We start from the raw sequence: 51,433 nt of genomic DNA, 5'->3' as shown, positions 1-51,433 counted from the left end.
TGCTCATAGTCGTGTTTCAGTGACCTCCCTGCATCGGCTGTGCATTGAGGCTTTTCAACTGAAAAGTCACTGGTCTTGTCTGAACTCACCCTGCTTCTTCCTCCATGACCTTTATTTCCCTAGGCAACCTGAAATTCTGCCTCTCCTATGGCTGGATGCTACATTGTATGACCACCTCAAGCTCTTTGCTGAGGTTTTGCTGTTGTTTATCAAATGCTTAGTTTCTGTCTTCGGATCAAACAAACACTGGATGTAGGTACCTGGAAATTACTCTCACTCTCTGTAAGATCTCCAAAGCTTCTGTAAAAATGGTGTAATTGGGATGAACAAGGTAGAATCTAGAGGTAGAGACCTGGAACTATCAAAGGCAATGGCAGAACTTCCCTGAACTTGAGAAAGATAAGAATTATAATATTATGTTAAAATATCCTGAAATGCTATGCTGCCTTAAGCCCCTATCTGCCTTTGAGTCAGGAGCATCTGTGCACCTACTCACAGATTAACATAACGCTATGGTTTCCTACAGTTCTTAATTTTCTATGGTCTTGTGGAAATTTTCTCATATTCCAATAGCTCTCTCCAGCCAGGAATCTCCACTTTGCTCAAAAAAATATATTCAGTTTTAAAAAAATGGTGAAGTACAGTCATAGCTGGGTTTTCTGAAAACATATCTGCCAGCCACGTGAGTGACTCGTATACACTGCATGTTGTGTTTCAAATTGCACCGCACATACAAGTGACATTCTCATATTTAATGCAATATGAAATGCAAAAAGCTAAAATAGTAATGGTATAATTGAATTTTAGAAAAATGAAATGTCTCAATCCACTTTTTTCTTTTCATTTTAGAAAATCTCATAATTTTAGCCTGGGAACTGCTGGTATTTCAAAATCTCTCATGCAAAAGGTCTGCTCCAGACATAGATTTAGCAAGAAGAGATAACTTCCATTAGTACCATTCTGTCAGGTACACTGTAATTAGCCCAAGGATGTGCCTAAGCATTATCTCCTCTCTGACCTGCAGGCATTGAGCCAGTATCAACTCTGACCCTTCCAAAGGTCTATGTACATTTTACCTTTACCAACTATTTGCCTTTCCCAATTCACCTGTGTCCCTGTTAGTTAGCCCCTTGGACTGCACTGTTAGCGATGCCGAAAGATGCGAGGAAGTAAAGCAGCAAGCCAGCCAGTTGGGTAATGTGTGAAGCTTTGTACCTAGAGAAGCCAGAGCTCATATTATTTGAACTCTTAGCAGCTTGACGGCTGTTGTTCAGAGGCTCCCGGCCAGCTGTTTGGCCAGCAATACACCAACGTTATGCTCATAGACAACATTGTTTGAATCGAAGGAGATCTGAGTGACAGTGTTGGCATATGTTGAGTCGGTAGGTTGGATGAGAGACAAACCTTGGAGGAAGAGCCCGCAGTCTCTTGGATATACCAAGTTTTTCCTTGGATCTGTGTATTATGCATCTTCTCCTCTCTTGCTTTCTATGATGCAGCTCCCAGGCATGTGCTGCCTGCATTAAATCTTCACAGCACGGGAGCCCGTTTACTTAGACAAATTACTTTTATACAGGACTAAGGGCACCCTTGCTGTTAGTACCAGAATAAGCATAAAACATAACAAACAAGCCCAAGTTTCCTCCCCAGTCCCTTCAGAGCCTTTCCATAGGCTTGATTTTCTAAGGTCCTTTTCCTGAAGCTCCTGGCTCATTTTCTCAAGTCAAGAGATGAACCTAACCTTGTTTCTCCAGGAGGCTAAAACCTAAAATCTTCTTTCCCTTCCCCCCCATGGTTTGTCTCTCTCATTTCTTTTGATCTGTTCCCCAGTTCTATTCATGAACAAATCTGAACAGATCGACAGGGGCCCCTTCCAACACCTGGACTCTTTGTTCTGCCCATGTCTGTACTCCACTGTACTCCACCTTTCTGTTCTCCTTCTTTGTCAGAGGGGATTGCCAAAACTGGTTCTCCCTCAGGCTTTAGTTAATCTCCTTTTCAAAAAGAAATAGGACTCCTTTTATTCTGGACCAGATTCATGTGAGGTGCTGCAATCGTGGCCCCTTCCATTTCAGTAGATAAACAGAAACTTAATGCTAAATTTTAATAGTCCTCATTAAGTATTTAATGACTGGCTCATCTCAAGTCTAAAAGGAACTTTACCAGCAGTGCTGGACATATGTTTGCACAGAGATATCCCCAAAATACTAGAGATGTGTAGTAAATTCACCAGAAAGCAGAAACATTAGGCACACATTCCCTTCACAGTTGCATCCTGCTTCCAGTCATACCCATTCAAAACCAAAATGCAACAAAATTGTGGTTCAAAACTTGAATGCCAGTAGATTCACAGGCTTACAAGACCATGGGATAATTTGGGTTAGAAGGGGCTGCAGGAGGTCAAAGTAGTCAGCCACGAAACCAGACCAGGCTCCTCAGCGTTTTATACAATCCGACTTTGGATCCAGATGGATCCAAACAGAGTTTTGGAAGTACACAGGTGTAACAGAAAACACAGTCTATCTCCAGATCAAAGTTGAGTGCCAGAGTGGTATAACAAATCTGTCATTGTCCTATTTCCCAGTAGTGATCTGATTTTGGTACACTTCTCAGGCTGAGATCTAGGTGCTGGAAGAGGTGGCCCAGAACAGTAATTTATACAATATAAGGAAATACTGAAAGTTATCAATGTCCTCTGGAATTCAGTCTTCAGATATATTTGGAAATAAAATCAGATTCTGAAGCAGTGACATTAATTCCTAGTCCCCACCTCACCTAAGACACTTCAGTCAAGAGCGATGCTTTGCATTCATCCAGCTCTAGGGTGCCCAGAGGACACACCACTGAGGGGTAGGACACACATAGCTAAAAGCTTTCCTGCCGTTGTAGGATCCACTTGGTTCAAGAAAATTCTCAACATGCCAGTTTTTCTCTCATGAATCTTTGAATAGCTGCTGGTCAGGAAAATTAATTTACTGACAACAACAAGAGAAAGGAGATAGACTTGTCTCTGTAAAGGACAGAAAAAAAAATCTTTCGTTCAGACTTGTAGATTTCCCTGCTTCTTAATTTCACATATTAATTTCTCTTAGGCCATCCTAGGGAAAGGAAAGGCTTGAGGACTTATAACAAGACAGGCAGATGGGATTAGAGACATCCAAGTATTGTGCTGCAGATATCCCAGAAAATGGTTATACAGAAGGAATAATTAATTCTTCAGTCAGAAGCAGTATAATGGGAATATCCATTACAGTTTAATTACAAAACAATTTTTAAACTTACAACCACTCCTGAATCTTTTGGATTTTCCATGAGCAGTTTGCTCTAAGCAGAGACATAAGTGGTTACTATATTTGATTTTAGGCTTATGCTGTAAGATTTCTGATTTCACCCAGATTATTAAATTCCACCAAAGTACTCCTGCAGCATGCAAAAGGTTGTTTGAATGCAGACGTATGTGAGGTTTGGTTATTAGTGAGGTTTGGCTAGAAACTGAAAAGGTGTGTGAATCACTCTGAAAAATGAGCAGGGAAGAAAGTGGGCATTCATGCTTTTCAGCAACGTTACAGATGGCAGATTTGCCTCCAGGACATTACCTTGCACTGGAAAGCCACAGCTATGTAATTTCTTAGCTAAAGTGGTAGTCACAAGCCTGCTAAAACCCTTTCTTCGATGTTCTGGAAGAGTATAACTATGAATCATGGTGGCAAACTGGTCTGTCAGGCTCCAGGAGAGGGGATACCCCTTGTCATCTAAGACACAGACACTGGGAAAGCAGCAAATGAGGTTAGCAAGGTACTTCTCGCACCTCGGATTGCCTCCCCTCGACCAGGTTTTGTTGAGCAGGCTGGAATGGGAGATGTCCAGGTAAGCCAGGGTGAATTTAGGGTCCATCCTAAGAGAACACAGAAAATGGATTAGGAAATAAAAACTGTGTATCACATTCTCCAAACTACTACACTAGATTTAAAGCCACCTTCTCCAGCTGAATGGGTTTCCAGGTCTATATTAGAAAGGGGAATGAAAGAGACCTGAACTCAGTAGTCTGGAGTTTTGTGAATAACTGTAGAGGGGAAGAATGCTCCATTTTAGGTCTTTGCTTATACAGACTCCTGAATCCACACAACACATTCCAGAGATGCCCTATTCCTTACAAGAAAAGTGAACATTGTTAAGGAAGACAAGTAGCCCCAGTGTCATATAGCTGGCACAGAGGATTTGATTTCCAATCTCTCATCTTCCAAGACCCATAGAGTCTCTCTGGATTTTGAATCCACTACTGAGAAATTTATCCCAGGAAAAAATGGAGCCTCCAGTTCCTCTGCTCTTCTGCTCTGATGTCAGACAAATCTCACTGGCAGAGGAAATGTAGAGAACTTAGAAAGTTTCAAGCAGTTGTGTAAAGCCCTCTTGTGAAAAACAAATTTTGTGGGAATCCCAGATCTATCTACCAAATCTAAGGAGCTTTGACACAGGAAAGGAGGACTGTGGAGCTCATGTATACATCAAGAGAGGAGGGGATGGGGACTATTCTGAAATATAAACCTGCGAAAGTGATAGATGTTAAAGAATGACACTGGTAAGTTTTAAGTTTTGAATTACTTTCTTAGTAAGCAATTCCTCAGTCAGATTTTTATCCCAGTCACAGCGAAAGCCTAGCAGTCTTCCTGTTATTTGTTATGTAAATATAGTTTCTATAAATATATTGTAATGACATTGATAAATGATATGGCATTCTTAGACATACTGAAGTTTGACATCTGGCAGCGTGTCTGGGTCTGAGTGGATAACCATCCGGAAGGAGGATGTTTTCACATCTACCTGCTTAGATAAAGCAACAGCTCTGGATATTCCACATATTCCATACTGGAGCCCTGTGATTACAAAGATAAACACGTAGATACTTTAAAAAGAATTTTATTTATTTGTTTTTGTAAATAAAGTCCACTATTACACTTTTTACAGAACTAGCCAGGTACCTGAGATCTCCAAAATTATAGAATACACACACATATATATATACGTTTGTGTAATATATAATAAATATATTCTAAAGAAATACAGAAGTGTAGAATCATACCACATCCCGAGTCGGAAGGGACCCATAAGGATCATGGAGTCCAACTCCTGGCTCCACACAGGACCACCCAAAACCAGACCCTATGTCTGGGAGCGTTGTCCCAGCGCTTCTTGAACTCCAGCAGCTCGGTGCCATGACCTGCCCTGGGGAGCCTGTCCCAGTGCCCGACCACCTCTGGGTGCAGAACCGTTCCCTAACCCCCAGCCTGACCCTCCCCTGTCCCAGCTCCATGCTGTTCCCTCGGGTCCTGTCGCTGTCCCCAGAGAGCAGAGCTCAGCGCCTGCCCCTCCGCTCCCCTCGTGAGGGAGCTGCAGGCCGCCATGAGGCCTCCCCTCGGCCTGCTCTGCTCTGGGCTGAACAAACCCAGGCACCTCAGCTGCTTCTCATACATCTTCCCCTCCACACCCTTCACCATCTTTGTAGCCCTCCTTTGGACACTCTCTAATAGTTTTATGCTCTTTTGATATTGTGCCGCCCAACACCGCACAAAGTGCTTGAGGTGAGGCCTCAGCAGGCAGCAGTGTCTGCGTTCAGCTTCCAAGCACAGGCTCTCATTAGATTTCTAATTACCACATTAACTACTGCTCAGCTCAGTCTGAGCAGTAACACAAACAAACAAACAAAAATCCTACAAAAGCCATAGCTTAGAACTTGTATTTTGTATAAGTACAAAAAAAAACCTTTATGCAGAGCAGAATGGCAGGAGCTATACTCCATTAAGACTTTTTAAACCAACAAGTTCATCTATTCTGTTTCCTTTAAACCAAGTAAGGACTATACCTTGAATCTGAAAAATTTGTCCCCAGTTGATGGCATTTGTGTTTTCGAGTAGCTCCCGGTAAGCATGTGGCTCCTTGTAGAAAACTGCATGTGCGTTAGTATAATGGTCAAGGTCATCTGTCTTATTATGGGGAGAAAAAATAAAGAATTAAACATTCCTCCCTTTCCACACACACAGCTTTCACACTGGAATCAAAACTCACTGAAAGGTAATCCCTGAGATTCATCAAATGGTTGGAGCTTCAGGATGGATTTTTTTAGGACGTTTTCCTTGGCGGTTTCAGTAATAGAAAAATCTATTGCTCTCCACAGTGTCAAAAGTAGCAGAAAGCAGCAATGGAAGTAAGCCTTCATATAACCAAGGCACAATAACCTAGGCCTGGTGGCAGTTTCTTGAAGCTCTTGCTGAATTCATTGTTCAAAACCCCCCTTTTCTACCAGTTGTCCCAAAACCCACACTATGTTATTTGGTCACCAACGTCAACATGTTTAGACTGCACATGTTCTGGTAAACAAAATAGCAGCTATGCCCGTTCTCTGGCCTGAGTTGAAATAGCACAGTCAGTGCATGTCAATACTGTTAAATTCTCTTAGTCTCCAAAACAGGATGGCAACAACATCCAAACCTGGGGATCGTCCTTGTCCTGTGCTGACTCCTGCACTGCTGGCCTAGGAGCACTGGCTGTTCCAGACAGCGTGCCAAGGATCTAACAGCACGGGCAGCACTCATAGTACCTGATGTGAGACCACACCAACAAGAGCCTGTCTCCTAGCCTGGGGTTGGGGAGGCACCCACAAATGAATGCAACTCAGAGACTGTTTTATAATGGTGGACAGAGGGGGCTAAGGCAAGGCTTCTCCCAGCTTCACTTTAGCACTGCCTGTTCTTGACTCCAGGAGAAGGACCCTTCCTTCATCTTGCAGCTGTATCTGCCCCATCACAGGCTCATTAAGGCTCTTTCTTTCTGTCTGCCTGTACAAAGGCTAGAGAGAGAAAAGAATCCTGGTAAGGCTCAGTCAAGTGCCATGAGTGCAGGCAAAATATGTCTCTCCATAAGCTGTGCAAGTTATTCTTCAGTCAGTGCAATCAGGATGCTTACAATTAATTAGAGCATGTACTTCACAGATAAGCTTGGTTAGGCTACAGTCACTAGTCAGCTTGCTTTAGGAAAGAGCAGCACTCCCTAAAGTGGACTTTGCTCTTGCATCCACTTGGGTTGTCCTGCTACACTTTATGGTTCCCACCCACTCCCACATAAAACTTGCCCCATTCACAAAGCTCTCAGAAACAAAGCTAATAACATGTATATCTACCTGCCTCTGAGGACGGGTGATGACAACTTTGAAGTCTGACCATGAATCTACCACCACCTCCTTCCTGAAGGGATTCCCTCGGTTGATGTTCATCACAGCTCCATAAACCTGTAGGATGAAGATCCAAGAGAAGTAAGACAGCTTGAGACACACTTCTGTGGCGCTTGTGTTATAAACTGGAGAATGAACCAGCAACACAGAGCTGAAAACACACTTTTAGATTTTCATATACAGACATTTATCACATAGATTGACACATTCACATCAGGTGTTATCTATCATGAAGATAAATCATTGTGTAATTATGGCAACCTTAATTACTTTGGAGGAGGTGGGGACAGGCTTGCTTCTTTCTTTCTTTTCTTAAATACGTGGATTTAGTTCAGTAAGCAGGGCCATGTGTATATCTCAGATGTAGTCATATAAACAGCAGCTATCAGTCAGACCAGAAGAAACACAACCTTCTCCCCAGAATACTGATTCCCAGATAAATGTCCCGATGTGCTGACGGAAGTACCACAGAAAACAACAGGTCAGTGCTGTGTTACCTTGAGGGACTCAGGAAAACTCCGCCGTAATATTTTCTCCAGCATCTGCAGCTTCGTGGAGGAGTTGAGCACCAACATCTTCCTTACAAACCTTCCTGAAAATCACACACACAAGGTGTAAGAGTCACTCAGAAAAGCAGCAGTGTGGGGTAACAAGTAATTTCATAACTGCTAATTTCATAAAATGCAATAGCTCCCACAAGTCCCTTGTTTCTTCAGAAGATGGATGTGAAGAGAACAGCGGGATGGTGTTATACAGAAGAAGTTGGAGTTAGAAAATCTTGAGCTTATCGTATTGTTCAACACCAGCTTTAGTGCAACATCTGCCAGGTCAGTTATAGATAAGTTCACAAAGACACAAAGAAGTCTTTCTCATACATCTGCCACCAAAACTAATGGGGGGGGGGGGGGGGGGGCAGTTTGAAGCTATTACAAAAATCCTTACCACCAATTACCACCATTTTTTTAAGCTACTAACTAGTAACGTGTAGTATGTTGATTCAGCCTTCAACATTTTAGGCTGTGATTTGGGACAGTACATCCTCCAGAGTCACCTCTTCAGCGGAGGAGATACTACGAGAATGACAGCCACAAATCCTACATGGGAAACAGCTGCCTAGCCCTGGTCATTTTATTTCTTTCCACCTTTGCTGGGAATCCAAACCAACCCATCCAAGACAACATATTTATTTACAGTCCGTAAAAGAGAGAGAGAGAGAGAAGCAATAAAAATGTATCTTCACTTAAAGAGTCCAAGAAGAGTTAAAATCTTAAGGCTTTCCAGAAGTACCACATCCTTTTTCCTCTCGTCTACCTCTCAAAAGTGTTCCAACTCATCCAAAAAACACCTCCCTATGCTGCATCAGTCTCTCTCTTTGCTCCTTGTCTTATTTAATCAAACATAAAAAAGAAAAAAATAGCCCACTCTCTGATCACATGTGCATATCTGCCTTTCTTGAAGCTCACACACACATTTTCTCACCATATTGAAGGTGAAATTTGCCTCTGTGTCACAACAGTGCTGTGTCAGTACATGTGTAACTATATGCCTAAAGGCAGTGTTGGTGTGTTTGAGTACGTGGCTACGTTTACATAAGGACAGTTCCTATAGCTCTATGTCTGGAAATACTTTCAGATTGAGAAATAAATATTGCACAGATAGACCACCTGATCACGTACCTGCTTTCAGTCTTGTAGCTCGCCCTTCCAAATTGCAATAATAAGCTTGAAGTTAGGAGACAGTAAAATTCATTTACTTTGTTGCTGCAGAAAGACAGGGTCCTTGACCAGAGTCTTAAAACTCTAAAATAGAATTTTCTTGATCCAGAGCGTTCTAAACTGGTATATTGCTCCTAAACGCTTACTTCTCTCTTTCCTTTGAGGAGCATGGAAATAAAAACCAGAACCAGCTACACCTTATGTAAGCGTAGTTAATGAAGTATTAAAAGGCTTGTGCAAGAGTACTTGAGCAGGAAGGGCTGAACCACATGACCTCCAGAGATCCCTTCTGACCTCAGCCGTTCTGTGGTTTTATAGACTCCAGCAAGAACAATTTTTTTTTTTTTCCATTAAGACATTTAATCTCTTTGTGCTGGTAACAATGATCTGCCTTGCATATATGTATAATTACCATTATTCTTCTCAGTGGTAGTGAAATTAAAGTGGTCATTTCTCATTCTCAGTGCTAAACGTCATACCATAAGGGAATTAAGAATCTGAGCTAAGCAGAGACATGTTCTGCCAGAGAGAAGAATCAACCTAGCTGTACAGCCCCAGGCATCATTTGAGATGGCACCCATTTACCCTGACATTTTGTTCATTCCTCAGTTCAGTTTGATGATGCTAACCTGTGTTGCCATTTTGATTAGGACTCAATAACTTATACCACAAGGTATAGAAGAGTATAGCATAAGGAACATTAAAGTGTTATGGGACAGCACATGCAGAAAGATGCTTTATTTGAGCACAAGGCAGTGTTGATATGGGATATGAATTGATATTCCTGGTAAATCTTAAGAAATCTGTGGTTGGTAACTTACCTACCTGAATCCAACGTTTGAGAAACTGAAGTTTCAGAAGCTTCCAGGTGTCACAAAAGTGACTCAGGATGTTCCGCAACCAAGTAGGAAACAGGACTCAAAGGCAGATTTACAGTTTGTACAAAAAGTTTAGTCATTTTCATGAGAGCCCTTCTGAATCAGGGAAACGAGGAGACACACACGCTAAAATTTATAGTATCTTACATACAATTTGCAATAAAACACCATGCAAACACATCTAACCATATTGTTACACCAATCCCGACTCCACAAATCATCTTCCCATGTTTTCACGCACAGCAGAGCTCCTGGCACAGGACTTCAGTTGGCTCCAGTCCTCCACTTGCGTCTCCCCGAGACCTTGCTCTTCCCTGGAGCTGAAGCTTTCACAAAAAAAGCACTTTTGGTGTTTTTTCACATTATCGTTTTGTTGCTCCTTGCACATCCCACCAAAGTGATCAGAGTCCGAAGTGGTCAGCGCTTTGCTCTCACACAGGGTCACAGCTACACGCCCACTGGTCAATGGGGGAACTCTTCTATGAGAAGGGTCAGCAATCTAAGCCAGGAAGTAAACTCTGATCATTCTGCAACTCTGCCCAGGAGTATCCACCATCAATTATTTGAGCTAAGCCTCCTAAAAAACAGATTTTATGCTCCTGTTTAACTTAGACTTATTTATGCATGCACAACAGCCGCAAAGTAAAAGCATCCACTGTCAGTCAGCCATAAATCGCCCAGTGCCAGGCAAATAATAATAATTAAAAAAATGTTGACAAAGTTTTATCAATGTGGCTTATGAAGTATAAAACTATCATAATAAAATGCTCACAAGTAGATCACCCTTATTGTAAGGAGGGGTACATCTTCATTTCACAAAAATTAAGATAGCTAGCATATGGAAAAAAAGCATTAATCCATACTCTGAATTAAATTACTTTGGTGTAGCAGTTATGTCTGTAAGTGCTCCCCTGGTAGAGTGATGTGATCCAAAATTTGAAAAAGCAGATTAGGTATCGAGAAATATTTCCTCATGTGATTGAGTATAAAGCAAGCAAGTATTCAACCTGGTATTCCTTCTCCTACACATAACAACTAGAGAGGCTTTTAATCGCTCATAGGAGAATGGAGATAATTACTGCATATTTCATTAAGAGTATGAGTTGCTTGTGAGCAAAAGAACCAAGCATTTGTGTAGCAAGTCAGTGGAAAGGAGCACAGCTGACAATCCAGCTGACAAGCTGGCAGAGAAATCACTGCGTAACTGCATTGTTTAAGGGAGAAATTCTACCTTAGAAAAAATACGGGAGATGAAAGTACACAGGGAAAGACATCTTTTGACTTCATTTTCTTTGTCTAAAGCTGTAGAATAGCTGGCAACTAATGAAATATGAGGTGAGTTCTCAACTTTGAGATTAGAACTTTGCTGTATAATGTTCTTACCCATTTTCTTCATTTGTTTGGATAAACAACATTTGAATGGCTTTTTGAGAAGCACTGAATATGAAAATGTAAAAATAAAACAAAATTCCTGAAGACTTAGTAAAAATTATACGATCTCCTGCATTTATTTATTTATTTTTTTATTTAAGAGCTGTGAAAGTTGAAAAGGAGATTTGCAACTGAGCACTAGATAAACATATTTTTATTACATGCTTCAGGTTTAAAGAGGATTTAACTCCAAAATAAATGTTAGTTTAAGAGGTACTGCTTTCACCAATTTACAGATGCAATATAAAAGTCAAAATAAAATGGGTTACCTTACTATATAAAAATACCAAAATAAACACAAATTCCACCTCCCTCCCTCCCCCTAACGCAGTATATATCAACGTTAGAAGCCATCACAGGTTAAAAAAATAAAGTTTCTTGATGAGTATTGATTATTGATCACTTATGTTAATCGAGTCCCAGAATGCAGATACAGATTTATATTCAGCAGTCAAAACACTAAAGCCATTAGGAACAAAGCGCCATTTCTATGATCAGCATCCCACTGCCCTACATTAACAGAGTGAGTGCACTGGCATACATCATCTTGCTTCAAAGGAGACTCCATATATTTTGGTCTCTCAAAGGAAGTCCACCTTCTCATATATCTTTTCAATGAGGGTTAACATGTTCTTCATATCAGCTGACTGCTGAATAGTATTCATATCCTTTAGAAGACCCTTCTGATTTTTTATCTTCAAAATTTCTTCCTAAAGAAAAATAATAATAGACAATATAAATTAAAAAAACAATTATATTGAATCCAACAGAAGTTTCACTCCATCAGACATTCATGCAGACTACCTGTATTTAGATTCAGCTAAAAATAAAAGATTAAAAGGCACACACTTAAACAGACTTCCTTCCATCAGTTACACAGAGGTATACTTCAGAAATGATTACATGCTCTTTTAGAACCACAGGGCTCATAAGAAAAGACAAGTGTTCCTTTAAGTGGCATGTTTTCAAGGGTTTTGTTCTGTTTTTAAAGCACAAGCTCATTATGTAGCCCTGAATGAAGAGAAAGAAAAAGGAAAAGCTTTCAGATAAATTGCCCTCTCTGGCACCGTTTAAGTAATAAAAGCACTTTCTGTTGCCTTCCTTCTCATACTCAAGCTGCCTCCGAAAACATATTCCATGCTCACCTGCAAAGTGGGTGCCTGTAAACTGCGCTTGGGGAGTTCTGGAAGGTGGAGTGCCCCAGTGCCACCTTCCTGGAACACCTAGAAGGAAGAAATAAACAAACCTGAACTTTTAAATTTTGCAACTGAAGTTGAAAAAATGAAAAGACATTCTCAAAGGCAGATGAGTCCTTTATACAACACTCTCTGCAGAAACAGCTCACATGTACTAGCTCTTGAAACACCTTCTCCTTAGAGGAATGCAGCAAAACCTGTTGCCAATACCTTCCGGGCCTTTTTTTCATCTTCCTCTAACTGTTTCTTGAGCGCCTGGATTTTGTTCTGCAGTCTCACTATAGTTTCTTCCATGTGTTCTGCTGATTGCTCAGCTTCAGTTATTTCTTCCTAAGATAAAATATAAACAAAAACAGAACAAAATCTGCTTTAGAAATGGTGAGTCTTTTGTGCTTAATATACAGCATAAAAATCCCTACAAAAACAGTCCTGAAGAATGGGAAAAAAAAAAAACATAACAAGAAATACAAGAAATTAACATCTGTTCCATCTCCTGATAGTACTTTAAGAAAGCATTGAGAGCTTAATGTCTCTTCTCCAAAGCATCAGCCAAGTCACTGAAAAAAAGAAAAAGAAGAAAAAGAAAAAAAAAATACTCTGCTCTGTAGCTAAAGTGGGTGATGGTGAACACTGGACTACTCTTCCACAGAAGCACAGGCATAGCCAGCAGTCCTTCTAGTAAAAAGCTACAATGCACTGAGGAGCAGCATCACAAAACCTATTTTCTTCCTTTCCATTTCTTTCATACCTGCAGTTGTATCAAAGTCTTTTCATTGGTCTCAAGCATTTGTTTCTCTGCCAACTGAAGGCTCAGGACATTCTTCAGGTCACCCAGCTTCCCCGGAGGCACCTTTAAGGTCTTGAAAAGTCCCAGCATCCTTTATAAAAAGAGAAAGGAAGCATGACTACTTGTTTGGAGTTCTTTGAAAAAAAGAAACAAACAAAAAACCAGAAACAAACAAAAAAATTACTAATGAATTCTCTGGGAAGAAACTAAACTCAGTTTAGCCCAATTGCTGTCAGCGGAGTAAAAGTATCAAGACAGGAAGAAAAGCTGTCCCAGATTCTTTTCCAAACTGGAATTCCAAAATTCACTAACCAAAGGTTAGCAAATGTGATGCTCATCTACAAAAAGTGCAAGAAGAAGGATCCAGGGAATTACAGGCCTGTCAGTTGTTTACTGTAGGAAACAATATCAAATACTTTGCTAAAGTCCAAGTATCTTCTTGTTATATACAAACTGTCACAGTTTACACAGATTTGATATGGAGGTGCAGGAGGAGTTTGGCAACTCAGAAATCAAACCTGACACATCACAAATGAAGCATAAAAAAGAAAACAAGTTATGAAAAACTAGCTGCTCGTGTCCACATACTGGAAGACCAAAGAAAGCAGCATACAGGTTTAGGCCCAATGTTGATAAGGGGTATACCAACCCATACGAACACAAAAATTCTCAGCCACAAACAATTGTTCCCATAATGGCATGAAAGGACTCCAAGTCATGCCCTAGCAAATTTTTTTTTCCTTTGACTTCTCTTTGAATTAACTTTAACAGTCACAAAAGGAATTACAATTTAAGAAAACTTAGCTCACTGCTCCTGCCTCTATCATAAAATGATAAAATAAATAGCTGCTGACAAACGTAAACCCTACTAAATAAGTACAAAGCTTATTAAAAGAGCTGTTAAGAATACCTGCTTAGTCCTGCTACTTCTGTAGAAGTAGCTAAAATGGGTCTGGATACTTTCAACAACACTTGCTTGTCCACTGTCAAAATATCTCCCTCCTTGATTTTGCATCCACTCTCCCTTCCAAGTTTTCCTAAGTGTGATGCTCCCAGGAGCAATCCTGGGACTAATCCAAAAACTATGGCACAGAACAACTGGGTAAACCAAATTCCCTTTTTCTCTCAAAATTATTATTTCTTACCTCTCTTTCAAGAGGTTTAGGTGTTTCTGAACATCTCCTTTTCCCCCACTTTGTTGGCATAAAATAGATCTGGAAAGAAAATAAAGGCAAAGTTTTTTTTAAAATCAGAAAGCCTGCAAGCACAGAAGACCTCAAGTCAAGTAAACATAGTCAGAACTTCTCTAAATGAAAGTTTCCAGCTTCACACAAAGTTATATCATACATTCTTCAAAAGAAAAGGACTTGCGGGTGCTGGTCAACAGCCAGCTGAACATGAGCCAGCAGCGTGCCCAGAATGGCATCCTGAACTGCATCAGAAATAGTGCAGGTAGTGATTGCTCCTCTATGCTCAGCACTGGTGAGACTGTGCCTCAAGCACCAAGTCAGCTTTTCTGACTTGGGCAATGTCATGATTTTTACTTTATTCCCTGGGGAATAAAGAAAAGAATCACCAGGATATTTGGCACTTACAGTATTCCCGAGTCCATTACAGTTTCCAGGAACTTCCTGCTGCTCTCTGAGAGAGTCTGCCAAGATTCTGTTTTAGCACTGGTTAGTTTCACTTTTTTTGAATAACCTCTTTCACCTGATAACACAAAGAAAGAAAGAAAAAGATATGATTTGTTGAACCTGGATAAGCAGCTTTTTTATAACTCGGTCGTGCAGTAGTTGAAGATGCAATGGTTTGGATTTTGCCATCTCACAAAAATATCAGATCAAATCCATCTATATTACATGGTGTTTTTTATTTGCAAGTGACAAGTTCTTTAACAAGCACGAAATACAAAAGGTTCTTTCCTACAGCAGCAGATTCCATTCTAACCAGATACCTTTCCAAAACTGCTGGAGATAGAAACAAGACAAGGCCCCTGCTGTGTTGATTCTCCCACGTGTGTAAATTCACAGCAGTTACTGCTAGCACTTTATTTGTGAGAGATAAAAATAAGGAAAGACTACAACCTTACCTGCAGGGGAATAATCCTCATCTTCCTTATTTTTCCTTTTGACTGCCTGAGTGACTCCCTGAAAAGAAAGATTTACTACAAATGTTGCAATTTTGAGACATTCTCTGCTGTGCAACCATTTATTTACTACCATTAACCTGCCATAAAAAGCACGTGAAAGCACTTCAATGCTTGACACTCCTCTATTATTACTGACTAGAGAAAAGGCTTTCTGAACTGTGACACTGTAGTTTATCTCAAGTAGGTTAAGGAAAGCGATTCATTCTTCTTAGTTCCTCCCATTCCAATAATGGGCCATGAAATAAGAAATACACAAGATGTTTGCCTAACCAGCACTGAGCTCACACTGCTCATAAGGTAAGCTGTTAAGCAAACTCTTTCCAACAGTAAGCTGCTCAGGCCAATCCTGAGATATGGAGAGAATATTTTCCAGGACTGAATAAACGTCACATGAGCCAAAGGAACTTAGATTTCACCACTCTGTTCAAGGAGACTCTATGCAGGTCTTCAAAACCACAGCCAGCTCGCCTTGTTAACCATCAGGCAACACTTCCCTCTGTTGACCAAACACACAGTAGCACACACCTGCTCCCTGGTTTCCAGGATTCCTAGTTAAGGTGGGGGGGCTGTATTATGGCTTTGCCTGTGGTTTTTCTTTGTGTGTTAGTTAGTTTTTTTGTGTCAGTTTTCTTCCCAGCAGCTTGCATAGTGCCATATTTTAAATCTGTGACTGAGACATTGCGGATAACATGGGATTTTAGCTGTTGTTGAAGACTGCTTACACAGCATCAAGGCCTTTTCTGCTTCTCATACTGCCCTGCCAGCAAGGCTGGGAGTGCGCAAGAAGCTGGGAGGGGACACAGCCAGGACAGCTGCCTCCAACTGACCAAACAGGTGCTCCATACCACATGACACTGTGCTCAGCAATAATAGCTGGGGGAAAGAAGATGGGATGTTTGAGGGTATGGCATTTGTCTTCCCAAGCAACTCTTACGCATGATGGAGCTGTCCTGGAAACAGCTAAACATCTGCTGGCCAGTGGGAAGCTGTGAGTGAATTCCTTATTTTGCTTTGTTTGGGTGTTTAGCTTTTGCTTTACCTTTTACCCTATATTTATCTCAACCTCACAAGTTTTCTTGCTTTTACCTTCCTATCATCCCCATCCCACTGTGGGGGAATGAGCAAGCAGCTGTGTGTGGCTGAGCTGCCTACCAAGGTTAAACCACAACAGTCTCAAAGGAACTGTCCACACTGGACATTTCCTCGAGAGGACTACCTTTAATGAAAGGTATAAAATCTGTGAAGTCTGCCAGAAAAGTGGGCAAATATCCATCTTTCTTTCTTTGGTTATTTTTTAACTTATTTGACCCAAAATAATGATTACCTTTCTTTTTTGAGCTTGTTTTCTTCTTTCTCCATCCGTTCCCTTTTTTTTGCTGGTAGGTTTTCTTGCTGTTCCCTCGTTATCTGTCTCCCCCATTTTACTGGAATACGTACGGTGGTGTTTCATTGTCTGTAAACCAAACAGCAAAGGAGGAAACAAAGAATCCAGCAATTATAATCCATCTCATACAAACTGCACATTAACAAGCAAAAGGAAAGAAATGCCACAGTACGTGAGCCTGAAGCTTGGCATACTTGTCTAAGTGCAGGACCATTACAAAAGCATCCCCATCTGCCTTTTAGACAAGGCTTTGTGTAATCTACAAATTTTTGTAGATGTAAAAGCCAGCATGCCAAAGATCAGCAGTGCAACACAATAACTGCAGCGGGAACAATGTGGTCTGCACATAAAGGCCTTCAGCAGTAGAAATTCTTTGTCTTTATAAGGTAGCCTGGTAGAGATAATCCATTAGAACTTTTTTATCCTACTGTCTACCATAACATCCCTTGCTGCAGTTTTAAGCCTTTAATTTCTTGGCTTATTTATTACAGAGATGGAGGAAAAGGAAGCTGCACATCCCACGAGCCTTGCAAAACAGCTCAGATGCAGCTAATTCTTCTTGGTGAGACAAGTTTCTCCAGCTGTGGCAATTACCAATGGTTCTCTCCCAACTGCTACACCCTCCCTCAACTACTGTGTTCAGTTTTGGGCCCCTCACTACAAGAAGGACATCAAGACCTTGGAGTGTGCCCAGAGCAGGGCTACAAAGCTGGTGAAGGGCCTGGAGCACAAGTCCTGTGAGGAGCGGCTGAGGGAACTGGGGGTGTTTGGTCTGGAGAAGAGGAGGCTCAGGGGAGGCCTTATTGCTCTCTGCAACTGCCTGAAAGGAAGGTGTGGGGAGCTGGGGGTCGGCCCCTTCTCACAGATAACTAGAGACAGGACTAGAGGGAGTGGCTTGAAGTTGTGCCAGGGGAGGTTCATGTTGGAAGTGAGGAGACATTTCCTCTCAGAAAGAGCAGTCAGGCAGTGGGACGGGTTGCCCAGGGAGGTGGTGGAGTCACCGTCCCTGGGGGTGTTCAAGGAGAGGTTGGACGTGGTGCTTAGGGACATGGTTCAGTGGGTGACATTGGTGGTAGGGGGGTGGTTGGAGCAGGTGATCTCGAAGGTCTTTTCCAACCCTAACGGCTCTGGGATTCCTTATGCAGGAGTGCTGGGATACAGGCGGGAGCCCAGAACCGGCCCCATACCGCCACCCCTCCCGCAGTTCGTCCGATTTCGCCTCCCAAGGAGTGCCACGGAGACTGTGCTCCCGGGATCCGCTCCCCGTGGTGACCCCCCCGCCGGTCATCACGACACGGGACCATCACGACAGCGACTCTCCGCCCGCGGCGCGCGCACTACAACTCCCAGCATGCAACGCTGCGAGCCCCAACAGCGCAACAGGCGCTCCGAGCGAAAAGCCTACTGGGAGCTGTAGTCCTTACAACCAACTCCGCGTTCCCCCAAGCCCCCGCTCCTAGCGGCTAACACAGCGGCAACCCCCACAACAACTCCCGGCGCACAGACTCACCCCGCTACCGCTGCCTCCTCACGGCTCCCACCAGCTCCGTCTCCCAGCACCGAGCCGTTACCGACCCGTTTTACCCGCGCAACCGGGCGCATGCGCATAGCGACGAGGGGAGGGGAAGGGGGAGGTGAGGCGCATGCGCAGTGTGCGCGGGGGCACCGGCAGGGGTCCTGAGGGGCCGTGAGGGGACCGAGGGGTTCGGCATCGCCCCGGGGCCCGTCCCGCCCCTCCCGCTGCCCCGTCCCGCACCGAACAGCGCCGTGAGTGCCCGGGGAGGCCTCGTGGTGGTCCTCCGGTCCCTACTGGGCACCGAGGGGGTGTGAGGGGGCGGGCCGGGGGTGCTCGGTGCTGCCTGGGAGGGCTGAGGAGGGCTGGGGGGGGGGGGGGGATGATTGTGAGGGCTGAGCGGGGCGGAACGGGGCCCAGCGGGGCTGAGTGGGGCCAAACGGGACGGAGTGGGCCTGAACAGGGCCGAGTGGGGCTGAACGGGGCCGTACCAGGCGTTCAGATGTCCGCTTGCCACATCTGTGCTGCGTGCTTGCCTTTCAGGAGGGCCGTGGCAGGACCTGTACAGAAGTGCAGCTCGCAGAGGTTGCCCTCAGGCTCTCTGCAGGGAGCTGAGGCTTGTCCAGTGCCCCTTGTGCATGCCAGGTTATAGGCGTGCTGTGTGTAGCATCCAAAAATGTGTGAGGAGCATGTTGCTGCACCGTAACAGAGAGGGGGATGCTTTCCAGCTTTACCCTGACTTTCTCATAAAAGCCTGAGGGAAAAGTTGTAGAGGGGATCTTACTAACCTCTACAAATACCTGAGGGGACCAGGTAAAGAGGATGGGGACAAACTCTTTGCAGTGGTGGCCAGTGGTGGGACTGGGGGTAATGGGTATAAACCGAACCACAGGAGGTTTCATCACCATAGGAGGAAGAACTTTTTTACAGTTCGGGTGACAGAGCACTGGGACAAGCTGCCCAGACAGGCTGTGGGGTCTCCTTCTCTGGAGATATTCAAAACCCACCTGGACATGATCCTGTGTGACATGCTGTAGGTGACCCTGCTTGAGCAGGGGGGTTGGACTAGATGGTCTTCAGAGGTCCCTTCTGACCTCAATCATTGTGTGATTCTGTGTGAAAAGGGTTTCCAGGGGCTGTGATGAGGCAGAGAGGAGGTGGCTGGGCCCTGGAGCCACGCTGTGGAGATTTTGGCTTGGTTTGAAAAGTGTAGGGATGGGGGGGACATAGGGCAGAAGCAGAGGATCTTACAGTTTGGGGGAGTTTATCCCTCATCTCAGTGTCACACACGATGGGGTGAGCTCTGCAACTTCTGTTATTCATGTGTTCTCACACACCAGGTTTTATCGCTTTGTTTCTTTCCCACCATAGCCCTGATTTTCATCCAGCCCAAACCACCTTTTTGAAACCCTCTGAAATGTCAGCAATTTGCTGACGGCGCCCTCATGTCAGAGTTCCTATTTGATGTTGGGGGTTCCTCTTTGACCCAAAGGAATTTGTAGATCAGAGAGAGGTGGTGGGAAGGCGAGGAGGCAGGTAGGCACTCTGTGTTTGTGCACTGCACTGTCTTTCACTGACTGATTAATGGTGGTGCTGCTTAGGGACTGAAATAAGGTGCACAATTCATGTGTGGCTGTAGATGAGTTGGAATATCTTCCCTTACCAGAGGAAAATGTATGCTTTTTCATGAACTTTTATGCATTGTCTGGTTGAAAGACAAGGGCGTCTGTCAAATCAGCAAATGAATACATTTCTCTTTTCTCCTGAATAATTTTTTCGGCTTTAACAAACTGCTTAAACTTTCAACCTGACATCTCCTACCTCAGATCTGTATGGTAATGTAAAATATTTCTTTTTAAGCCCTTCAGCTTGCACCGTGCTGGCCAACCACTGGGACAAAGATGCTGAGAGCCAAGGATGCTTTCCTGCGCCTGCGGCCCTGCCGCTGCATTTGCCCGGCGCAGCTTCCAGCCTGCAGGCTCGCGTGGCGGTCGCTGCACAGGCAGCCGCTGCACCCCGAGTGGGCTGCCCTTGCTGAGAAGCAGCTGAAAGGCAAGAACCCGAAGGATTTAATCTGGCGTACCCCAGAGGGAATCGACATCAAGCCCTTGTACTCCAAGAGGGACACGAAAGATCTCCCGGAGGAGCTGCCGGGGGTGAAACCTTTCACACGAGGGCCGTACCCGACCATGTACACATACAGGCCGTGGACCATCCGCCAGTATGCTGGCTTCAGTACAGTGGAGGAGAGCAACAAGTTCTACAAGGACAATATTAAAGGTAAGAGAGCTCCTGTGGGAGGCCACTCTGCCATGCAAAGCAACGGGAACCAGTCACGTGTGAAGTTATATGGAAAATGTGATTGTGCAGCCTGGTGGGGTTTGATTTCTCATAGGCTCTTCCCAGTGGCACTGTATTTCTTTAGCAGCCGTAAATTAGATCATTTCTGAAGCTCTCCTTGCTTCGTTTTACTACTGAGATGGAGAGATGAATGTGTTAAATGCTATCTTTAGTTCTTCTGCCTTGACGCTGGCAGAGACAGCATTTGGCTGCATCCCAAAGTTCAAACGGTAGAGATCATGGAGCACTTTGCTCTCATTTTTTTGACTGTAATAAAATACTGTAGAGAACAAATCTGCTGAAATTTGTCACTTAGTTATTTCTGGTATTAATGCATTCTGACATTTTGGGTTTCCATCTCATTTTGTAAGCTTTTAATGAACTCATGCGAATACGTATGAGCAGTGGCATTCCTGGTATACTAGTAAAGCCAGCTTCCAAAAGTATTGGCATTTTCATTATTTGAGAGCAGTTTTCCCATTGTGATTTGCAGCAATTCGTTTAAGTAATAGCAAGAGTGTCATCATAATGTACTTCTGAGTATTGCAAAAGCTCTACTGAAAAGTTAATCTTGTTAGACTGACACATCTGTTTTACACCAGCTATGCTTCTTTTTGAAGCTAGTTACAACCTTACCAGTCAAAAGAACAGACCACTGACATTTGCATTCCAAGTAATATGTCTGTGATGCTTTTACGTCCCACTTTACAGTCCTTCGTATGCAAAATGTCGCTGTTGAAGGCTGGAGGGGTGATCTTGGGGGGGAATTTTTACCTTTTGCCTTATTTTGGTTAGCTAATATGAAGCAGTACTGGCTGCTGCAGTATTCTTGCAAGTATTGAATCTTTGTGTTTGTAAAGGTCTCAGTGAATTAAGGAAACACAAATACAGGGTATTAGAGGTTTGCAAACAAACATTTCGAAAGAGACTGTTGTGAATATACTCTGCCTTGCTGCTGAAAGTCGCTGGGGAAGCAGGAGTTTTAAGGCTTGGGACAGCTGGTAGCACTGCTCAATTTGTTCCTCAAGAATGCTTGCTGCCTGAATTTTTCATCGTCATCTGAGTTTTGACGTTGTGATACTGTAATTTTACCTCTATTCTTGTGTTAATAGTTGTATTAATATCGGATTTCTTAGCATTGATTCTGAATCTAACCTAGGTTTTTGTAAAGCATTTTTAATCGATTTAAATCACTCTTTAATTGGAGCAGTGCTGAAATATCAGTTCTCACAACATCAGTGAATCATCAGTTCTCACAACAGATGAAATTTGGTTTGCTTGTCTCAACAGTGAGCTGGACAAATTAAAGTTTTTTTGTCACTGTGCTTCAGAGCTAACACCTAGTTTTTTGGATTAACAGTGGTGGCTGGGATCTGACCATTAAGAGTTCTGATGATAAGCTGATTTGCAAAGGGGTTAGATACAGTTAGTTCAGGAGCAGTGATGCCGATCAGAGGATGAATGTGTGGGATTTGCAGCCCCAAGTACTGCTTTCAGGTTGCAGCAACAAGTCTGCCAAAGAGCTCTAACAGTCCAGTTCTCTTCTTATAATATCATATAAATAAATTTCTCTTGCTGCAGATTTAGTAATGCATCACTTCTCATCAGGAGTAATCAGCATATGTCAAAAGAGCCATGGAAACAATCAGTGTGCATGTGTTTGATTTGTGATAAGAAGTTAATGGGATGTGGTTTATCACACTTTTTTTTCCAGCTACACTAAGTAATATTTCTGAGTGTAAGCCCTGACACTAAATGTATATGCACATTTCTAATTTGTGGATAAAAAGTTACTCAGTAGTTTGTTAAGCACACCGAGTTGATTATGTGGCTGAGCTGGAAGGACTACAATATTTTTTTCGTCAGTTAAAAGGTTTTTCATTGAAAGTTTAAATTTACCGTAGATTATATGACCTTGTACAAGTTTCAGCAGGGAGCAGTGCTGAACATCAAAAATGGGTTTATTGTACAAAGCTGGATGGTGTAAAATACAATTAATAAAATTAGATTCAGTTCTAATTCAACTTTTGAACACTTCTGAATCTCTTTTTCTGTGTTTTTTTTTTTTTTTTTTTTTTCTTGTCTCATTTAGCTGGCCAACAGGGATTGTCTGTTGCTTTTGACTTAGCTACCCACCGTGGTTATGATTCAGATAATCCACGAGTTCGAGGGGATGTTGGAATGGCTGGAGTTGCCATTGATACAGTGGAAGACACCAAAATCCTTTTTGATGGAATTCCTTTAGAGAAAATGTCCGTTTCTATGACAATGAATGGAGCAGTCATTCCTGTGTTGGCGACGTTCATTGTGACTGGAGAGGAGCAGGGAGTGCCTCAGGCCAAGCTGACAGGGACAATCCAGAATGACATACTGAAGGAGTTCATGGTCCGGAATACGTACATCTTCCCTCCAGAACCATCCATGCGGATTATTGCGGACATCTTCCAGTACACCTCAAAGGTAGTCATTGTTCAAGTGCATTTACTTTATTATACCTCGTTACCTACGTATGAGGAACTGTGCAGAACAACCCAGAAGACAGGAAGGCCTGTCGTACAGAAGAAGGATGCGGTTGTGGAAGCAGACAGGAGTACAGCTTAAGACAAGTGAAGGTCCCAAATCACTTACAGCATAAATTTTAGGATTAAGTAAGTCTAAATCAAAACCAGATTAAGACTAAGTCTGAAAGCATGGCAAGAATCATAGAGACAAGGAGTAGAGAGGCTGTTGGTTGCGTAGAGAATGAGAAGCCATGTAGTTAAGAAGCATTATGCAGCTGTAAGCAGGAGCAAGGAGGTAAGAAATCTTGAAGGACTTCAGCTGTGAAATGAAGCATGAGAAGAAGGTAATGAAAAGCGTAAAGTCCTGAAGTACCAAAGTTCAGTACTACAAAATGTTTTCGTAGTTGCATTTTCACTGAAGAGTGGAACACCTTGAGAAAGAATGATCATGATGAATGATAGCTTAAACACAATAATGAAAAAAGGTAAAAGCACGTCAAATAAACATCTGCAAACACCATCTAGTGTGCTGTATTTGCAATCTACAAATAATGGATTATTTCTGGATGTTGATAGCACAATTCTCCCCTCCCTTCTGCTTTCATACGCTGTTCTTTTATTTTTGCAGTATATGCCAAAATTTAATTCCATTTCAATCAGTGGATACCACATGCAAGAGGCAGGAGCGGATGCCATTCTGGAATTAGCTTATACTATAGCAGATGGCTTGGAGTACTGCAGAACTGGACTTAAAGCTGGCCTCACCATCGATGAATTCGCACCAAGGTGAGCTAAACAAACTTACAAGTACAAAACTCGTTTTTCATAAAACCCCTACGTTAACATTAAATGTTCTTCAGTATTTGTGTTCTCAGTCAATATTGGCAGCACTGTTATTGCAAATACATTTTGCTGCCATTTAAACTTTGCAAAAAACAAAACAAAACAAAACAACCTATCTGGTCCACGACAGTCCACATACTACATCTCTGCTAACAGACTGAATAAAATTCATTCAGAAGCCCAAGCATTGCCGATACAGTTGTAGCTTTAGGACTGCAGAATGTATCAAAAGCTCTTGCAATGTTATTGAGTCTTTTGTTATCTAGCATCACTTTGAAATATTTGAAAAAAAATACATGTTTAGCAAAGCAAAAGTTAAGGTATTTCAAGGAATTTATAATTGCATGTTTCCTAAAAGTGTCGTTTCATTTTCACCAGAATATTGTATCATTGTTTAGTTACTGCCAAACTGAGCAGAATCACAGTTTCAGTGTCTAGTCTTTTCTGATTTACACGTTACCTAAATATACAGCGAGTCTGAAGCAGATGTGGTTCCTGCAGCCTGTTGCATAGTCAAACTGTCGGAGAGAGTTGAATTAACCCCTCTTTCTGAGATTTGTGACAAAACTAAAGTGGATCATTTAGAAAAAGATCCAGCATTATTGTCAGACTTTCTGGTGACAGAGACTGTAAGAGCCTTTGGCAAATTGTTCCAGTAGCTAATTCAGTGCATTTTTAGTATAATGAGTTTTATGGGCTTTTACTAAGCATATTTACTTTTATAAATCATAGAAGTTATAAATAAAAAGGTAGATCAATTGGCGTGTTCCCTGATATGCTATCCAGAATTGAACTGATGTTGAATTTGGATTAAAATTGCCGGAAGGGTGAAAGCTTGCTTATAATCTGTAATGACTTCTCGTTTAAAGTAGTTTGTGAGTGATAGCTACACAAGAAGATTGTGTCCAGGAGAATTCCTGGAAACTAGAGCATTGTTGTCTGTATCGATGACCTGCTGGAGCACTGCTTCACCTAGGGATCCCCCAAACAATCCCTGGGGGCATTTTAGCAGTTCCAGCAACCAGTGGCACTGGCAAGAGGCACTGCCTGTTGCCTCTTGCCTTGCCTCTGGGCACCACTAGAAAGAGTCTGGCCCCATCCTCTTCACGCCCTCCCTTAAGATATTTGGACTTAAGATAAAGGACTTGTCCTTTACTAAAACAGAGGTTTTTAGATTAGTTTAAAGTTTTATCCTGTTCGTACTCTCTTATTACAGACTCTCCTTCTTCTGGGGAATTGGCATGAATTTCTATATGGAAATAGCTAAGCTACGAGCTGGGAGGCGGCTGTGGGCCCACTTGGTAGAGAAAATGTTTAAACCCAAGGATCCCAAATCTCTTCTGCTGAGAGCTCATTGTCAGACTTCAGGCTGGTCACTCACTGAGCAGGTTAGAAATGGGACCCTCATCTGTTTCCTGATTAAAATACGTTTAACTTCTGTGCCTTCGTTTAATTAATTTATTTATTTTCTTTGTGGTAGTATATGCGTGACTGATATGCCTTAGTCCTGCAGCAGAAGCTTTATCCTTCAGAGCTTTTCGTTTGCTTCCAGGATCCCTTTAACAACGTTATTCGTACTACCATTGAAGCAATGGCTGCAGTGTTTGGGGGTACACAGTCCTTGCATACAAATTCCTTTGACGAAGCTTTGGGTTTGCCCACGGTGAAGAGCGCTCGCATTGCTCGGAATACGCAGATCATAATACAGGAGGAGTCAGGGATTCCTAAAGTGGCAGACCCCTGGGGGGGATCTTACCTCATGGAGTGCCTCACCGATGATGTCTATGAAGCTGCTTTGAAGGTTAGTTTGCATGACCTTTTATGTTTTGTGGGAAAATTTTAGGTATAGGAGATTTAAGAGATGTTTTAAGGTACTGTTTGATATGTTGGTAGCTTCTTGAAAGGGAATTCTTACACTTATGCTTCAGTGATTTTTTTAGTAAGTGAACTTTATAAAAACTCAGTGTTTAGAGAGAAACTTCAGCCTTTTGGCAGACTACCTTCAGAAAGAAAATAGCCCAATGTAGAATAAAATATAAAATTATCAAGTCTGAAGACTCCTGACTTTACGGGATCTCTGTTTCATATGTAAGGAAAAAAAATGGGGGTTCAAAAGTGGAAAGAGTCAAACCGTCCTACCTAGGTACATGCCTACTCATGCCTATGGTTGTCTGCTTGAAACTTTAAAACCAGGGGTTATTGCAAGTGAAGTTTTATAGCCAAACTATAACGGCCTTTGATGCTGTTCCCCATTAGAGCCTCATTGAGAACCTGTTGAAGTATGAGCTAGATGAGCAGACTGAAGTGGGTTGAAAACTGACGGAACAGGCAGACCCAGAGGGTAGTGGACAGCGGTACGAAGTCTAGTTGGAGGCCAGTAACAGGTGGGGTACCCCAGGGATCAATAATTGACAGTCCTGTCTATCTACATTAATGATCTGGATGAGGGGGTAGAGCACGCCCTCAGACAATTCAGGGATGACATGAAAGTGGGCGGGAGTGGCTGCCTCACCAGAGGCAGCTGTGCTGCCATCCAGAGGGACCTGGACGGGCTGGAGGGGTGGGCTGGCAAGAACCTCATCAAGTTCAAAAAGGAGTCCTGGACCTGGGAAGGAACAACTCCAGCCAGCAGGATATGCTGGGGGCACCCAGCTGGAAAGCAGCTCTGCAGAAAAGGACCTGGTATACCAAAACCCATAGCCTGAGATGCAGAGAGAGGAAACACTTTTAGGAGTACAAGACTGTGTATTTAAGTGTTGTAACAATTTGGATGGTAGTGTAAGTGCAAAGCTCATTCTGAGAACCTTACTAATACTTTATTTTTCCCTTTATTTTTTTCTCAATCCTCTGCATTTCTCAGCTCATTGAGGAGATTGAAGAAATGGGTGGAATGGCCAAAGCTGTTGCTGAGGGAATTCCCAAACTTCGTATTGAAGAGTGTGCAGCCCGAAGACAAGCCAGGATTGACTCTGGTAGGGAGCAGGGTGATGAAAGAAGGGGAAACTCCCAGTAGAATACCTTTTTATAAAGTTTTTTTTTGCATGTGTTTGCTTTCATTTGTTTTCTCCTTAGTTTAGGAATAGTAGATTGCGAGTGATAAAATGGTAAGTTTTTAATTGAACATCAGTGAAAGCTTCTGGATATATCAGTATGTATGAAACTAGTATCAATATAAAAACAATCTTACTTGACATATTGAAGACCAGATTAGACAAAGCCCTATAAACACTATTTTAATGGAGTACCTTGAGCCTATCATATCTAATTACTTAATTTTTGGCATAGTATTTTTGGACTATGGCTCCTGTACTTAAAACTGTGATCTCCAGCAGGTGGCAACATTGACCAAATCTGGCCAAATCTCTCATTTTGTCTGAGAAGTGCCCGTGTCTCCTGATGACTGGAAAAACCCAGTCATCTTGTATTAGAGGAAGGTTCTTTGTGATTATAAATATGCACATATAATAAGTATATGTGGAGGTGTGTAGATGTATAAATATGTACAAATTTACATTTGTATATGTGTAATAAAAACATACATGTGCTTATTACCTCTTTTTGTAGTCTGCATTCTGGTAACAGTCCAGTAGCAGAAACTAGGCTTAACTGGAACATGAAATAATTTATATACACTTAAGTATTTTTGGTGGTGATGTTTGTTTGTTTTGGAGGATACATTTGAAGCAGGTTTTATTGCTTTGAAGAGTGAGAGCGTAGTAATGTTATCAAACACTGCAAATAAAATGATAGTTAAGTCCATACTGGCTGAAAACTAAAATCCAGTTTTTGAACATAATAATTTAATTTTTATTCACATGGAGTAATTTTAAGTAGGAACTTCACTTTCTTATTTGTCTGCTAAAATAAGAAAAGTAAACGCAGAGCAGTGTAGAAGACCAGTATCTTTGCTTAATCCTGTAAAATTCAGTTACATAATCTTAAAAAGAGAAAAATAGCTGATAAATATTAGTGAGTCACTACTAAGTGAGTTTGTAAGATAAATATTCTATTTCAAATCTTTTACCTGCCTACTATTCACTGACTGTTCATGCATTTAACCATCTCTTATCATAAAACACGGAAAATAGACTTAAGTCCTTCTTATCATTTATTTAAGTATTTGAAGCGTATATAGTTATAAAGTAAAGCACTACATTATATTGCTCAAAATTTTCTTGTTCTATAATTATGGTGCCCTTTCATAGTAGTTTGCAAACGTATTCTAAGTTTCTGGTGTTTCCACTGCAAACAGGGTCTGAAGTAATTGTTGGAGTAAACAAGCATCAGCTAGAAAAAGAGGAGACAGTTGAAGTTCTGGCTATTGATAATACTTCAGTCCGTAGCAAGCAGATCGAGAAGATTAATAAGGTGGGAACTACCTTCTTAAATATTAGAGTCATTACAATTGCAGATAGAACCTGAGTAAATGTTACAGGAAGGTGGCTTCCTGAAAACATGACCCTCAAATTTCTGAGGACACAGTGGTGTTTAGTGGAGAAGCTGGATTTCTGTTCATTAAATTCAGTGCAGACTGCTGGAAAACCCCAAGAAACAAAGCATTAAAATTCAAACAAAAATGTTCTGTTCATTGGGTTTTAATCCCTGTCTTTAGATAATCTCATGAGTATATAAATAACCTTTCAAAATTGAGAAAGTGACATTTTCTAAAACTAAGATAGAAAATAGCTATGCAGTTTTGCTTTAAAAACACGTAATGCTTCTTACTCAGACTGAATATTTTTTTTCTGCACTTCAGGTGAAGGCTAGTAGAGATCCAGCAGCAGCCCAGCAATGTCTTGCAGCTCTAACACAGTGTGCAGCTACAGGTGAAGGCAATTTACTGGCTCTTGCAGTGGAAGCAGCACGTTCAAGGTACTGGGGATGAGGGTGAATATCCAACTGCTGAGTAAAAACTGGTTGATTGTTTTCATCTTTCAACTCTTCTTGACCACGGTGTCAGCAAAGTTGGTTTCTCAAGATGTTCTGTTTCTTTTCTTCAGAGATGGAAATAAATAATGGCTGCAGTTTGAACTTGTAAGATAGACAATTACGTTTCACACTCTGTTACAGTTATGCTTTAATTTCTCATAAAGAACAATGGGGATACAAAGCATCTCATCTGAAATGATGTTGTTCACGCACCTTGTGTTGTTTAAGGCTCAGACTCTTAGCAGTTTCATCATGTAACTAGGTTTCTCAGGCACCCTGCAGTTTCATAGGTCAGGGAGCTTGAGAAGTGTCTGACATGTTAAAATGGATATGCGCAGTCTTAATATAGTCTGTTGCTTCATCCTTCCTTGCACCAGAGCTTGGTGTGAAAACATTTTTGGATTGAGAAATAAGTTTCCTTAGTCAGGCAAAGATGTAAAAGATGCTCTTAAGTAAAGCAGTGAGACATCTTTTAGAGTCCAGTGGGAATGTGTACTTTTTTCACCTAAGGTGAAAGTCTTAAAGTCTTAAAAGACTCTTCTCGTTCCTACATCAAAGTAAGCATCAGTGCCTAGAATATGCCTTATCTACCTGTTCTTTAATTAACTAAATGCCCCAGAAATTAACAAGCCAAATCCACTCCTTATTGTGATACACTCCTGTTTTTTACTGTAACTTCTCTAATTTCTTCATTCATTTTCCTGGAACACTAACAGCCATACTTTGAATACATTTTGTCCCATGGAGAGTTTGTCACAATGCTGCTAGCAGCATGTCTACCTGTGCTTGTCTGTGTATTGTAGGGGTTACTGAAGGGTCGTGTTGGATTTACCAAGGATTCGTGTCTTCTCTACCAAAATTGACAAATTAACTGCTAGTTTCTCTCCTTAGGGACTTTGTTTTTATTATTTTTAAAGGCCTTCATGGGCTGCAGCTCCCCTTTATAAGTTGCAAACAAAATAAAACATCTCTGCCCTGAAACTAAGTAGTCCAAATACAAGATGTGACACAGAATGAAGTTGTCATGATGTCTGATAAAGAGCATTTAAAGGAGGGTTGTGAGCTCTGTGAACATTTACAAGGAGCACCTTCTATTAAGGGCAACATGGGAAAAGATTTTCAGGTGAGCACATTCATCCTTGACAAGTAGTAGACAAAGATGGACAAAGGCATGAAGCGCATGTGATGCTGCTTCTTGGTCTGCCCAGTCTGTGTCCTCATAGTGCTTTGTCACCTGATTACACACTGCTACCTCTCATTGCTTGTGAAATGCACAGAGAGGGTGGCAGTAATGATTGAACAGACTGAAGGTGACAGTCTTAACAGGCACATTATGGTCACTGACTTTCTGATATTTGTGCAGCAGTCCTCTGCAGCTGAAGTACAGAAATTCATAGGACACAGACAGCAGTTTATGTAGAAACACACTGTCCTTGCCACCAGACATCTTCTAAGGGCTACAGGCTAATAAAACATAAAACAGATTTTATAGTTAACTTTTGGTCTTTATTTCAAAATGATAGATTGACTTAAAACCGTAGATTAGGTTGTAAACTACCTGTTATCCATCAAAACAAAGGTGTGAACGAAATGTTGTTCCACACAAGACAACTGAGTGACAGTCATATGAAGGAAACACAAATTTATAAAATAAAGGCACAGTGACTTCTGTTCTCTCAGGTTTGCATAATTGTTTAGTAGGGTTTTATCAGCGTGCATAGAAATAGCTATAAATTAATAATAAGAATTAGAATAATTAAGTTTTACAATACTGAGATGATAACAGTCATATCTAGAACAAAATATTGCTGTAAAGGTAAACAGAAATGGGAAGGGTTTTGTTTATCCAGATTGTAAAGAACTTGTCTAATGTTATGATTAGCTGATTAAAGAAAAATATTGTCATTAGAAATATGATTTTAATCATGTTAAGAAGAGAGGCTGTATTGCTGGCAGCTGACAGCTGTCCCACTGTGCATATGTAGATGGCACCCTCTGCAGCAGGGCTAAGAACTAAGGAAAGATTTTTATTTTTTTAATATTGGTTGGAAAATAGTAGGACAACACTCGAGTAGTTTAAAAGCAAAGCTATTATTATTTAGGAACTGTGAATTTTAAGGGTTTCAGGGACTTAGGACAGAATTTCTGAAGTACTCTAAAGGGATTTTAGAAGCAGCATTTACAGAAGAAAGAAATGTATTTCAGTTTTTGTGCAGTACACAGTTAACTTAATCCCAGCCACCAGATTATACTTCAATAAAGCTGGTAGTCCAGACCCTTTCTTTTTCACCTGTTACATGAAATTTTTATTCACTCTTCCACATGGCAAGAACAGAAGAGTACAATACAAGTATACTTACATGTGCTGCACTTCAATTTAAAACTGAAGTTGTGCTCTTACACTGCTTTTGCAAAAGAAGAAGGGGTGAAAGATGTATTGAAATTCAGAGTTTTTTCCAGAAGAGAAGGCGCACGTTCAGCCATGGACAGTGTTTACACAGGAGGAAGTTGACAGTGTTTATGCATGGGATGTGTCTATGTCAAGCTGCAACCTGTGACATCTAGCACTCTGAGACAGGGTCAGTATTTCTAGATACTATTTGTCAGTCTGCTGCAAACTCACTGTTCAACCTTGGGGAAGTCACTTAAACTAACACGTTAGCCTGCTTTTCAATTATTTTTTTAGTACTATCAGACAACAGGAGTATTAATCTGATTATGTAGATGTCCTGAAAAACAAAAAACAGTAGCAGCGAATAAAATCTGAAAACTGCTGTAATTCAGGTAACGCTTCCTAAGCTGTCTGAGATTCCACACCCTGTAAAAATGAAGAGTATCACATAGTGATGTCAGTGGGTTCTGCTGCTATCATGGACAGGTTGCTTTGTACTTAGCGCTTGTTAAAGAATTACTAACTCATAAATTTGAAGATAGTATCAGTCGAAGTCCCATTCACACACAGCCTTCCAGATAATATAAATTTGATGTTACTTTGCATTGGTTGCTTTTGTCAGCTAAGAACCTCTTGAATCCAGATATAAACTCCTTACTGTGCTGAGGAAGACAATGGATAAAAGCAGAGAACTTTCAAAATATAATTCCAGAAGGTCATGGGGAGGGAAGATGACAAAAAATGATCGAGCATGTATTAATGAGTAAAAAAAGTGTGTTCCAGCACGATGCTCTCTTCTAGACAAAGCAGGCCAACCATGTAGCGATACATAGAAATAAGAGGCCACCTTCAGGCATGTGCATTGCAGATCTCATCTATATGTTCAAGATAGAATTTCTGCAGTTTTATATTAGTTTAGTTAGAGATTATAGAATCATAGAATCGCGGAGTGGTTTGGGTTGGAAGGGACCTTAAAGATTGTTTTATTCCAACCGTGCTGCCATGGGCAGGGACACCTCCCACTAGACCAGGTTGCTCAAAGTCCCATCCAACCTGGTCTTGAGCACTTCCAGGGATGGGGCACCAACACCTTCTCCTCCTGTAGCCTTCTGGCCACGCTGCTCTTGATGCAGCCCAGGTACAGTTGGCTTTCTAGGCTGCAAGAGTGCATTGCTGGCTCATGTTAACTATGGTTAAGTTTGAGTATACAACACATAAGTAAAAAAGCAAAACAGCTGGGCAGTCGCAGAAAGTAAAACACCTCACTGAAATGTACTGAATCATTCTGTTAATACAGCAGAAATCCATCTGTTATATTGGAAGTGTGGCAGATTGAGCAGGGTAGGAGTCAGGTAGTACCTGCTGGAAATGCAAACAGCAGAAGGAAACCTGAGTACAATTCTGTTGGCCAGAAGTTGTATCTTGTACAAAAGTCCTTTGAGCATTTTGTATTAAAAGATTTGGGGGATGCTTAAACTAATTTCACTTAAGAGTAGCTTATAGTTAAATGTAATATGACAGGGAAAAAATGTGAATTTCAGGGGTTTGAAAAGTGTTTAGCAGTAGCCAAATGGATAGGGTTTGGTCTCTGTATATATAAGCTTACTTTCAAAGTGTTTTGGAAAGGTGCTATTTGTCTTCCTTTCACTTTGACAAAGTTTGCAGCAAGTCATACTTGTGCTTGGTACAAATTCTTTAATCTTTTTCTATTCAAATATAAGCTAAAATAGTTTTACTGAATATATTGATGTAACATTTCATCCGGCGCTTAGTGGCATACCATAAAATGATTATACAGTACCAACTCCCAGTTAATTTCATACCAGAAGAAGCTTGGTGTGAAGGGACTACTTGGTGAACTGCTCTTTCTCCACAGATAAGTTGTTTTTCCCTTCCAAGTAAATTTCTTTTTCTTAGTATTTAGGTGGGGGCTCTTTTGTTATTGTATCACAGCATTGTCTTTTTGGTTCAAGTCCGCATGATAGATTTTACACAGAAAGGTGGAATCCATTAAGCACAAAATTTTAAATGCTTTACAACAGAAACTGTTATTTCTTCTGTTTATATGAGAAGGCAGCAAAACCTGGTTTGCTTCTGGCAATTGTGCTACAGCGGTAAAATGGTTTATTTCTAACACGTACAGTGTCTCCAGTAGCAAACAGAGCTTGTAACTTGCATGTAAATGGATTTTCCTAACTTCCTCTGCATCTCAATGGATAAAAGAGCTATGTCAGAAGAAGAAGAACAGTAAGTACTTAAAATATAGGCAGTAAGGTCAATGCAAACAAATTCCAGTAAACAAGTTAGGTTGCAGTCTGCTTTTGGGTATTTTCTTCTTTTTTTATTCTCTTGATTTATATTTTTGAGTTTGAGTCCAAGTGCAAGATCATGCAATCTGAGCATTAAAAAATTCCCAGTTGAGAAAATTCGATTTGCTGAAATATTTTGCTGTGCAACAGTCCCAGTTGCCTTGTCATATATAAAGTCACTTCTCACATCAGCAAAACCATGCTTTCTTAAAAATACTCTCGCATGCTCTATTAGTGGATGAGTCAGATGTTCAGAGTTGTAGGACCACAGGGGAAACGAGTGTAATTGAATTTACTCCTGTAGCAAGGCAAATACTTGGGCCACTGCCAGTGATTTCTGTATTCTATTCTCATAGAAGCCTCCTGATAATATTAATACTCCTTGTCTTAGGTGCACCGTTGGAGAAATAACAGATGCGATGAAGAAGGTGTTCGGAGAGCATAAAGCCAGTGACCGAATGGTGAGTGGAGCTTACCGCCAGGAGTTTGGAGAGAGTGATGAAATTCTTCATGCCATCAATAGGTGAGAATAGCTTCCCAGGAAGCCTCACGTAGCCTTGCGTTTAGTCCATGAGGTGTATGTTCCGCTACTCACTGTGCCCTAAAAAAGCATTCCCCAAATCCCGAGTTACATTCCCCAGAACAAAACAACCGCCTGCACAGGCCTTCTCATGCCTATAAGCAAGTAATCAGGATGAGAAGAAATAAGTGCAATAAGAGAAGAGTTAAAACCTAATTTAATTCTATGTGCTTGTAAACAAAATCCACGAAGCTGACTCTATACTTTGAGGATTTTGTTCAAATAGGCAGCCTTGGGATTAAGAATCTGAGAAACACTGCATGAGATCTCAATACATTGGATTGATTTGTTTGAAACCGTGTAATCATACTCTCGACAAATATTTCCAGCAATTCATATTTGCAAAACCTGGTTTGGGGCAGGCCATAAATTGTTCCTGCACCTTCTTTCTTACTGTTTTTAACACTGTAAAGCTAAAATATGTCTGGATATCCACGCACAGCTTTCAGCCTATGGTTGTTACTTACTCATGTCTCTAGGGAGAAAACATCAGCGGATGGCAGTATGTGTGAAAACACCAACTATTTGTGCCTTTTGGCAGCTTCTGCCTTTAGTGCTGTCCTCTTTCTTGGGTGAAGAGACTGAATTGCTATAGTGGGCGGCAGTGTAACATGGATCAATGCTTATAAGTCCCTGCTGTCTTGGGGCTTATCTTAAAGTATCTCTTAAAAGGGAATTTCTTGATGGCTTCGCAGTGGTAATGTTTAGCTTGATTTGAAGGTAGCTGTGCTGGGAGATGACACCATCTTTTCTTATTTCAAATGTTTAGTCTGAATTTAAGCGTTTGTAATTATGCCTTTATATGAAGCAGAACTGATGCCTTGAGAATAAAGATCCAGCTCCCTTTTTATATATCTGCCTCTATGTCAGAGGTCATATGAACCGGTTGTGCACATGCTAATGAAACTTCGCTACATGTCACGTTTGCACAGGCCTTCAAAAGTGCGTTTTCACTCTTGCCCCACTCTTAACTCGAGCCCTGGGTTGCAGTGCCTCAGGTGGTATTAGTAGGGCAGGCTCTGGAGCACGTAAGAGCTGGTTTTGTTGGAAGGGAGCATGTGGGTGGGTAAATAAGAAAACAAGAATATGGGAATAAAAAACAATAGAGAAGGATTTTAAGACATTACAGATCAATTCGGGTACCAACTTTGGTGATACTCTTAACAGTCCTTAGGAATAGAGAAGGAAGGCCCAACTCCTATAGGTTGTCAAATAAAAGCTTTGTCAGTCTGCTTCCCCCAGTCACCTTGATATAATTCCTTTTTAAGATGTCAGTGTCGTTTTTTTGTGTTTTTTTTTTTTTTTTTTAACTATTCTTACATAATGCATGTTGTCCTGGCATCATCTCCTGAGGCTATTTAAATCTGTGCTGATAAATGCTTTCTCTTGAGTCATTCTTTTCCCCAAACTAAACCAATGGATTCCTACAGTGATTAACGCAGCTGTGTCAGGCACACCAAGTTCGTACAACTCCATCCTTAACAGAATGCTCAGAACAGTACAATATGAACAAACTCATGTTAGTAATATTTCTAAAAAACAGTTGTCTTAACATCCCACTCAAGGACAGATCGTGGCAGTACACGGATAATGAGAAGCGAGGTGAAAGATTAATCTCTGAGCCTGTGATTACAAGGTCACTTTAATTCAACAGAAATCCGAACTGCCACCAGAAGGGAGCACACAGGAAGGGGAATGTGGTAATCCTTTTCTGCACAGTTTTGTGCCCTGTTGTTTTGTGCCTTTGTTTGTGTGTAAGACCCAACTCAAGCCTGTGTGCCATGCATACTTTTGAAATAATTGGTCATAATTATTCTTAAAATCTAAGAATTGTGTTTAAGTTAGTTGTAAGTCAGCTCATTAAATCGTCAGAGAATGCAGTGTTTTTTTCCATTGCAAAGTAGCAGAGTAGTAGAGTGGTTTTCTTCAAAAAAGAATGTTTTATTGTTCAGGATAGTAAATACAAGAAATTGGTTATTAATCGCATAACATGAATATTAAAATAGTGTGCAGACTACATAAGCAAACCATGAATTGGAAGATCCTTTGGTATGATATAAAGAAATTATGCTACAATTGCAGCCTATGATTTATTTATTTATTTTTAATTTGTGGAAATGCTTTAATGAATCCCAGTGATCTACAATGATACAATACATGTTTTCAATCAGAGTTAACAAGTTCATGGATCGTGAAGGGCGCAGGCCTCGTATACTGGTTGCAAAGATGGGTCAAGATGGCCATGACAGAGGAGCTAAAGTTATTGCTACGGGATTTGCAGACATTGGCTTTGACGTGGACATAGGTCCCCTCTTCCAGGTATGACTGATTGAGCGGCGTTTCAAATAGTGTGATTTTTTTTTTTTTTTTTTTCCTCCCTAATGCTTGCTGAAAAATCAGGCTGGGACTATTGTCATGTAATCCTATTTCTGTACAGACACCTCGAGAAGTGGCCCAGCAGGCAGTCGATGCGGACGTGCACTGTGTCGGTGTGAGCACACTTGCAGCAGGTCATAAAACTCTTGTGCCTGAGCTCATCAAAGAACTGGACACCCTCGGCCGGCCAGACATTCTTGTCATATGCGGAGGTGTCATCCCACCTCAGGTACGTGTCAACGTTATTTCCATCAAGAATAGGAGACCGCTTTAATTCAGTCTGAGCTGTTTTTAGCTATTTCTTATATTCTCTGAATGTCAGAGGTGATTTACTGTGCTGAAGGCTGCCGTGCACAATCGTCAGGCTCAGCGCAGATCTGCGGGGTGGTCGCAGAGTGCTGTCAGGTCTCCTCGGTCTGCTTTTCTGCACACCGTGTCCTGGTTTAATTTGCGTTGTTTATTGGATGGAATATTAAGTTGTGTTATGAAAAGACTAGCCTCAGGGGGGTGTTCTTTATGCTCTGTTGTTTTTGATTACCAGTATCTTGCATAATATTGGTGAAGGCTAGCTCCTGTCTGAAGAGAATTTATGGCTACCAGTAACAGTTCTGAAGAGGCACAGCTAGCAACTAAGACACGTGGCTGGGCCCAGCAACTGTAGGCTACACATCTTAGTCTCTCTTTAGCCTCTCTTCAGTTTCCCTGTTGTCAGGATTAGTGTTGCCTCTCATTCCCTCTCCTTAACTATTTTTCCTAAACTGTTGAACAGTTGTTTGGATTCCCTTGCAGTCAGATCTGTGCCCTTCTCCTGAAATTTTCAGTAGCTCATCCGCAATGTGCCTGGTTGTGCCACCTTTAGGGTCATCTTCTGTCTAGAGATATTTGCATACAAATCTTTTGTTATTCCCCTCTCCCAGACTTCTTTCTCCAGCCAATCAGGTAAGTGATCAGGAAGAACAAACTTTTAAAGTGAACAAACAAAACTCACAGTATTTTTCTAAGCAATAAACTGTGTTCTGTCCAGTATCTCTCAATAGGATGCTACTAGCCTTCGGTTGGAAAAGGTGTATATCCTGTAGAGAAGTAAGAGAGAGTATGTAACTGCTTCCTGTTTTTTTTTTTTTTTTTTTTTTTTTTTTTGAATTTCAGGACAATCATAAAATCAGAGTTCCTTTGATTGCAGAAGACCACTAGCAGTCACCTGTTCAAAGCAGCATTTTCAAAATCAGAAGTTAGATCAAATTTAGATTAGGTTATTCTGGGTCACATCCAGGTGACTTCTGAATATTTTCAAGCATCTGACATTAGTCTGATAGTAAACAAAAGACCTTTCCTGTGAATGTTTTTTAGTATTTCTTTATTCCTCCAACTATTTTTTTTTTGCCATTTTCCGTGATGCTGTGCTGCCTCTCTCTGGGAGCTGATGCGTGTGTTTTCTTAGGCCCAGCATGCACGACAGAGCACACAGCAACTGTAAAAATCAATTTTCTGTTTCAGTGTTAATTATGGATCTTACATTTCTTTCTGGACAGGATTATGACTTCCTGTACGAAGCGGGCGTTACCAACGTGTTTGGTCCGGGGACTCGCATTCCAAAAGCAGCCGTCCAAGTGTTGGATGATATTGAGAAGTGCCTGGAGAAGAGGCAGCAGTCTGTGTAATGCTGAAACCTAACACAACTCAGCCGGCCTTATATTAATCACTTACAGAATGTAATCATCAGCAAGGGATGGCCAGACACATACCTTTGGTTCCACTGCCCTCTGGCCTGGTGTTTTGTGCTTTCTAAGAAAGTTGTAAATTCTCTGCTTGTTCTGTTTGAGGGTTATTTATATATTTACGCACAAGATAATTTTATCTCTAGAACTACAAATTCAAAGAATTAATGAAGTTCAGTGGGTGGGGTTTTTTTGTTTATTTTGTTTTTCTTTTCTTTTTATTTTTCCCAGATATGCTGATAAATAAAATACATGTTCTAGCTCCTTGGTTGGTCTCTTGCATGCAGATAACTTCTTTTGAATTTTTAGACTCATGCATTTGGCAGGCATTGCAGTCTTCAGGCAAAATCACTAAAGTTCAGAAGAGATGTGATTGAATCTAGCAGCACTTTGATGTTAATGTTAATTTGACTTAACACGCTTTAGAAATGTATTAGTAGATAAGCCATATTTTTTCTAAGTTCGTTGTTTGTTTAATAAGATACAAACACTGTATCTGGCCGTAACTCACATAGGAGCAGTAGTGCACCTTTGCCCTGTTTACACCACCCTCCTTCCGTGATATTTCACTATTTCTCACGTGAAGTTCATTTCAGTGATCGTTCTCCCTTAGTTCTGTATTTTTGTCCAGCATTGCTCTTGCTGTCCCTGTCTACTCAACAGTTTGACTTTCTTCAAGTAAATCGATCCTAAATTCTCACCATTTTTGCCTCCCCTCCAGAAGGAATTGGATTTATATTCCTTTACGGAATCCATACAGTGCAAATGGGGTGTGAGTGGTTTTGGGGGAGCATTCTCTGCCATTCTGGCCCTATTCTACTCCATTTTGACTTGTTGCTCATCGTATCATAAAATGAAACTACAGCCTCTCCAAGATAATGCTCATATCTGTCTTAGAATGGAAGAGACTGTAGCACATTTATAAGGTTCAACACCATCATACTGTTTTTCAAAATGAGGTTTCCTGCAGGTGGCTGGAAATTGCAGATCAAATCAATAGCACTGTATCTTCACTTCAAAGATTGAAATTGATGAGATCTTTACTTAAAGTAAGCTTTTTTTATGGGGCATGTGCACCCATAGTCTCACACTGCTCAGAAACAAAGAGGTTAATTGATTTGCTGTTTTCTTCTCTGTCTTTCTAATTAAGGTTAAAAGTATTGATCCCAAACCAGACTTTAGGCTTTAAAATTCCATGGAGGTTCATCCTCAACTATTTACAGGTATCTGATTCCCTCCAGGAAAGATTGTTGTAGTTCAAGCCAAGATATACAGAAAGTGACAACAATGGAACTACTCCCTCATGTCTTTGCACAAGCCTTCTTGCCTGCCAACTGGAAGATTGCATTGCTGCAATGTTGGTGACCTCTAAATGTAATGACACTGGTTTCATTCATTTCTTCTGGCTTAGGGTTTCTCTGCTCTTCGGTAATGTATGTCGTCTACCTGCGTTTGCCTTGCAGATTCCTTGTTTTTTTTTTTGTTTTGTTTTGTTTTGTTTTTTACACTCTAACAACCGTAAAAATCTGCATCTTTTTCCGTTTGAGATCAATAAAAAATTTCCCACCAACTTCAATTGGAATCACTCCAGGCCTTTAATGCTGGCAGGAGGGCCCTTTCAAGCTCTAGATTAGGACTTGGTAACATACATTGATTCTCTCTTGTCATATCAAGGTGGGAAAACAAAATTGTGAATCTAGGGAAGGAATGGGCTTCTCACCTGACGTGCAGTATTTGTATTAGGCCCTTTAAGGAAAGAAAATATTGAAGTGAACAGAGTTCCCTTTGAGCTAGTCATCAGTTCCCTGCCTAAGCAGAGATTTCTTAGGGGATGACAAGCTAAGATGGAACATGCTTTTCCCATATGTTCCCTGCTGCTGGAGCAGCATAGCGATGAAGATGGTGCTCACTGCTGACAAGTTAATGTCAGGTTGTCAGCCCTCGTTGCTAAGGGTGAATGGTTACCAGCTAACATCTCATGCTGCACTCACTCAGCAACTGGCTGCTTTAAAAATGCAGCAGTGTTCAAGCTAATGAAAAAATGGGTTAGTGCAGAATTAAGTAGGTATTCTGTAAATACACTGAAACATTTCATTTCAGAATGAGTATTTGGGGCATATTTCAGGGCAAAATGATAATAGTGAACCGTCTGACTAGACACTCAACTTTCCAGTAGGAATGAGCAAAATGGCAGCATGTTGCTGCATAATTAATTTCCTTTAGGAAGTTTCAAAATACTCGATTTTTTGTATACATAAGGTAGTTTCTGTTTTGCAAAGATACAAGAAATAGAGACAGGAGCACGGGCTAGAGATTTGGACATCCTAATTATAAGAATCAGCTTACTGCAATGCACAGTCTTTCATGAAATAAGCTGAAATAAGGCAAAAGCTTGAGCGTAGCACCAAGTTCCAGGCCAGTGCCCTAACTTTCCTCTTGACTGACATTTGTAAAGTAACCTCCGGAGCATGGTAGATGGATCCTATAGAGTTAAAAACACCCTATGGGAATGGCAATCTGTTTTTTTTTTGTTAGTGTTTCACAACTATCAGGACTGGTGCTTTCACATTTGGATTAAGTTGTTCATTGAACAAAATGCTTTACAGGACGAGCAGCAAAACCACCTATTGCGTGGATAGGAGAAGTCAAGAAAGCTTAAGTGACTTGCCCGAAGGGGCACGGTATTTATTACTGGCAAGGTGATGGAGCGGAACCCAAATCTCCCCAGTGTTAGCTTCGTGCTCTAACTGCTAGAACAATGATCTCTCTGAAATAAATGATACTTGTTCTGAAATGAGTCACGTTCCATTTTACAGAAGGGAAAACTGACTCTGAACAGAAGTGAGCTAGTTCTGTATGGTACTCCTGTGCCTAGATGGGTAGAAGCCTGCCTAGAAGGCTTTTTTTCAAAGGCAGGCATTGTGTTCCAATTAATTTTAATGCAAATCAGGGTGATATGTGTGTTATCCAACTTTATATGTCATCATCTGAGCTGGGTAGGGAGCTCCGTTTATCCTTACTGGAAAGAAAGAGGCATTTCCAGGGCGCAATTCATCCTTTCTATACTAGCTTTTCTTTCCTCTGACTGTCTTTTACAGTCAAAGGTGATGACTGACTGAGATGTGGATGTCCCCATTGTAAACTCCTGCAGTTTAGTGAGATAATTCCTAGTGTCTGAGTGGCTTTTTACCTTAAGTGTTTGTATCAGGGGATGACTGCACTGGTGACTGCAAGCACTGAGGCCCCGATTCACTCCTGAGTGAACACATGCATTCTGCTTCAGCGTCGTACAAGATCACTTGGCAGCACTGTCCAGGGCTGGGTAGAAAATACCATGAAATGAGAGTTATGATTAGACTGTAATTTAACTTCATGACACTTAAGAAAAAAAAAAAAAAAACAACAACAACAGTAGTCCCCTGGGCTTAATGTACTTGCTTTCCTAGTGCCCTGGTCCAAGGGCAGCCCTGCTCTTTGAACTGTTTCTCTCTGTAACATAAAGCGATCTGAAATACAAAATCTCTGTAATGGATAAGTTTTGATTTCCTTCTCACTGAGTCTGGAAAAGGAAAAAGGGATTTGAACCGTATTTGTTACATGATACCTGGATTATGATTTTTTAAAAAAATAAGTACATAACTAATTAGGCTGTTAAAGCATTACACTTGAACAATATACAGATCTTTTGGCTTAACAAAGATTTTGTCTGTATAAAGTGGCATGTTGTTCATGTCACATACCCTTTAAAAGCATTTGCAAGTGGATGCGGACCTGTTCTACTCCCAGATTTTTCACAGAAGCAGCTCACATCTCATTACATTATTAATGTGCAGGCCATTGGTCCTTTCACAGATCTGCAGCTACCAGATGGGGATGCATACTTCGCTGTTTATTTTAAACACGAGCAACTGAGCAAGTGAAAGCAAAAACTTCGAGGTGGAAGATGATAATTAAAATACAGTTTCATTTTTTTCCGAACAAATTACATTTTAAAGCTGAAAAAATGCTGATAATTGACATTTGCTGATAATTGACAAATGCAGATAATTTACATTTACCCTTTCCAGCACGTTCACGTTTTCTCCACCCCTGGACACACTCCTTTGAACCCTCTTTGTTTTATTGCTATTGTCCCTTTTGTGATTCCTTCTGCCATAGCCCTCCCCCAGCTCACTTGCAGAACACTCCCCAACCTCTTCTATTCTGTGATCTTTTGCTTCAGCTTCCACGTGCTCTCCTCATTACTGGTTTTTCCTCCTGCTCTCCACATCCCTCTTGCCTTGTTCTTTTTCCTTACACGGTCCCACCACGGGCTGTTGGATGTGGCTGTTTCCCAGAAGATGCTTCGCCCCATCGCACGGGGGACAGCAGGAGCCAGCAGCACAAATCTGAGCACAGTCTCATTCCCTACAGAGCATGCAAGTGACAACCTGGGACGAGATAACATCATCCTGGAGGCAGCATCAATTTAGGAATTGTTCACAACTTTTTACAAATAAACCTAGCTTAATTTAGTAGAATATTTATGAGAGTTGGCAATGCTGCCAGTAGCAGGAGTTCAGAAGAATGTGAGCTCCTTAAAGTTTCCAACCCCTCAGCTTAGTTGTGGAAGTGCTTAATCCTATTTTTTAATCCTGTTCTTGGCCTTAACTGAAGTTTATAAAATGAAACTAATTATTAGGGTTTGATCATGGTGGAAGCTTTTTAAGAACTCTTAATTTCTTGTTTAAATTCATGCTTAAAAGAATTAAAATTTCTTGTTTAATTTCTTGTTTAAATTGTTTAAATTGTTTCTGTTCAGCTTGATTAATTTTTGAGCTTGCAAAACTGGAACTGAGCAATCTGGTCTGGTGGGAGGTGTCCCTACCCGTGGCAGGGGGTTGGAATTAGGTGATCTTTACGGTCCCTTCCAACCCAAACCATTCTGTGAGTCTGGGATTTGAAATATACCTCTGAGGGAGCAAGGAACTGTTGATCACTTTAAGATATTTTGACACCAACCACTTCATCATCTTTTCCTGGCTGTATTTCTTCTACCAGTATGGTTTTCTGCCTGTATTCCTGGAAAGCTACATTCTCAGTTGTATTTATTTGGTAACACTTTGCATTCAACCTAGAGTTTTCTCTGACGGCTGTTTTACTGACAGAGCCAAGAGTTTCCAGATAGATTGCATTAAAAATTCAAAAGCATGAGAAAATAATAATAATAATAATAATAATAATAATAAAATCCTCTTTTAATTATAGCTGTTTCCCTGAAAATAAGTGCGACCAAAGCTGATTATGGTCTTGTTTAGTACCTAAATCTATTTCCTCTAAAGTGGAAATTCTTGAAAAAATAGCATTTTCTTTTTGTTGTTGTTGTGTACCTTAAAAATAGTAATTGGGAGCTGTTTAAAAATATATACTTAAACCTCAGCATCTGACATAAGATATTCAGGGACAACCCCACGTTCTGCTTTCCTTCTTATTTGGACCCACGAGTGCAGCAAACTCTTGACCTATGTTCTGAAGCACGGCGGCGTTTCAGTGAGCTGCAGCTCCCTGGTTCTCCACCTTCACAGCGGAAGAGAGACGCACGTTGTCCCTCCCGCTCCACATCATCGAGACAGGGTTTTCAGCGGAGTTGTCGGTGCTGAAGAAATGCAGCCGCCAGCCCCAGCAGCACTGCAGTTGTTTAATTTCGCGGCGGAAAGTTTTGCTGAAGATGTAGTAAATGAAAGGGTTGTAGGCGGTTGAAGATTTGGCAAACAGGCACGGCAGCAGTGTGACGATGGGCTGCAGGGAATCGCTGGAGTTAAATATGGACCAGAAGCTGGCTGCTGCATACGGTGTCCACGAGCTCAGGAACCCAACCGAGATGAGCACGGCCATCTGCAAGGGAAACACAGCTTCAGTCCTCGGCTGGTAAAAACCAGGCACGTGGTGGGTGGAAGAAACCACGCCTGCCCCAGATGAAATACCTGAAACAGCTGTGACGTGAGCATAGGTGACAGATATTCTCTTATTCCCACCTGGCAGATACACGCCGTGGGATTCCTGCCTGGCAGGCAGTTGTTCTCACCTCCTGACTGCCTGCAGTGTGTCACGAGAGAAGCAGCCCGAGCAGAAAGCACAGCCTATCGACTCCCTGGCCTCTGGAGTCAATTTTGTTCTTCTGTGGGAAATGAGCAACTTAAGTGCTTATTAAAAAATAATGTTATATAAAAAACAAAACAAAAAAAAACCTGTTTCCATAGGAAATTTCTGTGTAGTTCTCACTCTGAATAACCTCTCAGTCAATTAAAAATAACTAGAAAGACAGGACAAGACCTCCACCCCAGCTACAGCATGCATGGATCCAACAGCTATTCCAGCAGGACTGGAAATCTGTATGTCCAAGACAATCATGGGTGTAACTGTCTAAAGAAGGTTTGACAGCCTGCATGGTACCTATGGCGTATTATCCTGAGGGAGCTGGGATTCTGCAGCCTGGAAAAGAGGAGGCTCAGGGGCGACCTTATCGCTCTCTACAGGTACCTTAAAGGAGGCTGTAGCGAGGTGGGGGTTGGTCTGTTCTCCCACGTGCCTGGTGACAGGACAAGGGGGAATGGGCGAAAGTTGCGCCAGGGGAGGTTTAGGTTGGATGTTAGGAAGTACTTCTTTACTGAAAGGGTTGTTAGGCATTGGAATGGGCTGCCCAGGGAAGTGGTTGAGTCACCATCCCTGGAGGTCTTTAAAAGACATTTAGATGTAGAGCTCAGTGATATGGTTTAGTGGAGGACTTGTTAGTGTTAGGTCAGAGGTTGGACTCGGTGATCTTGGAGGTCTCTTCCAACCTAGATGATTCTGTGATTCTGTGATCCTGATCATGCCACTGAACTGACAGTGTATGGGCAAGACTGGAACCACACCTCCATCTTTCCCCAATACCAGACAAATGTAATGGTTATGAGCAGACCGGATATGAGCAGAGCCAGTTCTCTGCAAGCTCCAGATTACTGCAGACTCTTCTCATCACTGGGATAACTCACCAATGTCAGCTTCTTCTCCAGTTTCGCTGCGTTAGGGATCCTGTCGATGTTCTGGATCTCTTGGTATGCCTTATGAACCTTCCAGGCGATTCCCAAGTAGCAGGCGATGATGGTCAGTGCAGGCAGGACTGTGCACAGGAGGAACATGCTCAGGATGAACGAGAAGCCGTTGGAGGAGTTGTGGAATTTGCTCCAGGCTATTGTACATGAGATGCCAAATGGCTCGGGGCCGTAGTAGCCCCAGCCTACCAAGGGCAGAATAGCCCAGAGCAAGGAGTAGAGCCAGATGAAAGCGATCAGGATGCGGACAGTGTTCTTGGTGATTTTGTTACCTGCAAGAAAGAGGAAGAGCAAGTCTATATGGTTCTTACCTCAGCCACAAGTGGGGTTTGTCATGAGGTCTCCAGCAGAAGGACACTGACTGTAGATATGCCTGGGCTGCTGCTGCAATTCCCTGATGGGTTTTCTTGAGAAATAAAACAGGCAGAGTCCATGGGATGGGCGAGACACGAGTGCAGCCCTCAGTGCTGATTTAAAGTTTGCTAAGTCAGGCAGCTTTACAAGATCAAGCTGACCCAAAATGTACCACGATCCCAAACCGGGAATGCCAGAACACTCCTTTCTCTCAAGTTTCAGTACCTCTGCTTGCAGACAAATAGGAAGATAAGACAGTCTGGTCCAGTAAAACACTTAGGATCTCCACCCTTAGGTTGTTTCATTTGGTATTACTGAGAAGTGAAAAGCTTCACTGTTTAACAAGGAATTCAATCAGATCCTTCTAGGAACATTAGAGGTTTGCTATTGAAGTAAAGGTTGAGACTTATGCCTACAGCTAATGAACTGATACTCCACACCATATTCAGCAAAATGCCCCCTGAACACCATATCCCAAACACCCCATTACCAGGTTACCAGAGACGTGATTACTTACTGTTAGTTTTGGAGGAATTGGTAACAAGGAACCGAATCACGGCCATGGCACACAGCGTCATCATGCTGCAGACACCAAAAAGGAAACCCATCAGGGCGTAGTACATGCAGGACGCATCTCCTCCCAGCCAGGCATGGTTCCAGGCGGATGCAATGGCCAGCGGATACATGCTGATTGCCATTCCAATATCTACCACTGCCAAGTTGACCGTAAGCAGCTCCGGGGACTTCAGGAGGGAGGAGCGCTTCACTGCTGTAGCGAGGACGGCTGAGTTTCCCAGGATGGTCAGGATGGCTGAAAGGGAAAAATGAGCACACACAGTAATATCATGCAGTTAGCACGCCCACGAAACGCCTGGCTGTACAAAAGATGTGAAAAATGCCAGTTAGCCTGGGACTAAAGCCTAGAAGGGAGGACATACTGGGAGGCTTGCCAAATTTTATATCTTCCAAGCCGACGCTGCGTTGTGCTGATGCTTTGAAAACGCCCTGGTGTGTATCTGCTGTGCCCTGCTATGAAACCTTGCGCTTGAGCTCAAGGAATCTCAGAGAATGAGATCTCAGTGTCAGCCCAGCAGTGTCACCTGGAGGAGGTGAGGGTGCTACGCAGCTCAGGATCCTCACCACGGCATCCGCTGTGCTGCTTCAGCCACCTTCAGGCTGCAACTCCTGCCTCCCCGGCAGGCTGGCACTTCCCAGCCAGGCTGTGTTTCTGCTGCGGAGCTGCTAGAGCAAAGAGGGCTTCAGATTTCTGCTTCCAGCCTTCTGCAGCACATTAAGTGCTGGCCAGCCTTGCCGACTGGGGGAAACGTCATTTGAAGAGCAGACCGTATCTTGTCCCTTCCCATCACCATTTACTCCTCTCCCCGCTCTATGCTCTACATCCCACCTGCTCCCTGTGGCTCCTATCTCACATGAATAACCCAAACCCATTCTCTTAGAGTAACTTGCACAGCATAGCATCCAATATCATGGACCTACCCACCTCCACTTTTCGTCGATAATACCCCCACTTACTTTGCCTTCCTATGGAAGCACTCCAGCCAGTGGGACACTCGCTGGTCCCCTCCTCCCATCCAGTGCCCTCCGCTTTCCCAAACCTTCCCTCTTTGCAGCCCATCTCCCACCGGAGCCCCAGCACCAGCCTGATGGGGGCTCTGAGGCCCCTGGTCCATGAGACCACTCTACGGGCTCTGGTGGTCTCAGGGTGCAGTGAGACAAAGCACAGAAATTGTTTTGCCAGAGGCATGCAGCGGACCAGAGGCTGCTTTGCAAAGGGACCTGTTGGACATGCATTATTCAGACGTGCCGCAGGGCTTCAAAGCATTCATGACAACTGTGTCAAAAGTCCACGTAGCAACCAACTCATTTTCTTTCTTCATCCTCATTTTCTCATCAAAGGTTTTCCTGAGAAAGTGTCCTCTAAAGTCAGAAGTGAAATAAGGAAACAGAAACAGATTCTGGCGTGCTCCCTCGCAGCTGGGAAAGCAGGAAGGCTGCATTTGCTCACAGACAACACACGAATGAAGTGCCCACGGAGGAACGAATCGAGGGACGTGCAGCAGAACAGAATAAATGCATTAGCATAAATCCACGAGCGGGCACAGACGTCAAGAGAGAGACTTAAACAGCACAGAGGGACCAATCTGAGACCCAGACTCCTTCCTTCCTTCATCCACTTGCTAACCCCACGTGCTCACTCAGCACCTCTGTCTCTGCCTGCAGAATTCCCAGGGGTGCCCCGGGATGCCTGCAGCAGCTGGACGTGGAAGGACTTGCTGGCAGAGAGCAACCGGTGGCGTGGTGGCAAGAACCCTCAGAGCCCTCTCCTGCCTGACGGCAGCCACAGGCTGGGACATCGCCAAGCTCTGGGAGGAAAATGAGCACAGATCACACCCGCGAGAGCTCTAACTACTACCCCCGAGGGAGGAATTCGCCCTTCCTCTTACCATCAGGTGTAAACTTCCAGCCCCCAGCCCCTACCTGAGCTGCATCTACACGTTTCCTTCTCTGTAAGAAAGCAGCTGACACCCCGACTTGGAGCAAAACGACCCCCTTTCACTGTTTTGCAGGTAGTTATTTTTCTCACGCTGAGTTCCCCTCTGCTGCCAGCACAACGGAGGGGACAGCAGAGTGCAGGGCAGTGCGTGGAGAAGCGTGCAAGAGGTGAGGTGTGAAATCCTAAAGCCAGCACTGCTGCCAAAAGCCTTTCTAGTAATGCACATACAAATATACACCAGTCTTTGTTAAATGTATCCCAGGCAGGGTTTTCAAACGAGCTGAAGGGGGACAGGTACTCACATCTTGGTACAACTCAGCTGTAAAAAAACAATTCAGCTCCTCTCCAAACCTACAGCCGCAGTAAACAGATCACCTGGGCACATGCAGCAAACAGGCAAGAAGGAAAATGCTTAACTAAAGCCATGCTGGGGCTGACTGGCACATAGCGCCGCTTGTGCTTCATTGTAAATCTGCCTTCAGCAGGGCAAACGGGCCACCAAAAACAACAACAACAAAAAACCGAAGTGCTATTTGGAAACTCTTCGCTGTTTTATGCCAGTTTATCCTACCACGACACAGGTGCTTCATGCGTAACGAAAAGCCTCCCCCCTACAAGGGTCACAACAAAGCTGCTCTCCCTGATCTCACAAACTGGGAGCCCCATCTCTCTGCTCCCAGGCTGAGATGAAGCATAAGGGGCAGGAGACTTATTTCGATGCCAGCATAAGGGGCAGGCGACTTATTTCGACTACTTGTGATGCCACGGAGGCAAACGTGTGCCGGCAAGCCTTCAGCATCACAACAAGGCATTGCAAGGCTGAGAGCAGAGCTCGACCTAACTGGAAGGCACTAAGCAGGGGAAGATGTAGGAACAGATTTTCCATCATCTCCCTCCAGCTTCCCCCGGAGCAGCCAGTGCTGACCGCGGCATGGATGGGGCGGCCCCGTCCTGTCCATCCCGAGGCTTGAAGCACACCCAAACTAGGAAGGCAGAACTCACCTATGAGCAGAAGAAAGACTCCAGCTCCGTAATCCACTACCGGGTGGAGTTTGGAAATGTAGTGCTCCTCCATGGTCCCCTCTGCAAGCAGGTGGAGGCTTTAAATGACAGGGGAGGTGACTGTAGGGACAGAGAGGCTCTTCCTCATGGTTCGCCTGCTGAGAGCTGGGCAGTTGGGTGCTGGCGGTGCGCAGGGACCCTTCTGCTGCCTCCTCTCTCCTTTTCTGCGTGGCAGGGGAGAAGCCTGGAGTGAGAGAAAGGCTCCTTCCCTGGGGAGACGGAGTGAAGGCTGGGCACAGCCCCCTGCCACGGTCCCGCCTGCCTGGCAGAGCATCTCCCCAGCCAGCCCCTCCTCTCACGCCGCTTGCCTTGTCAAGCAACTTGACAACCTGAATCCCCTCGGAGGGCCATCGCTGAGCAAAAACAATTGCTTTTCAACCATCAGCAGCCTTGGGAAACAAATCCAGGCTGAAGGAAGGTCGGGAGTTTTGCTGTCCAGTTGCGTGGCTGTGTAGAGGAAAGGCAAGGTTGGGACGGGGGGATGTCTGGGTTGAATTATTAGAGGAAAGCTGTTTGCTGCAGGGGTTCAGAAGGCTCGCAGGGCCACTGAATGAGGGATTTTCAGAGCTGCCTATAGGACAAGTGGTACAGGCTCATCGGTCCATTTACATGGGCAGGTCTTGATTTACAGGTCCATAGTTGCAATGCCATTACCTTGACTTTTAGCCCAGGCAGCACCCAGCCACCACACTGAAGAGCTGATCTATCCTAAATTATTTAATTCCCACACCTGGATATGCTAAGCTGCATTAGCATCATGCTCTGCTTGTCCTATTTTTCTCTGTTCAGACACACGGAATTGTCAGATCCCCTTGAGCATGCAGGCATCTCATGTTTGGTCTAGGTGGAATTTAGGTGCTCAAGTATAGCAGTAACAGCCCAGCTCCTGAAATCCCTGGGAATCTGAGGGACTTTAAAACGCCCCGAGGTTCACCAGAAAGCAAAACTGGCCACGCACATAAATGCTGCACCTCTCTGTCCTTGCTCCCAGCTTCAGTTGTCCCGGGTGCACACACAAGGGATGCCTGCTGAAAGCTTTGGGGAGTTTAATTCAGCACCCAAGAACATGCAGCACAACGCGTACAACACAGGACCTTGGAGCTCTCGCAGCCTTCTCAGGGCACCTTTGTCCTAAAACCTTGGCCATCCTCCCCTCAGTGGAGGAATCACGTCCCTCCTCTGGTTTCAGAGACCCAAATACACATTTTTCCCCTAAAATTGTTTCAGTTGACAGGTCATAGATGCCTTGGGGTGAGGAGAATGACATAACAGAGATGCTCTCTGGATCACTCCAAACCTGAATTGCAAGGTTAAAGGGAGAGAAAACAAATCTTATACGATGCTCTAGCATGGTGCTGAAGGGAGTCCCAACTCCAAAAGTTGTGACTGTATTTTGCAGTGAACAGCTAAGGCACAAAATACCTGCAGGGGTAAGAGTGCTTTGGTATTGGCCACCAGCTACAGAGGGACCCAAGCTCACAGGGGTGTTGTTCGGGGTAAAGTCATCACTGGAGAGAAGCAAAATCCCTGTACCTGGCACCATGCCCCCAGATCAGGATTTCTCGCTGTCAGCTTGCTGGCTGTTAAGAGTTTTGTTCTTATTAAACCTGCCTCCAGCCCTAACTGAGAATTTAGGTACCAAGTTCAGCACTAATTCCACTGCAACAGACATAAACCTTATTTTTAAAGGGGACTGAGCACTACTAAAAGTTGGGTGGCTTCATTAACCCACAGCAGTGCTCCAGTTCACAAATCCTACTGCCAGGAGCTAGACGTGGGCAAGATACAGGGGAGGAGAGCAGAGAGTGAATGTCTGCTTTTCCATCAGATGTTACAAAATGACTCCCATTCTCGGAAAGCCACTTTAATGTGCTTAGCTACTTCTTGACCATGTCTGGCTTTTATGTAAGCAGCTCAAGTGCTTCTGAAGACTTCCCCCAACACATCCCACCTCGGTCCAAAGTCAGGAGAAGCCCCATGGAATCTGAAACCACTAAGTTAAGTACCAGGAGATGGAACAGTCCACCAATTCTTCTCCAAAAATATGAGAGAAATGATAGAAATCGCTGGCATTAAAAATCTGATCAGGTAAGACATAAAGGTGAGCTGCCTGTTGAAACTGGACTGCAGTGCAGCTAGAAAGGCATGTTTTATGGGTACAGG

At 42.6% G+C, this 51,433-nt stretch overlaps 4 protein-coding genes across 6 annotated transcripts; 1 reads left to right on the top strand and 3 right to left on the bottom strand.

The window, feature by feature from the left end:
• Positions 1-2,379: 2,379 nt before the first annotated feature.
• On the bottom strand, positions 2,380-8,025 carry GLYATL3 (glycine-N-acyltransferase like 3). Its single transcript, XM_013184431.3, has 5 exons — positions 7,723-8,025; positions 7,163-7,282; positions 5,861-5,981; positions 4,748-4,874; positions 2,380-3,895 (listed from the first exon to the last, which is right to left on the bottom strand). Exons 1-5 carry the CDS (start codon positions 7,798-7,800, stop codon positions 3,472-3,474), a joined length of 870 nt encoding a protein of 289 aa, XP_013039885.3. The 5' UTR covers positions 7,801-8,025; the 3' UTR covers positions 2,380-3,471.
• Positions 8,026-11,301: 3,276 nt separating this feature from the next.
• CENPQ (centromere protein Q) lies at positions 11,302-18,411 on the bottom strand. Of its 2 annotated transcripts, none has more exons than XM_013184533.3 (9): positions 18,276-18,411; positions 16,706-16,834; positions 15,322-15,379; positions 14,828-14,942; positions 14,378-14,446; positions 13,194-13,323; positions 12,656-12,775; positions 12,395-12,472; positions 11,302-11,959 (listed from the first exon to the last, which is right to left on the bottom strand). In XM_013184533.3, exons 2-9 carry the CDS (start codon positions 16,829-16,831, stop codon positions 11,831-11,833), a joined length of 825 nt encoding a protein of 274 aa, XP_013039987.2. In that variant the 5' UTR covers positions 16,832-16,834; positions 18,276-18,411; the 3' UTR covers positions 11,302-11,830. The 2 variants fall into 2 exon arrangements, with proteins under 2 accessions (XP_013039987.2, XP_066851165.1); XM_066995064.1 differs by lacking the exon at positions 18,276-18,411 and adding an exon at positions 17,953-18,084.
• MMUT (methylmalonyl-CoA mutase) lies at positions 18,409-38,534 on the top strand. Of its 2 annotated transcripts, none has more exons than XM_066995063.1 (13): positions 18,409-18,532; positions 20,139-20,558; positions 22,711-23,078; positions 23,748-23,905; positions 25,179-25,350; positions 25,515-25,763; positions 26,823-26,934; positions 28,215-28,330; positions 28,719-28,834; positions 33,984-34,115; positions 36,344-36,491; positions 36,610-36,777; positions 38,081-38,534. In XM_066995063.1, exons 2-13 carry the CDS (start codon positions 20,180-20,182, stop codon positions 38,207-38,209), a joined length of 2,247 nt encoding a protein of 748 aa, XP_066851164.1. In that variant the 5' UTR covers positions 18,409-18,532; positions 20,139-20,179; the 3' UTR covers positions 38,210-38,534. The 2 variants fall into 2 exon arrangements, with proteins under 2 accessions (XP_066851164.1, XP_047921695.2); XM_048065738.2 differs by lacking the exon at positions 18,409-18,532 and adding an exon at positions 19,797-19,814.
• A 4,351-nt stretch (positions 38,535-42,885) lies between these two features.
• On the bottom strand, positions 42,886-49,950 carry LOC106038143 (opsin-5-like). The gene is made up of 4 exons (XM_013184430.3): positions 49,211-49,950; positions 46,211-46,504; positions 45,280-45,611; positions 42,886-44,140 (listed from the first exon to the last, which is right to left on the bottom strand). Exons 1-4 carry the CDS (start codon positions 49,281-49,283, stop codon positions 43,793-43,795), a joined length of 1,047 nt encoding a protein of 348 aa, XP_013039884.2. The 5' UTR covers positions 49,284-49,950; the 3' UTR covers positions 42,886-43,792.
• Between the last annotated feature and the right edge of the window lie 1,483 nt (positions 49,951-51,433).

This window comes from Anser cygnoides, chromosome 3 (genome assembly GCF_040182565.1).
Source record: "Anser cygnoides isolate HZ-2024a breed goose chromosome 3, Taihu_goose_T2T_genome, whole genome shotgun sequence".
NCBI lineage: Eukaryota > Metazoa > Chordata > Aves > Anseriformes > Anatidae > Anser > Anser cygnoides.
The sequence above is the reverse complement of the archived record's forward strand: the minus strand, read 5'-3'. Positions and strand labels throughout refer to the sequence as shown.

Coding starts and splice junctions, on each gene's coding strand:
- CENPQ (XM_066995064.1), bottom strand. CDS start 18,069: ATGGTCCCGTGTCGTGATGACCGGCGGGGGGGTCACCACGGGGAGCGG. Junction 13,324..14,377: donor CTAAACCTCTTGAAAGAGAG/GTAAGAAATAAT, acceptor CTTTTTATAAAG/GATGCTGGGACTTTTCAAGA. Junction 11,960..12,394: donor TACAGGCACCCACTTTGCAG/GTGAGCATGGAA, acceptor ATTTTTCTTTAG/GAAGAAATTTTGAAGATAAA.
- LOC106038143 (XM_013184430.3), bottom strand. CDS start 49,283: ATGGAGGAGCACTACATTTCCAAACTCCACCCGGTAGTGGATTACGGA. Junction 45,612..46,210: donor CAATTCCTCCAAAACTAACA/GTAAGTAATCAC, acceptor TCTTTCTTGCAG/GTAACAAAATCACCAAGAAC. Junction 44,141..45,279: donor TGGAGAAGAAGCTGACATTG/GTGAGTTATCCC, acceptor TTTCCCTTGCAG/ATGGCCGTGCTCATCTCGGT.
- GLYATL3 (XM_013184431.3), bottom strand. CDS start 7,800: ATGTTGGTGCTCAACTCCTCCACGAAGCTGCAGATGCTGGAGAAAATA. Junction 5,982..7,162: donor AGAGGCAGGTAGATATACAT/GTTATTAGCTTT, acceptor CCCCATAATAAG/ACAGATGACCTTGACCATTA. Junction 4,875..5,860: donor ACAAATTTTTCAGATTCAAG/GTATAGTCCTTA, acceptor TTGTAATCACAG/GGCTCCAGTATGGAATATGT.
- MMUT (XM_066995063.1), top strand. CDS start 20,180: ATGCTGAGAGCCAAGGATGCTTTCCTGCGCCTGCGGCCCTGCCGCTGC. Junction 23,079..23,747: donor TCTTCCAGTACACCTCAAAG/GTAGTCATTGTT, acceptor TTATTTTTGCAG/TATATGCCAAAATTTAATTC. Junction 26,935..28,214: donor ACAAGCCAGGATTGACTCTG/GTAGGGAGCAGG, acceptor CACTGCAAACAG/GGTCTGAAGTAATTGTTGGA.